This window comes from Mya arenaria, chromosome 16 (assembly GCF_026914265.1).
Source record: "Mya arenaria isolate MELC-2E11 chromosome 16, ASM2691426v1".
In the NCBI taxonomy this organism is placed as follows: Eukaryota; Metazoa; Mollusca; class Bivalvia; order Myida; family Myidae; genus Mya; species Mya arenaria.
Window position 1 is genome coordinate 15,778,356 of NC_069137.1, and position 72,089 is coordinate 15,850,444.

Below are 72,089 nucleotides of genomic sequence, written 5' to 3' on the forward strand. Positions count from 1 at the left end.
GTGCTTGCACGAAAAATCTTAACCAGAATTTATAAGTCAAATAATAAAGGCCTATTATTGGCATTAAATGCTAAGTAGAGTTATTAAACTTGGTTAATTAAGTAGGTTGGGTGGTTGAGTACCATTGTATAAAGTCTAAATGCAATACCTCAAGTATTTGCTGAGATATTAACCTATGTGTGCTTGCACGCAAAACTTTAACCAAGGGGTGACGCCGACGCCAACGTTTGTGTGAGTAGTATAGCTCTCCTTATTCTTCGAATAGTCGAGCTAAAAACTGCAACGCATGGACAAACTGTGAATTGCTAAAAAGAAGACACAAATCAAAATAGTTACCACTCAGGTTTTTAAATAACTTTAAATCCATATTCGAAACGGTTATCAATTTCTCAGCCAGGAAATCTGTGGAAATGATATTTCTTCTCTCAGAAACCCATCTAGCTGCACAGCCACAGTCTAATAAGTACATACTCGTTTGTACCGCCGTTGTAACTTCGTTTGCTTTCGTTACAATAGTCCGTAAATAAAACATCCAGTATTGTATGTGGTATTTAAATGGAATATATCAAGTTTTCACTGCCTTGGCATTTATCTATTAAGAGCCAATGAGTGCAAATTGATTTTCGATGGATTCACTCGATCGATTTTAAAAGTGACACTATAAAACAGTTAAAGATTAGTTTGCATACGATCGTAAATAATGTTATATCGAGGAACACCCGGACGCTGATATTAAGAACAATATAGATAAAACTGTTGGAGCAACAGTTTTTGAGACTATATATTCTGACTGTAATGGAATTTAAACATGAATGTGCATTTCGTAGAGCGTTCTGTACAAGTTTAAACAAAACAAATAATTTGCATAGCGAAGTTAACTGTTGTTTTTTTTCATTTCTTTCTGGTACAATAAAATAAAAGTAAATAAGTTTATAAGAGAGTGATTACCCTTGTTGGAATGTGAAACCACGTAAGAGTCTTACTACATTAACTTCGACGACGACTGAACGAAGTATTAATTTAATTCATTCTTCAATAATTATAACATACGATGAAAATAAATTCTTATTTTACATATTCAATACGGAAGCAAAAAAGTTCAAATCATCCAACTTCTGGATAATTTTTATCAAGCATCGTTAAACAGAAGCTGAAACATGTTGCAATGTGTGTATGTGACATTTAATAGTTCAACACAAACAAATTAAAAGCATAACTATACAAGATATTTAAAAGCGTTAAATTGACAGACTAAGTTCACAATGTAGTTTCTTGAAATCTTAAAACATGTAAAACACACACTTGTTTCGACGTTCGCTCTTCTCTTTCGTTGCTTCTTACGACACGCGGTTTAACTTTGTTGTAGGATGTTCACGTTTTACCGCTCAAATTGGACTCGTTATCGATATTTGGCCAATCAACACTTCAGAACACACAATTAAAACACTGTATCGTTAATTTTCCAACTTCAAAATTTAACTATTCATTAACACGTGATGGCAGGAAACCTTTGAAACAGCGTCTTTTTAAATGTATCTAAACATTGAACATTTAACTAGCTAAAAACTGTTCCCTACGCTTTTCTGCTTTAAGAAAACATTTAATAAAGACATTTAAGCAAACATGCATGTAAATCTGCGATTTAAGTTACTATGATCAACAATATTGTCCTTTGGTGAAATATATTCAATGCTATATTCCACAATTACATTGTTTTTCTTTGAAACGCAAACAACGTTAAAGATATATACAAACATGTCTCGGATTTATCTCTTTTGCTGTAATACACCTTTCTGAGAGAAAGCAGTATCACATGTCTCGCACTTGTATGGCTTCTCTCCTGTGTGTATTCGTATATGTTGCGTTAATTCACCTTTCAGAGAGAAAGCAGCATCACATATCTCACACTTGTATGGCTTCTCTCCTGTGTGTTCTCTGATATGTCTCTTTAATTGACCTTTCCGAGCGAAAACAACATCACATATCTCACACTTGTATGGCTTCTCTCCTGTATGTATTATTAAATGTTGCTGTAATACACATTTCTGAGAGAAAGCAGCAACACATATCTCCCACAGCTATGGCTTCTCTCCTGTGTGTATTCGAATATGTTGCTGTAATACGCCGTTCCGAGAGAAAGCAGCATCACATATTTCGCACTTGTATGGCTTCTCTCCTGTGTGTATTCGTATATGTTGCTGTAATTTATCTTTCCGAGAGAAAGAAGCATTACATATATCACACTCGTATGGCTTCTCTCCTGTGTGTATTCTTGCATGACTCTTTAATTCACCTATCTGGGAGAAAGCAGCATCGCATATCCAACACTTGTATGGCTTCTCACCTGTGTGTATACGTATATGTCTCTGTAAGTGACATTTCAGACCGAAAGCAGCATCACATATATCGCACTTGTAGGGCTTCTCTCCTGTGTGTATACGTTTATGACTCTTTAAATTACTTTTCTGAGAAAAAGCAGCATCACATATCTCGCACTTGTATGGCTTCTCTCCTGTGTGTATTCGTATATGTTGCTGAAATACGCCTTTCTGAGAGAAAGCAGCATGACATATCTCACACTTGTATGGCTTCTCTCCTGTATGTATTCTTATATGTGTCTGTAATTTACTTGTATGAGTGAAAGCAGCACTACACATGTCACATTTGTGTGGCATTTCTCCTGTGTGGATTCGTTTATGACTCTGTAAATTACCTTTCTGAGAAAAAGCAGCATCACACAGCTCACATTTGTAGGGCTTCTCTCCTGTGTGTATTCGTATATGTCGCTTTAAATGATAAGTCTGAGTGAACGCAGAATCACATATCTCACACTTGTATGGCTTCTCTCCTATGTGTTTTCGTATATGCCTCTGTAACTCACCTTTCAGAGAGAAAGCAGCACTACATATCTCACACCTGTATGACATATCTTAAGTGGGTATTTTCATGTGACGTTTTAATATTTCCTTCAAAAACAGCTTAGCCCCACAAACACGTGTATGGTCTTCTCTTTGTGCATATCCATGTGAATCTAAACGAAACAATACATGTTTGTATCATATAAGTCAATTCTTTGAAACACAAGTATTAATATTCCCATTTTTTATGTTATTTTGTTCATAGCTATTTTATAAACATCATAACTCATATGATAGGTTGCTCTTGGACGGGTTTTCCTTATTGACGGCAGTTTGTTATTGCAATACATATAGGATCTGACACGAAATGTCATTTATTACGAGATTTTATTAAACGAGTTTATGAAATTTGTTAGTAAGCGAGCCTTACTTACAACTTTCATGGACGAGTTTAATAATATTATTGTATTAAATGACAACGCGTGTCAGATCTATTTATCACATGCTTCAAATGGTGTTTTTATTACTAGTGTAGTTCCACTTTCTGAACCGATTGTTTGACAGCTGAAGTACTCAGAGGAGAATGTCAACGATGCGCCATATAAATAGTTCCAAATTAAAATGATAAAACTAGCAGTTATCAAGTTTTAATTCTGATAAAGCGCTTAACAAATAAAAGTCAGCTCTATATTTGTGTTATTTTATAAAATTCATTATAAAATTCCCCTGCTATCCCCGGTATAGCCTGGCCTGAGGGCGTGGTTTCAATTGACTGGTGCGTAACAACACAAAATACAACTCCCCAACCCCTATAAAAAAAATAGCGGTTTGGAAAGTTGGAACACACCGTTCAATTATCCTTTCAGAATTATATTTGTTGTGCTGTTTTTCATTTACTAAGTGAGTAAATGAATAACAATAGTGGTTTGAGTTTAGAATGGCATATGACGTGACAATAATGATTATTATACCAGCTCCCTGACCAGTAGATGTCCCTCATGTCTTCCAATTCTCAAAAAACAAACATGATATCCAAAGGTTTATGGTAAATAAATGTTTAAGCTGGACTCTCACGGGTATACCATTTTTACAACATTTTTATTTTTTGTCTTCGAAAGAGCAAATTTTTGTGTAAATATCGGCAAACCAATGATATAAGATTTCTGACAAAAAATCAGATGGTAGATTGTCATATTTCTGTTCGAAAATTAATGTTTTAAGGCTTAAACCGTTACTAAAATAAATTTATGGTCTAACATATAAAAGTCTGCGATATATTTTTTGTCAGCAGACTTACATGTATATAACCAGTTCCTTGGATTTTTGCAAAAATTGGGTCGTTCTAAGACAAAAAAGAGGTTGTCAAAACGTTCAATCTGTGAGAGTGCAGCTTTAAGTCTGCAAATGACACTCTTATAAAACATACATATATGTATAACAAATATATTTTTGAGTGATAAACCTTTACTACTGCCAAATTAATTCATTTATGTTTAATATTTATTACTGCTAACAAGATTGAATCAGTGTATAATAAGATACAAATGTATACCATTTATTCTGCATATTTCTTCCAAATAAAATCTGGTATCCTTTATAAGTTAAATAATTTCCTTTTAAAATATAGAAACTACACATTTCAACATTGCACTGTAACAGACAACGATTTTATGAATGCCTGAAACAGGCAACACTTTTTAGCTGTGTTAGTAATTACCGTAGCGATTACTTCCCCTGATACACATCGTATATTCCTACCACGATTGGGGAACCGGATTAACATTTATGTCTCAAAGTTGTATGTGTTTCACAAATGTTTAGGTTTAACACCGGCATTTGATAAGAGGATTTTTATTCTGGTGTTAAACCTAAAAGAAATATGTACACAAATATTTAAGACAGTTACTCCAGACCACACGTATAGAGTCTTTAGGAATGAAAATACATATCGTGTCAGGTTAGAGGTTAATTATGTGCCTCTGGTCGTGTCTGTTTTTTTTAGAACAATAAAATATTTAATTTTTTCGACCTGAAAATATGTCGATATCTGCACAGTATATAACGTGACTTAACTATACTGGGTCTTCGTTATTAAGAATTCATTGTAGAATCATGCATTTGGACACAAATATTAGAAATGTCCGATGCAATTTTATCCAGTTTCACTTAAGACGGTCCTTGATTTTGCTGACATGGATTTAGTCAATCTCATGAATGTTTTAATTAATTGCTTCTGAAGTCTCCACCTTTTTTCCCATAAGTTTATGATTGGTACATCATTGGTTTGTGTACATTCCTTCTCGGGCGAAATCATGATGATTAATGTTACTGTTTTATATGCTAAATAATCAACATTTGCGCTTTTTTTATGCCAACTGAGGTTTTTTATCATAATTTGTTCAGCCGTTGAAATAAAATTGTTAATTTATTATCATACAAGAACTCGGTAAATCCACTACCATAGTTATTTGTGTTTTATCGTACCCAGAAAGTGTACCGATCCGGCAAATCGGTCGGTTTCCATATAAAACATTGTATGAATGTGTGAATATGTCGTTCTCATAATATTCGTGCACTGGCCGAAGTTTTTGTAATTCCAGAAAGGATACACTTAATCTTGTGTATACTCACCGGAGAAACAAACGAAATATTACTCGTAAAAAAGTTAATTAAGCCGACATGTATATTTAAAAACGGGTGATCGCGTGTATATAATTTGAAAGTAAAGCAAATATAATATCGCCCTTGCAATCGTTGTTGTTTGTAGGGTATTCGATGTGATAATGAGTGTTTTTTTTTAATTTTATGTTTATGGTATTATTAAAGCTGCACTCTCACAGATTGAACGTTTTGAAAACTTTTTTTGTCTTAAAACGAGCCAATTCTTGCGAAAATCCATTGAAACCAGTTATATAAGACTGCTGACTTATTTATATCACAGTTTTTTTATATTTTAGTTAAAAATTTAATGTTTATTGTATTTTTCTTTAACCGTTACTAGCTGTTTAAGCCATAAAACATTTCGAACGAAAATATGACAAAATACGATCTGAATTTGGTAAACAATTTTATAGTATTGGTTTGGTGATGATTACGCGAAAATTTGTCTTTTTTCAAGACCCCCCCCCCCCAAAAAAAAAAGTTGTAAAATCGTTTAATCTGTGAGAGTGCAGCTTTAAAACTACTTTGTTTATCTATAGATTGTTCGTGATTATAAATATTTTATACAAACATTAAAACAATACGCACAGCCGTATTTAGTTGCATAAAAAGTAAGGTGAGTATAACTTGAAATAAATGCTTCAGAGTTCTGTATTTGTTTAGAGACATTTTATGTTGTTTCAAGTTGTTATAATTATTTTTCATTTTTACAACCGAATCTAAGACATGTTTTAAATCTAGTTGTTGCATATAACAACCCTTACACAAAAACATACATACCTGTTATAAATATTCCGTTATCCTCTAAGTGAGATGTTAATTGTCCGTTTTGAGGTGAGAACATCGCAAATTAGTTATAATTCAATAATTGCTCAGTGTTATGTTTTCACACTTACAAGTTTGATATCTCAAGTTTTGCCATTTATCATGTGTTCTCACTTAGATATCGAAATACCTTTGTGTTATCATTTGATATGACGATACAACTAATATTGTGACCCCCAACGATACATATAACGGACAACATCTTACTTAGAGGTTGACCGAATATTTATTCCTGGTATATGCTATTTTGTACAGGTTTTTTCAGGGTTGTTATATGCAACAACTAAATTTAAAACATGAGTTAGATGGTTACACTTACCTTAAGTTTTATGCAACTAAATACTGTTGTGCAAATTGTAATAATATTATATGTTTGTCAGAAACTGTTTATAATCTCGAACAATCTATATATATATACATGTAGTAATAATAATACTCAAAATATAAAATGTGAAAATAACACTCACATCGAATACTCTACAAACAACAACGATAATAAGGGTGGTACTATTGGGTCACGGACACTACGGACCATGGACATTACGGACCAGATTTAGGGACATTACTATTTACATGCAAGTTCTGCACTCGATGACATTTTTCAAATATACATGTCGGATTAGATAACTTTTTCAAGATAAATATATTTCGTTTGTTTATTCGATGATTTCAATTAATGCACTGGAATACACCATATTATGTTTATCCTTTCTGGAATAACAAAAAACTACCGCAAGTGTACGAAGAATTTGAGAACTACATATTCACAAAATGTTTTAAAAGGACACAGATCGATTCGCCGGATTGGTACACTTTCTGGCTGCGATGAAATGCAAATATTGTGACTTACTATGATAGTCGATTCACCGTGTTCTTGCAATTCAATAAATTAAACTTTATATTTCAACGACAGGACAAAATATGATATAAACGGACAGTATACATGGTAAGGCGCGAGTGTTTTTGATTATTTAATTTATAAAACAGTAACATTAATCATCATATTTTCGTCCGAGAAGGAATATACACAAAACAATGATGCACCGATCATAAAAATATGGGATAGTAAAAAGGCGAAGACTTCATAAAAAAAAATCTTAATTTAAAAACTATCCATGCCAATAAATCAAGAACCGTCTCAAGTAAATAATGAGGAAATTGCATTTGACATTTCTAATAGTTTTTTCGCAATGCATGATTTAACATTAGCACTATCAATAAGAACTTCCCAGTATGGTGAAGTCGTGATATACCTTGCAGATAACGGCATATTTCAGGCCAAATAAAATCAAGTATTTGATTTTTCTAAAAACACCAGGACACATTATTAGCATGTTTCCAGCCAGAATATGTATTTTAGTATAAAATGACATGATAAATGAGGTCAATTAAGAATAAAATCCCCCAAAAAACATATGTAATAAGCCTCTTATCTGACACAATATGTATTTTCAGCCCAAAAATATTCCATATGTGCGCTTTTGTATATATTTCTTTTAGGTTTAACACCAGAACAAAATTACTTTAAATATCAAGTTCTGGTATTAAACCTAAAACAGTGTGAAATAAATACCATTTTGAGACATAAATGCTGTTAAGGTTTCCCAATCGTGGTTGGAATCAATGATATGTATCCAGGGGAAGTAATCGCTGCGATTATTATCCAACACATATCTAAAAAGTGTTGACTGTTTCATGCATTCATAAAATCGTTGTCTGTTACCGTGCAATGGTGGAGTGTGTCATTTCATCATTTTAAAAGGCTATTCGAAGTTATTTATCACTAAGCTGATAACATTTGGGTATGTATAATATTTTGTGCAATTCGTGTTGTTTGTTTGATTGGTTATTTTGTGTTTGTCTACACAAAATTGTAAACAACCTGCCTGTCCACCGAAGTTTTAGTTCTGGCATCCATAACTTTAATGTTGATATTTATTTTTTTGATGTTTACAACACATTAAAGTTATGGCGTAACCCCCATAGTAAAATCAACCAGAATCAATTGAGTGTGATGATGTAATGCAATCACATGACCATGATGACGTCGATGGATTCTATTTATAGCATCGGATTCACATTGTTCATTTAGTTAAATCCAATTGCAGTATAAAGGCTGTAAATACCTTTTGATAAGTAAAAACAATTTATTTATTCCAAATTTGTTATTAGTTATTTATTAATTATTCGAAATATAAAAAATAACAGCATAATAAACACTAGGTCACATGGGTATTTTCTGAAAATCTTGGTGTCACGTGATTAAATTTGAACACAACTATGACCTAGATAAGGAATGCTTGTAATAGGATTTATTAAAATGCTAAATCAACTATCTTTTAAGCGTTTTTTGGTTTTGAAAATGAGTTTGTGAACTACATTTTACTTAATTAACCTAAGGATACAGCTATTTTGTCTGTACAATGCATACAAGTGAAATAACAGCGTGACATAAAAATGTCACGAATTCTGGTAGGGTTTGGATACGGCGTTCTCTTTAGTGAACACATCCAAAAAGGTAATATATAATGAGTACGCTAAAGTTCTTTAGCTACCGAAGTTTAAGCCTGTCCGAAAACTCTTCGTCGATAATACTAATAGTATTCGGAAATACTTATATATAAATATACAGAGGCATGTCATTGAGTTATGTAGTGTGTGTGGGTTAGAACCAGCCGCCTGGTTAGCTCAGTTGGTAAGAGCCCTGTGCTAGTGTTCCGGCGGTCGTGGGTTCGAACCCCACACCGGGCGCAATTCCTCCTAGGTTTACTTTACTGGTGGCAGCGGTAAACGGCAGGAGTGCCTCCGGCAGCCTAAAAGGTTAATGGGGGGAAGGAGTGTAGTGTGTGTAGGTTAGAAACAGCTGCCCGGTTAGCTCAGTTGGTAAGAGCCCCGTGCTAGTGTTCCAGTGGTCGTGGGTTCGAGCCCTACACCGGGCGCACTTTTCCTCCTAGGTTTACTTTAGTTATAATAAACAAACTTAATCTCACAAAACAATCAACATCATTGCCTTTTAATACCAAAGGTCTGAAGAAGAAGTATATATTTAGTTTTGATCTGTTGATGATATTGACTTAGTCCAAATAATTGTACGTTGATGGATTTTTTTAGATAGTTGATATGGCAAATCCTTCACATGCAAATTGTTTAGTATCAAAAGTAGGTAGTTATTCCAATCAGGATTCTGGGTTAAAGCATATTGCATCTATAAAATATCATAAAAACAAGAAATATTACCAGATAATGTTATTTTATATTAGTTCCATACACAAAAAATAAATATCCAACTACTAATTATGAGTTTGACGGGTTTTCTTTATTTCATTCTGTCAAAATATTTATAACGATATATACATGTAGGGCACCTGCAAGGCTTCCGGGCACAATTTTAAAACAATCAGCCATGGCCAAGTTGTTACAATTGTATTAACGAGGTCTATCTCGAAGCTTGTCGGAGGTGGTCGAGTTATTACAAGTGGATTGAGTAGTTCCCCTTGGCATAAATTGTTCTCTGTGTCAGTCAACTTTCGTTTTATTGGAAAGGAAAACAATGTGTATTAATGCATTAAATGCTTGTTTCGTGCAAAATCACTTTTCTTACATGGTAAAATATGAATATAAACCTTTATGATCAATTTCAACCATAAAATACTTCATTTTATACATTTTCAATATTTTTAAAACACCCCCCTGTTTTTATACCAACCCGTTTAGACGTTAGGGATTGAAAGAATCCCGTATAACACATCTATTATTTTAGACTAATATTGACTGTTGCAAACCAAGAAGAAATAAAATAAAATGTAGTAACATATCGATATAGATCTATCATTTTAACTCATTTATCTCCGGGAATCATCAAATATCAATGTGGGACCAACTGCTAATTCGGATGAGTATTTACAGACATTACATTATAGATACCCAACCTTTTTGGTTATTTGAAATGGTCATCTAAAAATATGTGGATCATCCAGACCATCATTTACAAAAAGTCGCTGAAGTCAGGTCTCTGGAATGGTGCCAGTCTCTGTTGGATTACGGTCAAGGTTTTGGCCTTTTTATGATTTTCATGTATGAAAGATACATGTCATTGTCAGCATTGAAATCTTATGAATGATCAATGAAAAGTGACATTATTTTAACAAAAAATGAAAATCTAATAGCCCGGTTCAAAGATTGGGTCAATTTAATCAGATAATGACAAGCAGTTTAAATGATTACAGATCAATAAAACTTTCTTATAATAAATTTGATTATTTTTATTATTCAATTCACAATAATTAACAGAACTTTAGATTTCTTCATTTTCAACATACTGTATAACCAATTTAACTGAATCAGATATTAGTGGATTTATCGACGCTTGCTGACAAAATTAGCATAAATATTCCATTTATATGTTTTTGTCTTAAAGCTGCACTCTCACAGATTGAACATTTTAAAATTATTTTTATTTTTAGTCTTGGAACAAGCCATTTTTAAAAAAAAAAAATCTATGGAAACCATTTAAATAAGACTGCTGACAAAAAAAATAGATTGCAGATTTTATATTCAAGTCCAGAAATGAATGTTTTATGCATTTTTTCTTAAGACGTAAGTATTTCGTTTAAGCCATTAAACATTAATTTACGAACGAAAATATGAAAACCTGCGATCTGATCTTTTGTCAGCAGTCTTATATTATTGGTTTGCAGATATTTATGCAAAATTTGCTCTTTCCAAGACAAAAAATAAAAAAGTTGTAAAAATTGTAAATCTGTGAGAGTGCAGCTTTTAAGCTGCACACCCACAGATTGAACATTTTAAGATTTTTCTTGATTTTTTTGTCTTGGAACAAGCCATTGTTAGAAAGCGGATTTTTATATTTAAGTTAAAAAATTGATGTTTTATGCATTTTAATATCTTATAATGATAAATTGTTTTTTGAACTGCAAACAGTTGCTCTTTTAAAGACAAACAAATTTAACAAAGATGTCAAAAATGTTATGTTCAATTTGTGAGAGTGCAGCTTTTAATTTGCCCTCTCACAGACATACCGTTTTTACAACTTGAAGTTTTTGTCTTGGAACAAACAAATTTTGTGAAAATCCATGAAAACCAATTTCTGCTGACAAAAATTAGATCGCAGATTTTTAAATATAAATTAAAAAATATATGTTTGATATATTTTTCTTAAACGGTTTAAGCCATACAACATATATTTTCGAACAGAAATATGAAAATCTGTGATCTGATCTTTTGTTTTTAATCTTTTATCATTGGTCTGCAGATATTTATACTCCGGACAAACATAGTTTGAAGGGGGGAAATTGGAGTCACCCTGTTGTCGGTCGGTCGGTCAGTTTGTCGGCCCGTTGCAATTTTTTAAGGCATAATTTAAAAACTACTGGATGGAATTGAATTAAACTTCATACAGTGGTAGAGCATAATGAGAGGAAGTGCAGTGTTCAAGAGCCATAACTCTACTTTAGCTTATTACTGAGTTATTTCCCTTTATTAGCTTGACTATTCGAAATATAGGTGGGCTATACTACTCTCCCCGGCATCAGGTGAAAGTTTTAGGGCAAGTTGGGATTTTCACTTATAAGTCCAATACCCTTCATTCAATTGACTTAATACTTCACACAGTTGTTCAGGGCCATCACATGATGAGGTTAGATAACTCCATATTATTCTTTACACAGATTATGGCCCCTGATTGACTATAGAACTTAGGTTAAAGTTTTAGGGCAGGTTGGGATATTTATTAATAACTTCTATACCCTTTGTTCAAATGACTTAATACTTCACACAGTTGTTCAGGACCATCACACAATAAGGTTACATAACTCTATATTATCCTTAATACAAGTAATGGCCCCAGATGGACTTAGGTTAAAGTTTTAGGGCAGGTAAAAGTTTTAGAATAAGTTGGGAATTTCACTTTTAAGTCCAATACCCTTCATTCAATTGACTTATTACTTCACACAGTTGTTCAGGGCCATCACATGATGAGGTTAGATAACTCCATATTATCTTTTATACAAATTATGGCCCCTGATTGACCATGGAACTTAGGTTAAAGTTTAAGGGCAGGGTAGGTTTTATTAATAACTTCTATACCATTTGTTCAATTGACTTAATACTTCACACAGTTGTTCAGGACCATCACACAATAATGTTACATAACTCCATATTATTTTTAATACACGTTATGGCCCCTGATTGACTTCGGTTAAAGTTTTAGGGCAGGTTAAAGTTTTAGGGCAAGTTGGGATTTTCACTTAAAACTCCAATACCATTCATTCAATTGACTTAATACTTCACACAGTTGTTCAGAGCCATCACATAATGAGGTTAGATAACTCCATATTATCTTTCATACAAATTATGGCCCCTGATTGACTATGGAACTTAGGTTAAAGTTTTAGGGCAGGTTGGGATATTTATTTAATAACTTTTTTACCCTTCATTCAGTTGACTTAATACTTCACTCAAGTGTTCAGGACCATTACCCAATAAGGTTACATAACTCCATATCCTTAATACAAGTTATGGCCCCTGATTGACTTAGGTTAAAGTTTTAGGCAAGTAAAAGTTAAGGGCAAGTGTTCAGGACCATCACCCAATGAGGTTACATAACACCATAGGTTAAAGTTTTAGGCAAGTAAAAGTTAAGGGCAAGTTGGGATTTTAATAAGAAAAACTTCTATAACTTTCATTCAATGCACTTAATAAAATTAAAAATCATTTATGACCATCTTACAACAAGAAACATAACTCCATTTTAACCCTAAATGCAAATTATGTCCTTGGATATTTTTTTTTTAAATTTCTTTTGACATTTTTACATTCTTTACCATATTTTTACCAAGGGAAAACTATATAGCCCTTGATTTTTTTTTTAATTTTTTTTTTATATTTCTTTTTAAAAGGTATATTTATATATTCTTTACCACATTTTCATAATGGGAAATCAAGTTATTTGAATGACTTGCGTCATTTTTCGGGTGGTGGGAGGGCAGCATCAAAGTCACCTTATGTATTGAATAATTTTAGTTCAGTTCGACATAAATAGACCAAACGTTTTAATATTACATTGTTATTGTATTTACTTCTAAGTCAAAGTGGCGAAGTCGAGCGCGCTGTCTTACGACAGCTCTTGTCATTTTTTTGCTGTAATTTTTTTTCCAGACATAAACTTGCAAACTACTAGATGGAATTTATTGAAACTTCATACAATGGTAAAGTACAATGAGAGGAAGTGCAGTGCTAAAGAACCATAACTCTATTTTAGCTTATTACAGAGTTATGGCCTTTAATACTTTTTTCTTATCCCGAGCATAAGTTGAAAACTATTGGATGGACATTAATAAAGCTTTATACAGTAATAGATCATAATGAGAGGAAGTGCAGTGTACAGGAACCGCAATTCTATTTCAGCTAATTACAGAGTTACTGCCCTTTGTTACTTTTTCTTGTCTGGAGCATAACTTGAAAATTATTAATTGGAATTTAATAAAACTTCATACAGTGATAGATCATAATAAGAGGAAGTACAGTGTACATGGACCGCAATTTTATTTCAGCCAATTACCGAGTTATTGCCCTTGTTACTTTTTTCTTGCAATTTACCTTGCCTGGATGGAATTGGATTAAACTTCATACAATGGTAGAGCATAATGAGATGAAGTGCAGTGTACAATAACCATAACTCTATTGCTTATTACTAAGTTATTGTCCTTTGTTACTGTTTTGTCCGGAGTATAACTTGAAAAGTAATGGATGGAATTCATTGGAACTTCATACAGTGGTACAGCGCAATGAGAGGAAGTGCTGTGTTCAAAAACCATAACTCTACTTTAGCTAATTACTGAGTTATTGCCCTTTATTTGTTTTTTGCTGTCTATTATTTTTCAAGACATTAACTTGCAATCTACTAGATAGAATTTATTGAAACTTCATACAATGGTAAAGCACAATGAGAGGAAGTGCAGTGCACAAGAACCATAAAAACTATTTAAACCATTAAAGCTAATTACAGAGTTATGGCCTTTCATACTTTTTTCTTGTCCCGAGTATAACTTAAAAACTATTGGATGGAATTTAATAAAGCTTCATTCAGTGATCGATCATAATGAGAGGAAGTGCAGTGTACAAGAACCGCAATTCTATTTCAGAAAATTACAGAGTTACTGCCCTTTGTTACTTATTCTTGTCCGGAGCATAACTTGAAAACTGTTGGATGGAATTTAATAAAACTTCATACAGTGATAGATCATAATGAGAAGAAGTGCAGTGTACAGGAACCGCAATTCTATTACAGCCAATTACAGAGTTATTGCCCATTGTTATGTTTTTCCTGTCTGGAGCATTATTTGAAAACTACCGGATGGAATGTAATAAAACTTTATACAGTGGTACAGCACAATGAAAAGGAGTTCAGTGTGCATGAATCATAACACTATTTTAGCAAATTACAATGACAATATTCCGTAAAATAAAGTTGTCATTTATAGGTTGTCTTTCTAAATAGTTGACTGCAATCTCATATCAGGGTGGCGTTCGGGGGTATTAATCACCTTCTGTGATAGCTCTTGTTCTGCACACTTTGCTCTTTCTAAGACGAAATATAAAAATGTTGCGAAAATGGTACTTCTGTGAGAGTGCAGCTTTAACAAATTTAATTTGAAATATCTCCTTAGTGAAAAATCAGCTTTTACTTATATTCTAAAACTAAATATAAAATAAGCATGTTTTTTTTAAAATAATTATGCGCAAGTAATTTGTTCTTTAAATCTTAAAACAATTGTATCTCTGAAATTTCATTCCTTATTGGTAATTTGACTAGAATCTTCTCTCTAAAATTGACAGAAAAAGTCTTATGACCCAAAATTAATAGAAAAAGTCTAATGACCCCATATTGTCAGCATTTAACATCCATTAAGATTTCAGCAAAGAGAAAGTTGGACATTCATATTCATTTGTTAAACATGCAATGGATTGTGAGTAATATTTATAAGGTGGTTTAAAAAGTGTACATAATTTATTATATTTTTCTTAGCAAGTATTTTGTCCGCTCACTAATTGAAGGAGCTTTTTTCAATCTTTACCAAATTTGGTCAGAATGTGTATCAGCATAATATCTTGGTCAATGTCGCTGCTCAACAGCTTTTATGGATGCTCTCAGTCAGGAGAGTTATTAAATGTTCCCTTAAATAATATGTCTCGGACCAATTTTTTTTCAAGCGTTATCGCCCTTGATTTAAAGAAATTACTTTTAATCGGACTTTATCAAAAGCTTTTGAAGCTATTGTTCAGTCATCACCAAATTTAGTTAGTATGCGTGGATAAACGAGCTTTGACAATACCAATAACCAGCCATTTTGATGGAGTTTTTTTAAAAAAAATTGCCGCCCTTTAATTTTAGAACTTACCTAAAATTTGTTTTGTACGCTCTATTATTCAGAATCCACTTTCAAATTATCACCAAATATGGGCATAATTTGTATGGGAATAATATCGTGGTCGAGTTTGATGACAGTCGTATGTTTTGGGATTGGTCGCCCTTTAATACTATACATTTTACTTATAAATGACAGTAATATGCCACCATAATTTGTGGATTCTATCCAGTCCCCATATATATTTGTGTTTATCAGGATTTATAAAAAAATTCTGACTATTCCCCTTAGAATGGAAAAAAAGAGGCGGGGCATGTCCTTTAATGTTTAAAAGAGTTTAATAACAAATTGATTTGATATAAACATTTGATGTTAACTAAGGTGTCTGACTAACAAGCTATAAGGCAACACCAAATTGTGGACAGTGTCCAAAAATGTTAGTGTCAACCGCTGTCGTATGCATGCTACTTAAGATACAAGCATTCTCTTCCAACACATTATCATTTCAATTTGTTATCAATACCATTTTTAGTCTACTACTTACATGTCTTTCTTATATTTTCAGATACACATGGATTCATACACAACAGAAAAAACATTCACGTGGGAAGACTGTGGTGTTGATTTGTCTCGGAAATCAGAAATAAAGCATCACCTGATAAGACATACAGAAGAGGAGACTTACACGTGTGAGATTTGTGATGCTGTTTTTTCACAAACAAGTAATTTACTTACCCATATGGTAACACACACAAAACAGAAGCCCTACAAGTGCAAGATATGTGATGCTACTTTTGCACGGAAGTGGAATTTAAAAGCACATATCAGAATCCACACAGGAGAAAAGCCATACAAGTGTGTGTTTTGTGATGCTGCTTTTTGTCAGAAAGGGGAATTACAAAGACATATAAGAAAACACACAGGAGAGAAGCCTTACCAATGTGGGTTTTGTGAAGCTGCTTTCTCTCATCGAAGTACTTTACTACAGCATATACGAATACATAAAGGAGAGAAGCCATACAAGTGTGAAATATGTGATGCTGCTTTCACCCAGACGAGTGGGTTACAGTCACATTTAAGAAAACACACAGGAGAGAAGCCATACAAGTGTGAGTTATGTGATGCTGCTTTCTGTCAGAAAGGGGAATTACAAACACATATAAGAAAACACACAGGAGAGAAACCATACGAATGTGGAATATGTGAAACTGCTTTCTCTCATCGAAGTACTTTACTTGAACATATAAGAATACACAAAGGGGAAAAGCCATACAAGTGTGAGATATGTGATGCTGCTTTCACCCAGAGAAATGGGTTACAGTCACATTTAAGAATACACACTGGAGAGAAGCCATTCAAATGTGAGTTTTGTGATGCTGCTTTCTCACAGAAAGGTGGGTTACAGACACATTTAAGAGTACACACTGGAGAGAAGCCATACAGGTGTGTGCTATGCGATGCTGCTTTCTCCCAGAACGGTAGGTTACAGGTACATATTAGAAAACACACGGGCGAAAAGCCATACAAGTGTGAGTTATGTCATGCTGCTTTCACACAGAAAGGTGATTTACAAAAACACATGGTTACCCACACAACAGAGAAGCCATATAAGTGTGGGATATGTGATGCTGACTTTTCTCGGAAAAATCAGTTACAAACACATATGATATTACACACAAGAAGCCATGCAAGTAAGAACGAATCCGATACAGATTATTTAATGTCAAGTATGTAAGGTATGTGGGACTAAATTGTCTCTGAAATGCTAATGCATACAGGAACGAAGAAAATTTGGATATACATGTCTTGCTGATACTTATGCAACTGATGAAAATTACACACGATAATGCATACAGAAGGGAAGCCATGCATGTTTGAATCTGTGATGCTTGTTCCTCTTAATAAGGTATTTTACAGAAACATATACATTTAAGATGCCTCATACATGTGTGACCTATGTGATGTTGCTTCCTTAGAGAAAGTTTGTTTCCGGAAACATTAAGAATACACACAGTAGATATTATATTTCAATGTAAAAGATGATTTTTTCTAAGTAAACTACGACGTCATATCTGAGGTCTCTCTGAAATGCCAACATTTACTAAGTCAAACCCAGGGCATATGCGCAGGAGATCGTGATTTATATTTGTGTGATTCATAATATTGTTATTCAAGTTTATTCCTAACTGTAACTCTGGTTCTTGTAAATGTTTCATCGTTTCATACTTACATATATATGCGTCTTAACAAACTAAAATATAATGTTTTAGCAGTTTAATTGACCCAAGCGTTATATGCTTTACCATTGCTAAACATGTGCTGCTGTTTGAATTAGCCCGAACAATTTTACTTCTAGTGATATCTACATGTATATTGAAATATGTGTTTTCTGTTATATATAATATTTGAAATGAAATTAAAACTGTAACTACGGTTCTTTTATATGTTTTATCGTTTCTAATCGTATTATGTAATTGACTTTTTCTTGTAAAATGCATTTTAAACGTTTCGTTGGAAATTGCGCGAACTACATGTACATATAGATTCAGGCATTTGCCACTTTATGTAAAAAAAATAATATTTTTGATATATCCATCTTGTGTATTTCTAGTTGGAGTTTTAACTCTTTATTTCACCCGGAACATTATAGAGGTTGAATATATGTTTTAATCTTGTCAGACAAATATAAATAATACCGTATTTATGTAGATTAACATATGAGTGATCCCATTTTAGTCTTTGTAGACTATGTCATATCTGAACATTTATTCAAATGAATCATTTTTAGCTCGACTATTTGAAGAATAAGGAGGGCTATACTGCACGCCCAAGCGTCGGCGTCAGTGTCGGCATCGGTGTCGGCGCCGGCGGCCGGTTAAAGCTTTCGGGTTACTTGTGATTTTCACATCAGTCTAATACCCTTCATTCAATTAACTTATTATTTCACACAGTTGTTCAGGGTCGTTATTACATATTATCCTAAGGTACTTTATACAATTTATGGCTCCTGATTGACTTAGGAACTTGAATGAAGTTTTGGGGCAGGTTACCGTTAGGATATTTATTAATTAATATCTTCTTTTCCCTTATTCAAATTCAATTGACAAGGCTATATACCTCGATAGTATCATTAATACAAGCTTATTTACTTAGGAATTTAGGTTAAAGTTTAAGGGCAAGTTTGGATTATAATTAGGAAAATCTATACCATTCATTCAAATGATTAAACTCTTCGCATTATAAATGACGACCACCATATAATGATTTTAGGTTAATGTGCACGGCGTCGCCGGGCCCTTGAGTGATAATTGGCCCGTGACGCATAATGGCCCGAGACGAAGTCCATGGACATTATGATCACAAGGGTCAATTTTCACTCAACGGCCCGCCTACGCCGTGTATTAACCCATTTAATACATATGTTTGTTTTACTTTTTTTGAAAGTTTGAAGTTTGCTTTTAAAAGTTTACCTGCAATCCAGTTGTGCATTCTCATTTCGCCCTGGCTTGACTTCGACGAGTTTACTCACTCTCAAATTAAATTTACTTTTATTATTTAATTTTGTGTGGCGAAACAGGCGAATAACATTTTTTTGGTCATTTTTATGTTCCCATTCCAGTTTCAATTGATCATATTGAAAATCTACAACACGTCTATCCGATTTTTTCTGTACGAATCACTGACAGCTGTCTGTTCATGTCCTGAATAACTGAATTCAATTCATTTAACATGAACACTTAGCAAGTTGAACGACTTTTTTGTACTTAAATAAATCAATACTTTGTATTATTGATGTCAACATATATGAACATTTGCTGTTTTTGAAGTAAATTAAATTTTGCCATTTCCTTTGTTTTGTTTTTGAATGTCAACGAAGAATAAAAAACGACGCCCTAAAGGTCCACACTGGCTATCAAACCCTAGCATATCTTTCAAAAATACGTTGGCGTTTGCGTCCCTTTATTGGCGCCGCACTGAAGTGCGCGCCTATTATGGAATGGGAATTTATTTTAGTTAGTAGAAGGAGCGGTTTTTAAGTTGGCTGACAGTTGGGTTTTACTGTTATTTTATAATGATAAAAAATGGAAATGGGTGGCGATTGCATGGGTGTTAAAAATGCTTTTTATGGTTGAATAGATAGTTTTCAATTGATCTTCAAAACATTATTTCGGAAGAACGACAAATAAGTTTAATAGCTGTTCCCGATTCGTTTACGTTTTCCGATTGGTTACCTGAAATATCTGAAATATCATGTGCCGGAAATGTAAAATGTGTAGACCGGTAATTATGTGAATGGGACTAATTATGTTGTTTTGTTATGTTTAAGGCATTGATAAACCATGAGGTAATCCAGGGCTTCCGTTAAAGAAAGTTTGGAAGTATATTACTCCCTAGAAATAGGTTAAAACTTCCAAAATTGATTCCTTGGAAGTACAAAAACTTCCATAATTTTAAAGAAAACTTCCAAAGTTAAAGGCTTGAAAGTTCAAAATATCAAAACCTGATGTCAATATTACTTTTATGGTCACAATTTTAATCAGTCTTGAAGTACCGTAAAATGAATTATAATAATCTAAATCTGTGAATTTGGCAAGTTATAGTTGCATTTTTTTACATACCAGTTGAAATATAGTGGAATTTTTTTATTGTATTCGAGAGACTTAAACTTCCACCTTTCAGTGAAAAACTTCCAATATTGATGGACAGGAAGTTCAAACTTCCAGTTTAAAATTCTTAATGGAAGCCCTGGTAATCTTTTTTTCTTTAATCTAATCGATATTGGAATTAAATGTTCACCTAACGTTGAATGTTATTGTTTTGATTTCGGTCTGCTCGCGCATGTGCAGACCACTGGTTGGCAAAGAACATGGCGGAAACCAATACGGAAGTATCGAAGTTACCGAAACAAATTTCAAATTTAGACCAAGTTGCGTCGGATAGATACATAGAAAAGTTAAATGTTGGTGGAGTTCAGCTTCCAGATCCGTACAGCGTTGCTGTAAAAAGATGGGACAGCGATGCAAGCAAGTGGCCAAGTGTGCTATATCCTGATATTTACTATTACTTGATAAACTATCCGGGACTGTACACAGCTGAATCACTGAAAGCCTACAAGTCTCTTGACGGATATAATATTTCCATTGTGGACATGTGAAGCAGGTTTTGTACCATGAAGTAAGCAAAGAGTCAACCGCTTGCTTACTGAAGACGAAAGTGACTCCATCACAAAGAGTGAATGACAAGCCACATGAGACTTGGGTTTGCATCGACAAAAAGGGAAGACATGTGATCAGCGCTCACTGCACTTGCAAAGCTGGGTATGTACTTTTTAAGTTTATGATTGTATATTTTTCTTGGTGGCTTATACAATTTAGTAAGACAAAAATAAACATTAATTAATGAGAATAAATTTTATTATTAAACCAGTTATTGAACCAGGCATCAAGTTAATGCCAGGGTGTCAATATAAATGGGGAATCATGAAGGTTGAAGTACCTTAAATGTACCGACTATTTCAAAAATATGCTTGAAAAGCATTGTCAATTTATTTCAAGTATTATAAAAAAAAATTCAGATTGGGTGAAGCTTGTAGTCACATTGCTGCTTTGCTGTTCAAGATGATGTCTGCAGCATTGTATGGCCTCAATGAAAAGTCAAGGACAAGTGTCTCCTGTGCTTGGAACCAGTTTTATAGGAAAAAGGTAAACAGTGATACAATAGGCTAATAAGAATGTTTTTAATTGTCACACACAAGAATGTTTACCTCTGTGATAATCTCTAAATTTGTTTGCTTATATATGTTATCCAAAATCTTTCAAAAAACAATTTCGTCTTTATATTTCTTATTTTTTGTATGCATTTTTCAGGTGCAGCCAAAACCTTTGGACATGATTAATTTCGACAACCCAAAACCTCTCCGGAAGAAGCGCCGTCGAAGAGTCCTTTCCACTTCTGTCGAGAACGATGATGGGTTTGACGCAGCCGAGGCACTCCGCAGTCTAAAGCGCATTTGCCCTTCCGCATGTATCCTGACTAAAGGCGACTCTGATACTGACACTGCATCAGAAGATGAAGACTTACCACCAGTAGGTATTTTATTTCTTTGTCTGCATTTAGTGCATTAAGCCTATTACAGAATAACACATAAATCTGAAATGGAGTAAGAACTCAGATCTTAAATGCTATACTTTTATATTATTAACTGTCAGAGCATTGTTTCAAATTATTACGCTTATTTTACAGGATGATTTACGTTAAATAACACAACATAGGTTTATGGAGAATTTGCTTTTTTCAGGTGCTGAGCAGATTCCATGAGGTGAAACATGAGTCACTGAGCCCTACAGACCTAGAAGACAAATGTCAGCGATTTGTTCGTGACTTTCAAGTACTACCCCAACAGGTCATGAATCTCGAGGCGATGACAAAGGGCCAACAAGACAGTGTTCTGTGGCAACGACAGAGAAGGGGGCGAATAACAGCCACAACAGCACATGATGTTCTGACCTTAAAGCAAGCAACAACAAAGTCAAATTTGCTGAAGAAAATAATGAAGTACCATGAGTGTGACCTTTCACGTCTTGATGCCGTTAAGTTTGGCAGACAGCACGAAGAAACAGCAAGATCAATGTATAGTGATAAAATGAGGCAAAGTCATGAACACTTTAATGTATCTGATTGTGTTTTTTTTTGTTGACAGCACATTCCCATTGTTTGCAGCTACACCCGATAGACTCAGGGAATGTTCATGTCATGGCAAGGGGCTTGTAGAGATCAAGTGCTCATACAAACATAGAGACTCAAAAATAGAAGACATTAAGGATCAGACTTTCTTCCTTAATAGTGACAATAAACTGAAAACTAACCACCGCTACTATTCACAAATTCAGTTTCAACTGTATGTTTCTGGGAAGACATTTTGGAATTTCTATAGTTGGAAACTCGGGTGATGATTTTATCATGAATATTCGTTTAAAATAAGTAAACACTTAAAGTGCACACTGACAGTTGATTACTATACACCTAACAATTTGAGTCATTACAGTAAAACATGGATTATAAGCGAAGTATACGCGTAAGAGAAGATTTTCTGTCAAAAAACGAATGTCAACAATCGGCATGGAACTGGGATATTTGTATCAAAGGGCTATGTATGTAAGTATACATCTTTGAGTAGTTTTGTATGTTGATTAGTTCAAAAATGTTTGTTTTTTAATTTATCTTTGGAATTCTTGAATCATTTTTATTTGCTAAATGTTAAGACAGCGTGTTTATATTTTTACATACATGTACTATAATTATATATTATTATAAATATACATGTTACATCTACTTATGCACCAGTCAATTGTAACCACGCCCCCCCCCCCCCCCCAGGTCGGAGTATACTGGGGATAGCAGGGGAAAAGGACCGTGTTTTTACCTTCAAGGTGTTCTTGCAGTGCCGGTTGAATGCGGTGGTGGCATTATGCACCAGTCAATTGTAACCATGCCCCCACCCAGGTCAGGGGAATAGCCGGGACTTTGACTTTTGGTCCAGCCAACCCCAGGTAAAATCCTCGTCCTGCGAGGATGACCTGATGGTAAAATCCCTGCCCCGCACAAAACTGCATATTTTCAAAATAAACCTGTAAGAAAAGAAGCAATGGTTTCGCGCTGGAAGCCACGACAGCTTTGACACTAGCGACATTCATTTGCTTGGTGTAGGTCTCGTTAAAACCACAAACTGTTGTGAATCATTATCAACCATATGCACAACAACTACAAATTTGTGCTTACCAACTTACTCTTGGCTAAAACGTATATTAGTGCAGAATGTATAATTGATACATGTGCATTTGTCTTTCACAGTTGTAGTTTCTGCCGGTTGATAATCAGAAGTCTAATTTCTTTCAGGTAGGAAAATGACTGAATATTACTGAGTCAACAAATTGGGGTTATGAAGAATTCCAGCCTGCATTAAATACTGTGTTGGATCATTGAGACAGATTTGACATCCATGTCATCCACAAGGCAGTCACATCTGATAGAGATGATGTGAGTATTTCATATAAAACATATTTGAGTTGGTGTAACTGTTTGTTGTTTTATAAACTTACTGTATTCAATAATCAAGTGGTGGTGGTGGCGGTGGTGGTGGTGGTGGTGGTGGTGGTGATGATGATGATGATGATGATGATGATGATGATGATGATGAATTTTATTGATAAATTTAGTAATTTTCTTTATATATATTATCTACATGTATGTATCAGCTTGTTGTTGTTTTTAGCTCTACTGGCCAAAGGCCAGAAGAGCTTATGCGATGGTAATGTGTACGTAGTATGTGCATCCGTGCGTCAGTGCGTCCGTGCGGTCGTGCGTCTGTAAACAATTGCTTGTGAACACGATACAGTCTTCAGTTTTGATTGCATCTCGCTGAAACTTGTACAGTATCTAGATATCCATTAGAGCTCGGTTCCTTTCTAAAACCAGCCAGATCCGCCCATGCATGCCTAGATTATGGCCCTTGATAGTATAAAAAATGCTATTGTGTAAACAATTGGTTGTGAACACGATACAGTCTTCAGTTTTGATTATATCTCGATGAAACTTGTACAGTATCTAGATATCCATTAAAGCTTGGTTCCTTTCGAAAACCAGCAAGATCCGCCCATGAATGCCTAGATTATGGGCCATGAAAGTTTTAAAGAAATGCTTTCTGTTTTTAGCCAGGTCTGCATGAGCGAATTCTATTTTTAGCCAAGTTTACATGTATATGTTAATTCAAGTCTAGAGTTAAGGGAGACAATTTGCAAGTCTAGGATTTTGAGAGACAATTTGCTTTTTGCTTCTGCAGTTGATTTTGTGAATTACTCTGCCTTGTTCTTGTTGAAAGCCCAAAGGCCATTATTTAGCTTTAAGTTCTGTAGTTTGCGCATTCATCGCAAAATTGGTTGTGAATGTTTAAGTTATGCACCTGGTGTCATTACTGGCCACACCCAGGGTTCACAGGTTTGGTAAACATAAATCTGGAAAGGTTTGAAAATCTTTTTGTGTGTTCGTGCATCCATCTCAGCACAATTGATTGTGAATGTTTATTCAAATTGATCAATCTTGTCCTAGGATGCCCTTGACTTTGACCTTTTGACCAACTTTTTTTAACTTTTAAAACTACAGAAAATTTTACTATGAGTACAGTTTTGAAAGCATTTTTTTGTCAGATGACTTTTACTTGGCACATATTAAAATAGTTCATGCAACTAATCTGCTTACAATACTTTCTGGGCTCAGATGTTGAACGTGCTACGTTTTCAGGTAACCCAAACACAAAACATAAACTATATGTCTGTTGCCTTTTACCCATACATACATGCTCTGGATTGATATGACCACAAAAGCCATGCCAGTAGAGCATAGGCCCTTTTGGGCCTCTTGTTTAAATAATGTCAAGAAATATTAAACTGTTTATATTTTATTTTGTATATGTATGGCAGTATTATTATCAAAGTTAAAAAGGCTTTTAAAGTACTTTTTTTCCTTTACAGCACTAAACTTTATAGATGGGAAAAGACCCTAAAAACCAAATCAGCATTGACTCAGCATTGAGTAATTATCATCTGTGCACACACTACAAGTACAAACGCATGGGAACAGACCAAACTTCAAATGTTGAAGAGTGAAGACTTATTGTGAAAAATTCTAAATGTAGAATACCATTGACAAAATAAAACAAATAGACATCGATTACCTACAGAGACTGTTTACAAGTTATAATATTAAAAAGAAAACTTAGTTGAGAACTTTCACTCTGACATTTTTGGAGGGGCATTACAGCCTACATGTACATAATGTTCTTGTTTCTTTACATATTTTAATTTGAAAGTACATTCATAGTTTTTAAATTCTGAGTTAGTATCATACGTAAAATTCATTTATTTGAATGATTACATTTTATGAATAAGTCCAATAAAGCTTTATCAATTTTTACAAGAAAAGGGTTGATTTTTTAAGCATTTTATTAGCTATAAAAATGTATGGTTACATGACATTATGTATATTTTCTTCAAAATTGAACGGTAAACTATCGTAAAATGTCTTTTAAATTGTTCATTAGACATCATAGAAAATATTTAAAATGATTTCAGCAGGTTGTCTTATTGTTAATTATTTTTTATGAATTTATAAAACTGCTTTATATTTTTAAACATCGAAATACTGCTCTGTTCAGAAGACACACAAGATCAATCAAAACGATTTTTTTCCATGTGTATCAATAATGCTGTTCGGTTGAACTTATGTTCTCTGTTAACTGAAGTTTATTTCACCAGAAACTGTTGTGTTTATTTCATATTAAAGCTCTGATAATGTGAAACAAAAATCAAATATAGACAAAATATTTACTTGTCGCTCTTTGTAGCCCTTGGAGTTTGGGGTTGGGTGTAATGAAACTTGCATAACTTTTTTAATTCACGGTAAAATATCTTCAAAATATGGATAAAAGTCCCATAGTGTACCTTGATAATAACTATGTTGTCGGTGAAAGCTTTTATTTAAGTGTGTATTACATAAATACCTTAATTCAGTTTAAATAATTATGGCCTTTAATGATTTGTGTTTTCATATAGATTTCCTGTTATATTTAGCTTTGTCTTTTCTTTTTTTTGTATTATGTACAATTACTACTTCTATTTCCTAACTTTTGTCTCATTTGTCAAATTGAATTGTTACATATTTCATATAAAGTGAAAAAAACACACACTATTTTTAAAGATGCACTCTTACTCCCAAACAAGACTTTTCACAATTAATATTATTGTTTTGATTTTTCAAAATGGGTTGAAAGATGTCAACAACAATGTTTCTAATGAAGGATCTTGAGTTCAATTTGCTAATAAGAATAAACATAAAACATGGTATTTCTGCCTTGTGATACTATAGTAGACCACAATAAATCTTTTAGCAATCACCAATCATTTAATATTTGCCATGATTTCTGCTATTATAAACAGGGTCACATGCTTGTTATAAACCAGTAAACAATATTTTAGTAAATGCAATATTTAGTAAGTGGTTATTGTTTTATCAGTCAATTTCATGTGTGTTATAAATACAATTATATGCAGGGCTTCCATTAAAGGAAGTTTGGAAGTATATTGCTCCTCAGAAATGGGTTAAAACTTTCAAAATTGATTTCTATGAAGTACAAAAACTTCCATAATTTTGAAGAAAACCACCAGAGTATAAAGCATGAAAGTTCAAAATATTCAAACCTTGTGTCAATATTACTTTTATGGTCACAAATTCAATAAGTCTTAAGATAAAATGATTTATTATAATATAAGTCTTTGAATTTGGCAAGTTAAAGTTACAAATTACTTGATTTTTAACATTCTAATTGAAAAATAGTGGAAAAAGATATTGTATTCGGGAGATTTTAACGTCCACATTTCAGTGTAAGCCCTGTTATATGTATTGATTTCAAATAAGAGTTTCACTTTAAAGATGCTCATTTAAAGATAATGAAAGACACAAAAACTAGACACATTTGATACTAATTGTATGAATTATTATTGTTTAGGTGACCTCTGATTTGTTTTGGAGATATTCATAAATGGTTGTTATTCTTTGTTGTCTTCAGTTTCTCATACATTTAAGGATTTTAATAGTTGCTTTTCTGGTATATATTAATTTAATGCAAATGAAAACACACTTTAACGGATCAGACATATTTGATACTAATTATAAATATAAATGATTATTGTTTACATGTACTTTGATTTTTTATGAAGATATTCATAAAGGGGTGTTCTTCATGTTATTATACATTTTGGACTTGATTTGGTATATATTCATTTAATGCACAAAGAAATTATTTTAAGTGTTCAGTATCACTTTCACACATTGTTTACTATTATTTTGTGCATATTTGTCCTATTTATGTTGTATTTCAAAACCATTGCGAAAAATAGAAACAGTATTATTTCTTTCATGCATAGTCTGATACATATTCAGTTTGTATGCATTATTTTTTATCATATTTGAAAAAATTGCCATTGTACTATAAGACACATGTATTTTTGTGTTAATATCACTATTAACTAAAAACATCCATTTTCAACTCTTCTTTACCATGTAAATGGAGGAGTTAACATTATAACTCCATTGACTAGTTTTTTATGCAATTTGTCCAAGTTCATACATTTTAGTATTATTAAACAGCTAAAAACAAGGCATGTTATGTTATATACATTTCATCTAGTAAACAATGTTCTCTTTTTATATAACAGTTCAATAATTATGTTCTATTTATGTTTGAAACTTATAAACTATACGAAATGATAATGTTTATTAAAGTACTACAAAAAAATGTTATTTCATGTCACTTCTTCATGATGAATTCCCCTTATAATCAGGAAACTTATTCTTCCCTTCATGTTGTCATTGCAGCATGGTGACTTTGCCCCCTTCCCCTAAATGATTAGAACTGCAGTGTACAAGAACAATAACTCTATTTCAGCGAAATGCAAGAGTTCTTCCCTTTGTTCCTTTTCCTGTCCGTAGCATAACAAGAAAATTACTTTTTGGAATTTCATTAAACATCATTCAATGGTAAAGCACAACAAGAGGAAGTGCAGTGCACATTGACTATATCTGTATTTTAGCTAATTACAGAATTATTGCCCTTTGCCTCTTTTTCTTGACCAGAGCATTACTTTCAAAATACTCACGGTATTGAAATAAAACTTGGTATATGGATAGGTGGCAATGACAAAATGTAAAGTGCACAAGCACCCTAATTCTGTCGTGTTCATTAATGTACCACACCCCTAATGAAATGTTCAACTTGAAACTCTTCAATTTCAATGCTTCAGCCTATGTTGTTAAGCAGAAATACAAATATTTTGAGAATTTCATGGATGCGGTTCGATGCATTGTAATATGCTTGTTGGCCTTGACATTCCTTGTTTTTCAACATATAACAAATGCATAAACTATTAAACGGCGCCCTTTGATGCTTTGCATCAATGGTCTTTCTTGCTTCTTTTGACACGCACATTTTTAGCTGACTATTCGAATTATAAGGAGGGCTATACTACTCGTCCCAGCTTCGGCGTCTGCGTCCGGTTAAAGTTTATGGCAAGTTTGGATTTTCACTTAGAGTCCAATACCCTTCATTCAATTGACTTAACACTTCACGTAGTTGTTTAGGGCCATCACATAATGAGGTTAGATAACTACATATCCTTTATGCAAATTATGGCCCCTGATTGACTATAGAACTTAGGTTAAAGTTTTAAAGCAGGTTTGATATTTATTAATAATTTCTATACCATTCATGCAATTAAATTAATATTTCACACAGTTGTTCAGGACCGTCACACAATGAGGTTACATAACTCTATATTATCCTTAATGCAAGTTATGGCCCCTGATTGACTAAGATTAAAGTTTTAGGGCATGTTAAAGTTTCAGGGCAAGTAGGGATTTTAATAAAAAAAACTTATATACCCTTCATTCAATGCACTTTATACTTCGCAGAATTATTAACGACCATCTTAATTCAAGGAATTTAACTCAATTTTAGCCCTAAATACAAATTGCCCTTGATTTCTTTTTTAATATTTCTTTTAATTTCTTTCGAAAGGCACAATTTAAAAGTCCTAACCACATTTTCATAAGGGAAAGCAAGTTATTTGAATGACTTGCGTCATTGTTCGGTCAGGCTGGTGTTAGGGCAGCGTCAAAGTTGCCTTATGTTTCGAATAATTTATGCTAGGTTAGACATAAAGAGACCAAACTTGGTATATGCAAAGAGTTTATGGAGACTTTTTATGGGAATGCGTTTGAGGATCAAGGTCAAGGTTACTAATAATAGTAAAGGTTTGGTATTGAATAACTTAAGTAAGGGTCTTCATATCGGTACCAACTTTGTTATGTAGGAAGAGTTTATACTTTATAGAGACCTTTCCTCAGATCGTGTTTTGGGCCCCGAGAGTTTTGGTCTAGGTCAAGGTTAAAATAGAAATATGTTTTTACTGAATAACTCAAGGGTTGACATCGTGTGACCAAACTTGGTATATAGGACAAGTTTATGCAGAGCTTTTATCGATTGTTTTTGGGCCTCTAGGGTCAAGGTCACTGTTACTAAAAATTCTGTTTCAGTTATGGTTGACATACTGTGAGCAAACTTGTTATGTAGGAAGAGTTTATGGAGGTCTTCCATGGGATTTTGTTTGGGGCCCTTAGGATCAAGGTCACTGTTACAAAAATTAAAAGAAACAGTTACAACTGAATCTCTTCTGCCATCATTAAAAGCCTGGTTTTGTCACATTGCGATTCTTGTTACTTTTCAATTTGATTGTTTTATTGCTTTTGACACATATAACATCGTTATTGTATTGACTTCAAATCAAATCGGCGTAGTGTCAAAAGTGTTCGGACGGGGTGGTGGGAAGCAGCATCAAAACCGTATATATCAAATTACTTTCCTAGTTTTGACATAAAGGTCGACATACTACGTGCAGACTTATAATATACAAATAATTTATAGAGATCTTTCATGAGATTTTGTTTTTGGCCTGAGCGTTATGGTAACTGTTTGCTATTACTTTAAATTATTTTTATTGTTTACAAGCATTTACATCATTATTGTATTCACTTCTAAGTCAAAGCGGCGTAGTTGAGCGCGCTGTCTTTTTTGCAATTAATAACGTTATTACTATTTCAAAATAATTGTCATTATTTCATATACAATAATAAAACATATTTTCAGAAAATCGTAAAGTTTGTTATATTCCCTAATAACACAGGCTGTTACTGTACCACAACATATATACATAAATGCTTTAATTCAATGTTTCATTATATGTGTGCGCTGCATAATATTCGTTTTATTTTATCATCATGACTTTCAATTGACGCATTATATAGAGGTGTAGACGTAATTACGTGAGGGGTTATCCACACAACCGTAACAAAATCGTATGTTATACACAGTGATTTAACATCGCATTTTATCAAATGTATGCAAGATATTTGTAAACAATAAAAATGTGTATTCGTTTTGAAAGGACTGAATGTCAATTGCAAAGAATAGTCAATTTCCTACCCAGTCGCCCCCCTTTGTTAACCAGGTTTTCACATAGTGAATCCTGGTTATTTGAATGACGAACGTCGTTGTTCGTCGGGGCGGGCGGGCGGACGGCGTCAAACTCGCCTATGAAAATTAATAATTTCAGTAAGGGTTGACATATCTTGACCAAAATTGGTCGATAGGAATAGTTTATGTATATCTTATGGGGTTGCGTTTGCGGTCCCTAGAGTGCAGGTCAAGGTCTCTGTTACTAAAAATAGAAAAAAACGGTTGAAACTGAATAATATTAGTAAGGGTTAACATATCTTGACCAAACTTTGTAGAGTTGCGTTTTGGGTCCTTAGAGGCAAGTTCAAGGTCACTGTTACTAAAAGAAGAAAAACGGTTGAAACTAAATAATTTTAGTTAGGGTTGACATATCTTGACCCAACTTGGTATATAGAAAGAGTTTATGGATGCCTTTCATTGGATTGCGTTTGGGGTCCCTAGGGTCAAGGTCACTGTTACTAAAAATGGAGAAAAAAACAGTTGAAACTGAAGAACTATAGGCTAAAGTCCTTTGTCGGTCATTGAGCACCTGGTTTTGGTCCATTGCGGCGTTTCTTGTTTAAATTAACAAAATGAATAATTGTATCGTTAGTAACTTTAGACGTGAACAAGTTGATTATTTGCTCACGTTTGTATTCTTAAACATGCGCAAGAAAAACGGTTTTCTGATTACATTGTTAAAAATACAGCATATCACAAGCGTTTTCATTACCCTTCTAGAAAAATACTGATTTTAACGTTACCAATGATAAAGTTTACAATGAGTTTACATTTACAGACACTTCAACAATCTATCCAATGTGTTATATAGAGAATATTCTTAGTCACGTTGAACCAACATGGTCACAATTACATGTCCCCACAAAGGAAACGGTCTTTTAGGATCTGATGTTGTCTTACAAAGACTGAGTTCGGTGGTTAACATTACTATACTTTATTCCAGCCATTTTTTAGACATGTTCCCTTAATACAATTTTATAACCTCATAGAATAGGAGAAAACATCAATACTTTTAATGGTAGCTTTTGGATGTCTCAGTCAAGCGATTTGGGAAACCGATTAACACATACATTATAAACTTGCAATATGAGTAAAGTACGTATATGATGTTCGTCCATCGCTGAGCGAAGATGACCATGACTTGTCTATGTAGTTGAGTTGTTTCTATGAGTCCGCAGATGACTTGTCAGGCCAATCCGGGCACGGAAGTACCTTCCGCAGGTTGGACATCTGTGGTCGGTACAATCCGGCTCGGTGGTGGAGGTGCTAGCTGCTTTCGCTTTACGGAATGCACGTTTCCTTTCCATCTCTTTGGTACGTGAGTGTTCTGACAGTTTTGCTCCATTGGTGATGTGACAACGCCACTCAGATCGGTTGTCAGCTAATTCTTCCCACTTATCTGTTGGTATGTGGAATGCTTTCAGTGAGACTTTCAAGTTGTCTTTGAATCTCTTCTTTTGGCCCCCAGTTGACATTGAGCCGTCCTGCAGTTCGCCATACAGAAGTTGCTTTGGAATGCGGTTGTCTGACATTCGATGAACATGGCCAGTCCATCGCAATTGTGTCTTCTGTAAGATGACATGTATAGAGTTCAGCTTTGAACGGGCCAAGACTTCAGTGTCCGGTATTCTGTCTTGCCACCTAATGTGGAGAAGTCTGCGGAGACAGGTCATGTGGAAGTGGTTAAGTTTCCTTGCGTGTCTTGCATAGACCGTCCATGTTTCACAGGCGTACAAGAGGGTGGTCAGGACAACAGCTCTGTAGACGCTGATCTTTGTGTCCAGTTTTATGCCTCTGCGTTCCCAGACGTTTGTGCATAGTCTGCCGAAAGCTGCACTGGCCTTTGCAATTCTGCAGTTGATCTCATCATCAATGTGGACAGCTCTGGATAAAGTGCTTCCCAGGTAGGTGAATCTATCTACAACATTTAGTTTTGTGTCTTTCACAAGTAGTGTTGGTTCTACATAGGGCTTCTCTGGGGCAGGTTGGTAGAGCACCTCTGTTTTCTTGATGCTGATTGTAAGACCAAAGTTGTCAAAGTTCTCTCTGTGTTCTCGCACCAACACTATTCAGTATGATGTTCTCTGCAATGCTGTCTGATGCCTTCCAAGTGGACGATCCGGGAGTGCACATCAAATACCGGACAGATGGAAAGCTCTTCAATCTTCGTAGACTGAAAGCTATCACAAAAGTCAAGAACACCATCATCTGTGATCTGCTCTTTGCTGATGACTGTGCACTTCATGCCATTACAGAGTCCGAGATGCAACAAAGCCTAAAACAATTCTCAAGTGCTATAGATAACAACATGTCTGACAAATGTGTTCGACTGGCCGAGGAAAAACTCTTCTTTTGGTGAGAACTCAGAAACCTCTGTCCGTTTGGCATCCAGATTCACAGTATTGTAAAGAAGCTATATAATTCATAGGCGCTTTTCTAAAGAGGTAATACGAAACTTGTTTTTATATTCTGTATTGTTAGAACTAGGACAAATTCAGAAATCGTACATAGTAAATGGCGTATTTCCGATTTCTGAATTTGGCCTAAAGTACAACTATTTATTACTAAACTAAAATGGGAGTATTTATTCGCATTTGGTGCTCCTCCTTATTGTAATTATTACCTATTCACATTGTAAACTGCAAAACCATTCACCACTATCTTAATAGAAAATGTTGATAGACATTAAATAGATAGCCTACCAGAATAACAAGTTACTTTTGATGGTATACGCAATGTTTGTCTAAATTCTATAACAGATTGTCTGAACTACGGTCATCAATGTCAACAGTGTCACTCTATGAACACATGTCTTTCTCATAAATAAGGATCATTTAATCATTTTCCATTCCAATATGCCAGAATTCAAATGGATTCAATTCGTGAATTCAGTGAAATTTGTTAAAGACGTAGTACGTTAGATGTAGTTAAAGCGAGTCCATTTGCAACACCTCGGTCATTTTCCATCAAAAACAACCTCGGATGTATGCCGACATATCTGAAGAAAAAGTTCTGAAACAATAAAATAATAGTGTTAATCAACTGAAGGTTTTTAACGTATATGCTGTTTAACTAATTTTAAATTCATTACCAGTGAAGAGTGTCATTGCATAAGTAATTAAGATTCCCAAGAGAAGAGTCATTACTTTTAGGAAAAATGATTTGTGTTCAAAGGTATTATAATATGCAAGGTATCTTTATGACAATCTATTGTGAAGCTTGTTAGTAATGTTTTTTAATGGGCAACAGATCGGATGGCGATGCTAAGTACAATATAACTCATATAGCAAAATATTTGTAACTATGCATTCAGAACGTTATTTAGTTAAAACGTGCAAGTGGATTTTTGTAAAATGTTTTTTACCAAGTTTGAGCATTATAAATACGTTTCATAGCGAAGTTGTTTCTGAATTTCGTTTTGGTAACATTTATAAGAGGTATTTGTTGGTAACAAAAAAACGTCTTTTTCATTTCCTGTAATTTGGTGCGCCTTGATAATGTTGCCAGGATTAAAATAGAGACATTTGGATATGATATTCAAGATATTCCCCCATATGCATAGTGACAGACACACCATATATTTGAAAAGTAACACTAAATTATTGCTCATTTGGAACACATTATTCTAACAAAAATCACGGCTTGTAAATAATTATCGGCAAATATAATAGTTTATTCATTTCACCCTGACGTTCACCACTTTGATAGCTATAATTGTTTTTTTTTTTCAACTGCTTTTAAAATCTGACATTTTTTTTCAATTGGGAAAATATAAGTTAATGTTTATTCTTTGAAGCGTTGAATATCACTGTGATATCATGTGGGTACTAATGTACAACATATGAAAGAGAAATAATCATCAACCTCTGATTGATAACATGGTTATGTAGGTATAATCCTAATATCGTATGCCTTGGGCTTCCCTAGCGTTACATAGCTTTCTGGAATGTCTATCTTGCACCAACTCAGTGTGAAATTAGCAGTTGGCTTATTATCAGTCATAAAGTACATGTCGGTGTCAAATATGTATATAAAAATAAAGAAGCCATTTACATATGTGTGGTTGTTGTTTGGGACATATGTTGATATTAGGAAATACCTAATAATTCTGAGAATTGGGGGGGGGGATATTAAAAAGTTAAAATTAAGCTTATTTTTGTTTTTGTTTTTTAAATCCGGAAATCATACACATTTTTTTTCAAGCTGCTCATGGTTTGAAATGATGGCCATCAGGGTATTACAACCTTAATTAACTGTCACTTTCAAGTCACTTTAACCTAAATTAAAGGTGTTATGAGGCACCTTAATCCTGAGGAATTTATGGCCTTGTGACACATCTTGCACATTAAAGGATGTGTGATCTTTATTCCATTCTGTAATTGCATAAAACAATAACGCTTATAGCATTTTACAAACATATAGATATATATTGAAACTGTTTGCTACTGAAATTGTTTGTGGAGTTTTGTGCTGTTGTTCCATGTTTCTGGTTTGTGATTGTTTGTTTCTCTAATGTATGTCTTTGGCGTTCACCCTGTACCATTTAGGGGGGGGGGGGGGGTATGTTTTAAAATTTCGACTACTGAGCTCGTTTCTGTAGTTTTACATATAAATATACGGTTTAAGTATCACCAGGACATGTATCTGAATGTAATCATAATAATTTATATTCATATAAATTATCTTAGTGAAGTACATGTAAAACATGAGATTATCTCGAACTCGCTAAGCAGCTCTTACTCATTTTTATTGTTGTTCCTGTAATGTGTGAGGACGACAGTCTATACCGAGGGTTGCGTTTCCAAATATGACGACGGCATATCTGGGGACATATGCACATGCGTGACTGAGTTATGTAACACAACTTCACGTGTATCCATGACAACAGTGATGTTAATCCTACTTTCGTCGACTGCTTCGTTTTTTCTGAACAAATTTGAGGTGTAGACTGGTGTTTTGATTATAACAAGAGCGTTTGAAAGTAATATGAACATTGAGCTTTCAACGGTCTGACGACATAGTACCGTGTAAGAATTGAAGAAAAAAGTGCGTTATGTTGTACCTTGACTTTAAAAATTAAATCTGAATTGAGCTAGCAAACAAAGCTGAAAGTCTTTGAACATATATCATACAAACTTAGACATGTTGATATGAAAAAGCATTTTGACGATACGGGTTAATAAGCTGGTCATTGTATGTAAGATTGTATACATTTTATCGTGTATGAGTTTAGAAGAGATTTGTCATTGTTAGCTAGATCTTTAAATCCCAACTCATTATATTGATGAAAAATCATATCACTATGAATACATGTTTAAAACTGAAGACATGTTATATCTCTCAAGAGCCGTTAGTGTTGAGCAATTGTGTAGTCGTAGTGACTTTGTCATTCCCGATCTGAGTTATCTCATGTACAAAAGTATACATATAATGCCACAACAAACTGATCATTTGTTCGTCGGATTTGCCGCACCTAAAATTCGGGAAAAAAACTATTTGGCCTCGCATATTTTTGTTTTTGTTTACTTCTGGATAAATTTGGTAAGAAATAAACTTTTTTAATTTAATTTTTTTTTGCTTTGCGCTGGCCTCTGATTTGCCTTAAAGCTGCACTCGATTTTTTTTAACGTTTTGACAACTTTTTATTTTTTGTCATGGAACGAGCCAATCATTGCAAAAATGCATGGAAATCATTTTGTTTTGCTCGCTCGCTCTTACTTTTTTGGCAAAGTCCGTAAAACAAATGATCAAGTTGTTGTGGCCTAATCGTGTTGTCTGTGATACTTTTCGATCCTGTAGCTTGATGATCCAAAATAAATTATTTAAACGAATATTGTTAATCATTAAATGTTACATCAACTAGGAATATATCACAGACAATCGTCTAGTAATGTGCATGCTTCCACTTTGTTTTTTAATTACTTAAAGAAGTTAAACACCAAAACACATATATGGCAACGTTATAATGTCAGAAATGCTTGCTTATCATACATTTTTTTTTTCCTCTCATCAAATATTTTCCACGGAAATTCAGAATGACATTGTATTACAGACATCCGACATTCACAACCGTATTTATCATATCTCTATGTGGAAAGGGCATGTATTCCCCACACGAGTGATTTCACTGACAATGGGGATTTATAAGACAATGAATTTAGGTTGAAAGCTAATTTTGTCATTGACCAGTAGGTTACCGCAATCGTTTTGCAGGGGTCGTTAGGTCAAGAGTCACAAGACCAATACAAATCAACGCAATAGCTTAATAACGGTTTTGAGTAGGAAAATAACAGTTTATTGTAGGTGAACCTTGAACCTTGGTTGTCCGGTTAGCACAGTGGTTAGTGCACTCGCTTCTCACCAATGCGGCATTGGTTCGATTCCCGGCCTGGGCGCATGTGAGTTTGGTTAGTGATCACCAAGCAGGACAAGTGGGTTTTCTCCGGTAACTCTGGTTTCCACAACACATGACCACACTCTCGCGCAACGAAGTGCGAACGAGAGCGACTAAGTATAAGTTATCATAAATTCCTTCACAATCGCTGTAAAATGTATAATTTTTAAACTAAACCTTGAACAAAAGTGACACCATATAATACTTTTTTAGGTTATGTCAATGCCCAGATTTACCATCAACAAGTATAGGTAACTTTCTATACAAAAACTAAATAATGGTTTGACCGTTAATCACAAAACGTCAAAGCCATAGTTATTTTTTTTACTTAAAATGTCTAAAACTGTTCGATCTAGGCTGAAACTACACTGGTACCAGTAGATAACCAATCAGTTTAGTCAAAATATCAAATGATTTGTTGGGATAGTTATGTTTGCACTAAAACAAAGTTTTACCTAGGAACATGCTACACAACAAGTCGATTGTCCTTAGGTGATGCTGATGAACCCTATTGTTTTGATCGTGATGGAAATACATAGGGAAGTTATTTCTTTTATTATTTCAACGATTCTGATCGTACATACTCAAACTTAGTAGGCTATTGATCAAACAATTCCAAACATTCAGAACTTTTAAACATACACTTCTTATAGGAATATTTACCATTGCCATTTGGCGTGTTAAAATCGGTATTCATGGGCATTTTAAGGACCCCGGACTCAAAAGGATTGATTCCCGCTGTGCACATTTATAAAACAACAACTGGCCGTATTCGGTACATGGTCGTTTATTCTAGGTTACAGAGACAAGCATTCATACATGTATGCCATCATGCCTTTGTTAAAGGAAACCACAATTATGACAGTGTCTTTGTAAAGAAGCCTTTTAAATGGCATGATTTTTTAAATAAAAATCTAAACAAGTTACAGCATACAACAAAACACTGACGTAGTTACAATCAATTAAGCAATTAAGCTTGAAAAGACACCCACAGTTTATCGCACACACACACGCACGCACGCACGCACGCACGCACGCACGCACGCACGCACGCACGCACGCACGCACGCACGCACACACACACACACACACACACAAACACACACACGCACACGCACACGCACACGCACACGCACACGCACACACACACACACACACACACACACATATATATATATATATATATATATATATATATATATATATATATATATATATATATATATATATATATATATATATATATATATATATATATATATATGACATTTAGGTTGTCTTTAAATGAAATTCATTAATCGCAATATATATCATAAATTAGCAAATGTGGTTTTTGCTTGGTTTTCTCCCATAACCCCCCCCCCCCCCTTAATTTATGTCGAAATCCATAACCATGTGATAATAAATATCATATCAATAATATAATGACTCAGAAGTAGGCGTATTTATGGACTGTGCATGATCGGTAAAAGCTGGTTATTTTATCCCGCAGGAGAAAAACTCGGTACTGAACAACTGTTGTTTTTTGTTTCGCGTTATTTCACATCCGGTGTCGAATCGAAATGCTCTTTTTGATATAAACTATTGGGCTATGTTAATCAAACTTTCATCTTTAATTAGCTCGTATGATTGAAACTCAGCGGGATTTTCCCCAAACCTTTCAAATGCTGGGGGAAAAGAACGTGAAAGAGTGAAAAACCCAGGGGTTTTCTGCAAAAAAACACCTTTGGTCCGAAATGCTCGTTTCAATATGACAAACTTCTAAAAACATTTTGCAAACAGAATACACCAAATTTCTACCTAAATGAAGCCTTCTTATTAAATTGTAGGTCAGTATTCGATTGCATCGTAACTAAAGGGTAATTGAGTTCGCAAAATTCAGGAAGTTATGATGGAAATCGAGATGAACGTGTATTAACAAATCTAATGAATATAGATCAATCAAGTTTGCAATACTTGAAATCTAGTGAAACTATTGTGTTGTAAGTGTATGTAACATTTTCAGATGGACATATCCGTCGGTATTGACAACAAAATCTGTTTTTGTTTTGAACCAAAACATTTGAGAAAAATGTTGAAAAACAAGTTATTATGGTAATACCCATAGCCAGCGAATTGTGGGACAATGGTTTTAGCTGGTTCACATAGCAAAGGCCTTGTGATGATTTTGGCTATATCTGCATACATTACAGTAGATGCAAAGGTTACAAGTAATTATAAAGTGACTGTACAAATGTATTTGGGAAATAAATCATTATGTTATTTGTTATAATTTCCGTCAGATTATAACTTAAACTTGATCATTGTTAAACATCATATTGTTTAGACAAGGCTACGCATATGAATTTGTGTTAGGTAGATATATGTATTGCCCTTTATTAATTTAGTTAGAAATTCTTGGTGCGGTATTGCTTGTGACCTCATTAAAGTCAATATCTCAGTAAAGGTTTTATTATGATTTACATTTAATATTTAGACATGTTCTTTCAACTAAAACACTGGTTATGTTTTTTACATGAAGGCTGACATAAGTTAATATATGCGACATTGCTTGGTGTATTGCATTGAAACTTTATACAAGACATCCCAACAATCCAACGTAGTAAACTAATGAAGTCAGATAGCATTCATCCAATACAAATGATGGCGCTTTATTATATCCACTGAGGAATTTTGGTGAACAGCTGTGAAAAAAAGAGCGTGCTGTTTAAGTGGCAGCTTTTGTTGGTATGTATTTCAATTGATATTATGACAGTTCTGTCTTCACACGTCGGGCAAGTTGCTCGTATATATCCTTTCCTTCGTATTCGCGCCAATTTGGCCAAACCATATCACGGATTTCATCATTAACACTATGAAGACTAGCGTCTTTCATCAGTTCACGTGTAGCTTCTTTCTCTTTTCTGTATGGAATGTCTTTTCTCCAAATATTGTCGCTCTTCAGAAACATTTCCTCGAGATCGTCTCTCCAGCGACCTTTTTCGGCTAACTTCCTCCGAGTAAATCTCAAAGCTGACTGCAGTTTAGGACAATCGAATATTTGCATAGGGTGCTTTTTTAGTTCATCTAGCTTTCGAATCAATGATTGTTGTTTTTCTGGATCTTTTATCCTTTGTTGCAACAGGTTTCGCTCTTTAATAAAATAATATGGTAGGCGTTTTTGGAGTATTGCCTCTTTCAATAATGTCAAACAGGCACACACATTTGTCAGTAGATTTTGCTTTGAAAATGTGTCAGTTGAGTTGTTTTCAATGTACCAAAATGTAACATTTTTCATAACAAATGAAGACATTTCATCGCAAATAGGGGCAAGCATAACAGTTTTGATATGTTTTAATAAAATATAAACCTGATACTGGAACTCATTCAAACTGTCCGTTAGTGTTTGCTCTCCCTGAACAAAGCTCACGCGCCACTCCATGTCTCTTTCCCCACTTCCTATAAACCCAACTGGAACCATTTGAGCTTCCTGATCAATTATCATTTGAATCACACTTTGTGAAGGCCATCCATGTGGTCGGTCCCTCGAGGTCCATTCTAAAAGAATACTTTGTTGACTGGTACAGCGGAGTGCGTTGACATAATCCCAGCTCAGATATTCGTCGCCCTCCGTTGCCGCTGGCCCTGACAAAATACTTTTTGCATCTGATATCAATTCTCTAGTATAGTGGTTACTTGATATATATGATACCCCATTAATATCAACAATCGATTTTCGGAATCGATGCCTAGGGCGTTCATCTATCAAGACTGTTTTCAGTTTCAGTTTGAAATAACCTGCATGGCAAATCCCTTGTTCCATGACAATCTCTGCTAAGTGTTTCGTATTGTTTTCAATATCCTCTGCAAGTCTACAAATGGCATAATTGTAAATATATAATCTGTCTGTATCACTTTCATATGGAGCTGATAAGCCTTCGCCTTTACTTCCTGTGGTAATCCTATTGTCCCTTTCAGACTCTTTTCTCCTTTTATTGTCCATTTCTCTCCAGAATTCTCGACGGAGATTGATAATATTATTGCTGTAGCCCACGCAGTTTAAAATATCGCTGACATATTCAGATAATTCTTCGATGTTTTCAAAAATATTTTTTTCATCACCGATTTTCATTTCATAAGCCATCAGCTTTTGTTAAAGAATTTCCTGTGACAAAGTTCTCAATATAGTGTTATATTTTTAACTTAACGTGCTTATGCTGAAATGTTTTTGGCATATTTACCCAACCTTGGTTTAAAGCATGATTTGCTTTATGGAGTCTAATTTGCGTATATCAAAACATGAGCCATAATAATAGATCAATAGCCCGACTTATCACATTCTTTACATCACTGCTAGCGCTTTGATTGTTCCGAGCTGACTTGTATGGATTTCCTCGTACAACTATTTGTGCTGAAAAAGATAAAATAAGTAAAATTAGACTCTTTAAAATAAACAAGAATAATATATGTATAAATGGAAATAAGAGTATATAATTAAAACCATAATTATTAATATGACGTTAAATGGATCATTACAGCTACATATTAAAGAATATGATATATATAAATATATATATATATATGTGTGTGTGTGTGTGTGTGTGCGTGCGTGCGTGCGTGCGTGCGTGTGCAAATAATATTATAGATATCTATAAACATATGTCATTATATGTTATTTTATGTAGTTTTAAGAATAACAGGGTTTTCATTGTGAACAGATACATGAAGTGGACCGCTATGCCACGACAATGGCATCCATTGATAATGAAAAATTGTGGGAGGGACAATATTGTTGAATGGGGAGGTTACTGTCCCCGATTTTATCCGTTAAAGGTTATTTTACGGCATATGTATCTGAGCCAATATAAACGTTCTCAATTTTTAGACATATTCCTCACGGTTGTACGATAAATAAATAACTAAATTAGGTATCTATTAAATTAATTAATTAACAATGCCACTTCTCTGACTGGCATATACATGAGAGTATGTGAATATATATGGGTCGGTCAGCGCAGTTGTTATATATAAAATATAGCCTTGGGTTAGCTCAGCTGTTATATATAACATATAGCCTAGGGTCAGCTCAGCTGTTATATATAACATATAGCCTAGGGTCAGCTCAGCTGTTATATATAACATATAGCCTGGGGTCAGCTCAGCTGTTATATATAACATATAGCCTAGAACATATAGCCTGGGGTCAGCTCAGTTGTTATATATAACATATAGCCTGGGGTCAGCTCAGGCTATATGTTATATATAACATATAGCCTGGGGTCAGCTCAGCTGTTATATATAACATATAGCCAGGGGTCAGCTCAGCTGTTATATATAACATATAGCCTGGGGTCAGCTCAGCTGTTATATATAACATATAGCCTGGGGTCAGCTCAGCTATTATATATAACATATAGCCAGGGGTTAGCTCAGCTGTTATATATAACATATAGCCTGGCGCCCGTTTCAATAAAGGATTTTAGTCGTCAATTTCAAAATCTTCAATCTGTAGAACAGTCAAAGTTGGCAACATCTAAACGGTTTTTATTTCGTTATGATTGTTTTCAATTTAGATACAAGTTTAAAAATAAACACAAATATGACAAAGATATGATACTTTCAAGATAATTTCAAGATACGACTAAAATAGCATACATTAAATCCCGGTTTCGATTCCGAGATTGGCCAGATTCATTTGGATTTTACTGGGTTCTGCACCAAGCGTGGGACCGCTGTTAGTACCCCAGTGTTCTGAGAAGTGTGGTGAGTAGAGATGCACAATATTTTGTTATATATACAATGGTCCATTCTAGGTTATCAGAAACAAATGCCTACCAGCACAGATCGGCTAAATGCCAGGGTAATGACGTCATAGTCTCCAGCTATCCATACATTATGAATTTCAAATTCCTCAATATTATAGACCTTATGTGATTGTAAATGTTGTCAAATGCCCACAGTAAGATAATATTTTGAAAGTCCATCTATTTTGCATTTTTTTAATACTTTCTCTTTTAGAATGGATGTTTGCTTTATTTCTCTTTATCTGTCTGTCTGCCTGAAGCCTGTCCGTCCGTCCGTCCGTCTGTCTGTCCGTCTGACCGTCCGTCCGTCTGTCTGTCCGTCTGACCGTCTGTCTGTTAGATAGATACACACTTGTTATTATTAAATATACAATCATTTAATTATTAGAGATTTTTTATAGCTGGCACATGCATGTCTTAAGTTTGGCAAACATATGATTGTAAAACACTACCTGTAGCTTCCTCTACTCAATCCTATCACTTAACCTTGTTGCTGTCAATCCTTCCTATATTTAAAATATATATAGAAACAACAATTACAACAGTAATTTATTTTTAAGCACCAATACACTTTTATTCATAAACAGAAATAATTACATTCACATTGTGTACATCATCAAATATATTTGCACTTCCATAACGATAGACGAGTTTCCGTCATACACTTTAAACCTGTCTTAACTACAAGCTGATGCAACTTAAGCATACATTGCATTTTTAAGTGTGTGATTCATAAACATGAACAATTACAAACAAACCAATTCGAATTATATTAGTTCATTTCCCAGAATATTTTTTAAGTTCAGTGAATTGTTGAAAATTAAAAAAATCATTATTTGCGCTACATTAGTATCGGCTTTAAAAACGTGGTTAATTTTTGATATAGCTAAGTATCTTAATGATATGTCAATCGAAAAATAAACTACGACGGTACCTACTTTTTAATTAAACAAATGCAGTGACATCTACGCCCTGAATCAACATTAACTTTGTTTTGTATCAACTTTACATGATCGTCGAGATATTATACAAATGGTATGAGCATTTGATTATAAAAGCCATTGCTGATGGAAAAATAGAGGTCGGTGGAATTGTCCATACCACTGTTTAACCATACTTTTGTTTTTGTGTTCCCGGAGGGTATGGTTAGTATTATCTGAGTCTGGTGTCCTATATAAAAATCTTACTCACATCATAAAGTTGTTTTCGGAAAAAACGTGTGAAATACCAAAATAAAATCATAAAGCGACCAATTTGAAAAATGTTCAAGCAAGACCTCACGGTTGACAATAGCAGTTATGATATCATAGTGGATGCTTGAAGTTAGTCGGATAGCAGGACTGCAGGAAAAGTATTTCGGCCTGAGCAAATATTATCTGGTCGGACCTCCTTTCTGGATGGAAGTAAATACTTTTATTCTTGCGAGTTTCATTGGTTCTGGATACGACAGGCCCATCTGGTTTTCCGGTTCGATCTTATTCTCACTGGAGTTAAATAGGCGGAGTACCACTTATGGCCCCACATATGTCAACACTCTGACAAAACTAAATATCTTGTTTAAAGCAGTTGCAAAATTGGCCAAAATGTGCGCAAAACCATTTGTCCGGTTGGATCGGGTACTCACTAGAATGAAGTAGGTAAAGTACATAAGCTGATTGAATTGTATTATATGTAATGCTCAAACGTTCTTATATAATTTCGACAAGAAAGCTTAAATAACTTATTTTGTCATTTTGGCGGGAAACTATCGACTCTTATCGTATGCTTTAAGCTTAACGGTTTCATGTGTATATCGTTATCAAAACCTATAAGATAAACAGAACAGAGTTTTCATAATTAGTGTTCCCATAAATACGCAAATATATTCATGGAACATTTCATTTCCTAAAATTGTTATTTCATTACATAGTGATTCTGAGGTATGTCTTCATGTTTTAAGTAGCTTTAAGTATTTTATAGAAGCCCTTAGTAGCTCTGAGTGGATTTTAAAAGGACCAGTTTGAATGGTACGACTAAGCGTTATATATTACATCACTGTTTGCACCCCCGTTTTTTATAAGTGTAGATGAATCTATTAAGCATATATTAGCGATGTTTATGAGTAAGCTTCTGTGAAATTAAGTACTTCAGACGTACTTATTACAAGAAATCTTTATTCAGATCAACCTCTGTAATTGCGTGAGATACAAAGTTGTTTCTACACTTGAAGTGTTTGTAGTGGTTAAAGTTATTGACCGGACAAGACCGATTGGAGGTAATTGCTATAATTAAAAGGCAATACCTTTCGAATACTACAGTGATATAGCTAGTAACAGCATCCGGTATAAGTTTGCAAATCCGGTTTATTTGCAAACCTAGAATTTTTATTATCTAAGATATCAACTTCAAAAATGGCACATAGAAAGTTTGTGCTTTAAATAAGAAATATTTTAAGTAATTTTAAAAAAAAGTTTTAAGAAGTATGAAAATTTTAATTCCAAAAGTGATTTCTCCCGTTGGCCACCAATTGGATTTTAGGTCCCCCGCGGGATTTTCGCAAACTCCAATTGGAGAATTTTCCACATGAGCCGAAACGGGGGGAAAATCAGCAATTGGAAAAAAATCAAATATTACAATTGGGAACAGAAAATTACATTTCTATTTATGTTATATGTATTAGATTAATAAACAGTATTAATATTTAAAAAAAAATCAAATATTATGATTTTGTAAATATGGCTCTCCAATTGGGGAAATTTCCAATTGGAGAAATCCCCAGTCAAATTCTATTGATAAAATTCACCAATTGGAGATTACAGAAGTTGGAGAACACAGAAGTTGGAGAAGGCACCAGTTGGAGATTTCCACAGTATAGCAGCTGCTGGGGGCAAATAAAGTTGGGGGAAAATAAAGTGGGGGAAGTATAACTGTATACATACAGTGGTGATTATTTTTATGTAGCTAACTAGTCAATTCAAGTAAAAAACAAAAATAAAGTTCTAACCTGATTTCTCGTATCACATCGGCTTTCTCACTTTTGTGCAATCTAACGCAGTTTTAATGCTAAACTGCGTCAGATATGTGTTTTTATTATCCGTTTCCGAAAAAGCAATAAAGCCCACTGTACAGTCATTGAGAAACTTTAAAAAAATAAACAATTTACTCGCTTCTCAGCATATATTACATCTACTTCCGTATATGCTCACTTCTAACATTAAATTTAATCGACTAATGAAAGGTTACATACTACTATAGGCTCAAATGGTTTAAATTGGATTGTTCAGGCATAAAGTCAGTCAAATCAGCCAGTCATTAACTTTTAAATTATACCCTTCCTTCATATTGATAAAAAAAACACTTTTGAATTTGTAATTCATAATAATACATGGTAATTCATAAATCATACATATTTATTATATGCACCCAAACTAACTCGAACTTAAAGACTGTACACGTACATAAGGTTTCACAGCTGTAATAACTGTCATCTAATAGTTTATATTATGCGTGTGAAATCATAAGGCTGTTTTTCCAAATATACAATTCGCCAGACTTTTTTTCCATTCGAGCCTGGTCTCGATTAAAGTTTTAGTATAGGTTAGGTTCTACTCATTTTTAAGCACATGGTTTATGAAGTCAGAAATAATTACCTTTAACTATGCTGCAAGAAGTTAGCATTATAGTACATAATACAAACATTAATTTTTTATCTAGGCTACTGTTTAGAGTGTCGCCAGTGTCATGCAAGGGAAAACAGTGGAGAGCTACAAGGCAGCTCCCACATATGTCGTGACTTTACACATCACACCTTATGCCATAATTGGTCCTGCGTCGTATTCATAGAGATACAGTAATTGTAGATCATAGTTATCTAATATAGCTGTTCCAATAAATGATTTTACTCAGTCTTAGAAGATTAAATAAGCTGTGCAATGAAACATTCCATTGACAACCAGTTTATACTTAGATATATGCATAATATATGTTAACGCAATTCCATTGAATACCTGTATTTTGCATTTACTTATAACATCCATGATTTTCGATGGAGAATCATCCGAGTGTGGACGTGTAAGCTTATATATACATGCACTTGGGCAAGGTTAATTTGTTGAGTGCTTCGATACGATTGTAAGTCATTTTATGTAGAGCATACTGCCATTATTGACAAAATGTAACACTGGTTCAATCTGCACTTGAGTATAGCACTGTCACACATGAGTCCCAGTAAACGCCTCTAATAAAAGACGATTATTATTTCTTGAGCTGTTTGATGAGGATTCAAACAAGTGACCCCTAGATAGTCAACTGTGTTGCAGCTAGATCACTGACCTGCTGATGAGTTAGAGGTTGCAAACGTTTTTTAACCAAGAAGATAACTTTAGAATAAACACAAAACATGTCCCTTTGCCGTTTCTTTCACAGTTAACAGGTGGCCCCATAAAGCATGTACATGGTATTTTTAACATTTTGACATTCACTGTTCATAGATTTGCCAATTGAAAAATCATCAAAAACAGTGAAGCGGTTGTTTATATTAACATGGTTAACATGCACTACTGCAGAACTGAAAAGTGTCATTTCTAGCTAAACATACATCTTCTCAGAATACAGTGTAAAACCAATAATTCAAATTTGCATCTCCAACTTCGATGGGGGACTGTACATTTGTGAATTGTAGAATTCTTTCACTGAACTAAAGGGATGACCTGTTTAGACACTTATAGTGCACTATATGTGCCTGTATATTAAAGATTGGCCTATTAAGTTAAAGCAGTGAATATGCTTACTTTGATTTAAGACTAGATGAATATGATGCCCTTTATGAATTCCTTTGTTGGTTCAAAGGGTAACGATACTAGAAATGGTTGTAAGAGGGGCTTAAATTTGGGACAAACTCTCTGGACTTGCAGCCATCCCTAACAGAGACATATTAGTTCAACTATTGACATTGGGTATTTTATTTCTAAAATGGTGATAGATTGTTTTCCTCAACTAACAAAGAACATATTTTTTATGTATGTTTGTTAGCTGTGTATGAAAAAAGCACATTCAATTAATGTTCCTCGTGAACATACTAAGTATACCAGAATTTAAATAAAGATTCTAAAATCTTGTTATGACTGAGGTAAAATGTTAAAAGAAAAAAAGGTGTGGCCCAGTTCTAATTTGCCAGGGCTGTGGTAACAAAAGTATAAAAAAACTCTGTTTGTATTGCTATCATTTAATGATATACATATGATATAGCATAAATGGTAAATACATCTATATAAACATAACTGATATGTTTTCAAGACTTTCTAAAGCCATGCGTTGAATTCAAACTATGAAAAACGTGAAAAATAAGTATACAATTTCACATACAAGACCATGCAGCCTTCATAAAGGAAAACAAAGGGAGACCAGATAAAAAGCATGACCAACATGAACTGTACAAGTTTAATATAAACATAAGAATATATGCTGGAATAAAGATCCAACTCAAGAATGTACATCAATTACTTGAATTTAAGCATACATAAGTTTAATGAGAATTCTTGTATAAATCAAATAAGAGGAAAAAAGGTTTAAAAAATAGGAGACTATGCTCAGAGAGTGCCGTGTTAAAATAAATCAAAAGGGGCCTGATTTTTACACTGGTAAATTTAATCTGCTGATTTGGCACCATTTGGTGACTTGGTCACATGTAAATGTGTATGTTAAAATTGCCAAAATGTTTAATAATTAATAAAAAAACTTCTGAGCAAAAAGTTACTTTTCACAAACACTGTAGAAACATATTTAACTACCCATGATTTTATAAAAGATTACACAAAAATTATAATAAAATAACTTCCTTAAAGCTGCACTCTCACAGATTTAATACATTGACAACTTTTTTTATTTTTTTGACCAGTGTTATACAACAGTAACTGCTGACAAAAATAGATCTCAGACTTTTTTAAGTTCAAAAATTGATGTTTAATGCATTTTTCTTAAACCGTTAGTAATGGCTTAAGCTATAAAACATTTATTTTCGAAGGAAATATGAAAATATGTAATTTGATCTTTTATCACTGGTTTGAAGATGTTTACACAAAAATTAACTCTTTACAAGACAAGAATTAAAAAAATGACAAAAACCATTTATCTGTGAGAGTGCAGCTCTAAAGATGCACTCTTACTCCCAAATAAGATGTACCACAATTGATACAATTGTTAATACAACGAAAAGGATGAGTTTAAATTGAAAGAAATGTGCAGAAAACATGATATTTCTCTCTCATTAGACAATAAAAGATCATTGTAAATCTTTTAGCTCTCACTAATCTTTTAATATTGTTGTGTGTTCACCTGTTTAATGAACTGTTATAATCCTGTTATCTGAAATTAATATTTTCCATAACTGCATTTTTTGTAAGTCTATACAGGTTTCTCATTCTTTTTCACACCCTGAGCTGTCTCCGCTTCCTAATTTTAAGGTTTGAAACCTTCTGGTGGGCCTTCACTTGATGCTCCGTAGCTTCGAGTAGGGTTGTTACCAGTTCAAGAGTGGCTGTTTGTAGACTAGGCTGCTGTGTAGGCAGGTCATTCACAAATGCAACACTGGGCTTGGTTGTTTTGCTGGCATCTGTTAAAAAAACCCTCCACCATTCCACTGCTGAGCTTGGTAGTTTTCCACAGGTTTGCCATTTTGGAATGTCTGTTGCCATAAACTCTGCTTCCCTATGAAATTTGCTGTTGACTGGCACAAGTTCTTGCACATATTCTATTGGAATACTTGGTGTCAAATCAATGCTCTTATCTGGAGTGTCCGGCCAGTCTCTGTACCGCATCTTAACACAGCCATCATCTTCTGCTATTATGAAGTGGTGTGGTACAGAGATGCCTTCTATCAGACCTCTCTGACCTTCCATAGTCTTCTTGTAGTCAAATATTCCTTCAAGGTGAGTTGTGATCGGGGATGGGTGCTGGGAGTCTTGCATCTCCTTGTGCAAGTTCGGCAGGGTCAAGACTTCCTGCCTTCTCAGATGACTGGACACACGCGAGAAAACTTGATCAATGTCCTCGTGCGTATGCCCAACCATGAGGAAACCAATTTTCACCTGAAAGATGAAAATAAAAAAAATGTTTCATATGCAACATTACTAAGAGGACACATCATTCAATACCTGTAAGTAATGGGTATCTTAATTAGATGTATGAGTGACCTTCCAATTCTTACAACTTCAGTGTCAAAGGAAAAACATAGGTGTAGATTCATAATAGTCTTTTTCTACTTTCATGTTAAAGTACTATCACAATGACTGCATTATGTCCTATTTATACTTTTATCTAAACTTTCAATGTGTCCATTTTATTAATAATTACTAAATTAAGGTTATCAAATATAAAAAAAAAAAATGTCGAACTTCCTTTGCAATGGCATCCAACTATAATTGACTGACAGGGATGTGATTGACCCCAGGCAGCTGGAGGGCTGAAACCATTTCGACCATGGGTTCTTTGGGCACTTATGGGGTCAAAAGCACACTGTCGTAGAAGAAAAACTGCCTTTTTAAAAGCTCTTTTTAGGGGTTCTTCTGACTTTAAATTTGAATATCAACTCTAATAACCAAAAGAACTGTGGTAACTTTCTAAATCAGTAAAAAAAGAAATTTTATTTTTATTTTTTATTTTTTTTTTTTTTTGGGGGGGGGTCCCTGGGGCCATTAGATCCGCGGACAAATCACATCCCTGACTGTAAATGCATTCCAATAGAATGCTGGAAACATAATCAAATGCAACTTCCACAAGCTTACAGTATATTACATATCAAACAGATCATAGCTTTGATAATTACCTTCCGAAATACTCTTCTTCTGACAAGCCATGCCATAAACAAAATTATGAACACATTTTTGTTGTCCTTTCCGGAGTTATCCATCTGGATGTACAAAACTTCCGGTAGTCTGCCCGTTTCCTGAAATGATTCATACCACAGTAAGTAACAACATTCATTGACAAACATTTCTATGATGAAAATAATGTTTGTATACCCTTAAGTTAACCTAATTCATTAAAGCTTTAGCACATGCTGCCAGGTCTTCTGGCATGGATGTTTGAAACCTGACTGATAAATAATTGATGATAGTCAAATGAATTCCTTCATTCTTTCACATATTAAACTTCCAAACAGTAAAAAAATTGCACATCAAAAACATCTCCAAGCAATGATTATTTTTAAACATACCTTAAATTTTCACCACTTTTAGCTTTAATGCAGACAGCTTTATATTGTTACTCATATCTGTTTCCAGGAAACCAGTGCTACTGTCCTTTTTGAGAGGACATTACAAACTAGAGCTGTCACAGGAGTGACGAATACCCCCAAATGCCGCCTGGACACAGGAATGGCAAACCATTCCTTTGAAAAGAGGCCATAACTCCAAGGTTACTGCACACTGCATCTTCTTTTATCATGCATGTATTGTTTTATTTAAATCTGTTGAGTAATTTAGAAGTTACACTGCTGACAAGAAAAACTAGCCTTTCATGAGTTATCGTCCGGAACTGTTTTTCTACTTTTAGTAACAGTGACCTTGAACTTGGCCCCACCAGCCCCAATATCGAACTTGACCTGTATCTTCTGATGTTACACCTGTGTACCAAAAATTGTTCAAATCTGTCTAGCCTTTCATGAGTTATCGTCCGGAAACCGTTTTTCTATTTTTAGTAACAGTGACCTTGAACTTGGCCCCACCAGCCCCAATATCGAACTTGACCTGTATCTTCTAATGTACACCTGTGTACCAAAAATTGTTCAAATCTGTCAAGCCTTTCATGAGTTATCGTCCGGAAACCGTTTTTCTATTTTTAGTAACAATGACCTTGACCTTGGCCCCACCAGCCCCAATATCGAACTTGACCTGTATCTTCTGATGTTACACCTGTGTACCAAATTTTTTTCAAATCTGTCACGCCTTTCATGAGTTATCGTCCGGAAACCATGAAAACCGACAGACCGACCGACCGACCGACCGACAAGCTCACTCCTATATACCCCCTCAAACTTCGTTTGTGGGGGTATAAATATTCATGGTAGGGATCAAACCAACAACCCTTTGGGTGAGAGAGCAACACTATTCAATTGGAACACTTTCATTCCATTGGAACAATAGTTACCCTTTTATACTGCACATATAAAAAAACTATAATGAAATTTATTTGTTCATAAACTTACTTTACTAATGTCATGTAGAACATGGACAAGGGCATTTATTGTCACATTGGCATCTGGATGAAGTGTATCAGTCCATGTCATCAGGTATGTCTGGTTTGTGTTGTGCACCTTGATGCCAGTAACATGCTGCTGCATTTTGTGAAGATGAGCATCGGCCTGAAAAATATGTTTGATATAATTAAATATTTGGAAACAATCATTAAGGAAGGATAGTTTTAGGTATTACCACTGAGCCAAGAAGACCACAACCTGTGTATGCTGAACTCTCTTCTGATTCTATTCTTCTTTTATGGTTCATTTATTTCATCTGTTACATTTGATAGTTTACAGAAATAACAAAGCTTGAAAGTAAAAATAACAAAGCTTGAAAGTAATAGCATTGATAGGTTGCTAGTAAGTGACCCAAGCACAACACTAAAAAATTCAAACTTGCTTAAAATTCAGTCCATTATTACTTATAGAACTTTGTGAGTTGAATGTGTTGCCTGACCAACTATTTACTGTCAACATAATAGCTGTTAGATTGACATTTTATTCAGTTATAGACAATGATGTTGCCATATAACCTTCAAGTGTAGGTGGCATTTAAGCTATAGTAAACAATGTTAAGCAGGACAAAATTTAAAATGAAAATTAAGAAAGGGCAATAACTCTAAAAATGGAAGCAAGAGTTACGGTTCTTGTGAACTGCACTTGCCTTCAATGCGATCTATCTACATATTCAGTTTCATGTTGAGACCCCTTTTATGCGTGTGACAAAATTTAACCTTGAAAATTAACAAAGGGCAATTACCCTAAACATATAGATGTAAGAGTTATGGTTTTTGTGCACTGCACTTGCTCTCAATGATATCTATCTAGCTATACAGTTTCAAATTAATATATTTTATATTCTTCAAGATATGCCCTGGACAAAACTTTAAGCATGACAATTAACAAAGGGCAAATACTCTAAATATAAGTAAGCAAAAGTAACAGTTCTTGTGCACTGCACTTGCCCTTAATGAGATCTATGTAATTTTCAAGTTGTTACTCTAATAGTTAGAGATATGCCCTGAATAAGTGAAAACAGGATGCAAACGCCAACAAAGGGCAATCACTCTAAAATATTGAATCAAGAGTTATGGTTCTTGTGCACTGCACTTAACGATCTTTTGCATTGCACTTTCCCACAATGAAGACGCCCAATTCTCAAAATCAACCAAACCCAATCAAAGATTTACCCAAAAAAACAGACTTAGCATCTAAAAAGGGAGCATTGTGAAGAGTAACAGATTACAAGTTCCTCAAGTGTCAAAGTGATAGCTTTAATAGTTGCTATGAAAGTGACCTAAACACAAAAAATAAGCAACAACAGTGACAATAATCAAGGAATCTGACGATAGCTATTCATTTTTTCTAAAAATCAGATGAGCTTAAAATTAATATGACACTACTATAAGGCTAGCACATGTATTTATAGTTATCAGTGGTCTTCAAATAAAAGTCATGTGTTTAACCCTATGCTCTTATAATTTAAACCCATCCAACTGTTCAATCAACCCTCAACCAGAGATACCAGTAGCCATATTCCTTCCAGCCTATCAGGGTTTTTTTAAAAACCAACAAACAGCTAGTCTCAGAGGCCGAATCAGAGCATCTTCGGTTACTAAAAATCAAACCAAAGGTTTAAAATACTTATTCATTAAAAACAACTTCTTTCTCATTGATGAGATACTTGATACGAACTCGTTTTTTACAAGGCTAAAAAGTAAAAATCATATTGTTCGGACAGCACGGCATTAATCTGTTCTATTGAGAAAATAAACCCTGTTTTATGACTAACTGTGAATCCTTTTCATGAGACAGCTCTTGGCAATCTCTTGGGTTTGAATCCCTGAAAATAACATCTGCTCAATTGGGTACGTTCCATATGATGGTGCCCCTGAACGAATCAAGAGCATATTTTTATTTTGCCTAATTCAATATTTTGGATGGCATTCGTTCTTAACACTAAGCTTTCAGGTTAATGGAGTATGACAAGTTATTAAAAAAATTATGAGAATATTTGTTGTATGTATTCATTATGCATACAAATTAATTGTAATGTTACCTTTGAGTAGACACTGAAACGGGGCAAACGTGTCTTGGCCTGGTCCATACCGTCTATGATCAGCGATAAGTGGCGCCCTTCCAGTCCATCTTTGGCAGCCTTTCTTATGTGTTTGTAATATTTCTTGCGACATCTCCTGAAAATAATGTGCTACTGGATATATATATTGCCTCTATTGTGTTCTTAATTTGGGAATCTCTATGATTTGACATTTGACATAGGTGTTGAGTTTTGACCAAAATTTGAACTTCCTGATACTTTTCTTTTGAAAATAAGATTCAGCCCCGTGTCCTAATTTCTGAGCCCATATGTCACCTAGTTTCAAACTTGTCACTGATCTTATCAAGGAAAATATTCTGATTAAGTTTCATGAATATAGAACAACATCTTTACCTCTTAAAAAGCTGTTCATAAGTTCTAAATTTCAAAACTTTTAAAATGTAAATTGTCCAGGGGTCAACACTTTCAAATAGACAGGATTGTTCCAATAGGCACTGAGCTTTAAGTGGCAAAATATTATTTGAATATACTTTTAGATGATAGTTAAATATTTATTTGAAACATACGCTTGCAATTCCAGATGAGTTGATCTCAGATTTAAGAATTTCTCTCGATCTTGTTTGCATGGCAACTGCATGAGGCCGGTCTGTATTGTGGCACATGTCTGGCACTGTGGTAGATCATCTGGATCCTGAAAATGATGGAGGTTCTTGTATGAAACATTTTTGTCGCAATCTTTTTCTAAATGAGAATTAATTTCTTTTAACTATACTATACCAAAGAATATGAAGAAGTAAATGAGGGCAATAGTTGCCCGGGACTGCTGACCTGAGGCCTGTGGGGTACATTTAGGATCTTTGAAAAAGATCTTTACATGAGACCTCACTCCTTTAATTTTCACAGTCAGTTATTTTATACTTGCTGTTTTCAAGTTACAGCTATGACAAAGAAAAACACACATTATTTTGACCTATGTCCCACACATATATGACTTTAATCTACAGACCTAGAGACTTATCAATGTTTGAGTGTCTTCTCATGGTTAACATTTTTGTGAATTTAATTCAAAATTCCATTGAAATGCCAATGTTACAGCCTGAACAAGCTGGTTATATGGAAATAAGACTGCATTCAAGGCATTAACCTTAAAAAGCCTTTATAGTGAGCAATTGAGGGAAATTATAGGAAATTCATAGTCAACTTTCAGCCCAATAGACAAATCAACACCTTTGCCCAACAGAATTGAAGCATTCTACTGTGGTGATTGAAGTCAAACTATTAGCCAATCTAATTTGGCAATAATCAATCATATATAAACATTACCAAATATATATATACGGTGATACCAGAAATACTTCTACACAACTAAACTGCCGAATTAAATACCTTTCTGATTTTTACATTCGGCATCTGTTGCAACCAAATCTCGTGAAACCGGCTCCTTGAGACAGGTCGAATTTTGCCTTGCTTCATCTCATCTTCGTATGATTTGAACAGCATGTTTTTGGTCAGACATGCAGGAAGATGCAGCTCCTCACGGTCTGGCTGTCTGTCAGCAAAAAACCTGATGTAGTCCTCGAGCCATTTAGCTGCATGTACTCCTGCCTCAGTTGGTCTTCTGACTCTGGGAACTTCAGAAGCAGGAGCCTCTTTGCCTTTCTTTAGATTCCAAAACCTGAAACAATTAACATATCAAAAGTGAATTTAGAATTACTTGCCTAAAAAAGTAAGTCAAAGACTGTTACTATATTTCTACTTTTAGCAACATTGACCTTGACCTAGACCATATTTCATGGGGCCCAAAACACAATTTCATAAAAGATCTCTATAACCCCTTCCTCTATACCAAGTTTGATCACAACATGTCAATTCTAACTTGAGTTAATCAATACCAACCATTTATCTATAAATAATAATTTTTACTGTAACCTTGATCCTATGGGACCTAAAAGTTTGGTCACTATAGGTCAACCCAGGTATAATTTTTCTAACGGAAGGTAACTTTGGTGGTGCTGTCCCACCAGCCTGCCCTGACAGTGACACAAGTCATTCTAATAATTGATTTCCTGTTATGAAAACCTTGATAAGAATATTAAAATGTGCCTGTCAAAAACACAAACAAACAAAAATAATCAAGGGCCATACTTTGAATTAAAGGTTAAAATGGGGTTCTGTGACCATATCGTAAGATAGTCGTAATTAAATGTGTGAAGTATAAGATCCATTCAGAATGGTATATAAGTTTGTTTTTTTATCAAATCACAACTTTTCCTAATACTTTAATCTAGTTTTTGTTTAAGTCAATCAAGGGCCATATAAAGGATAATAAGGATTTATGTAACCTCATAAGTTCATTGTGTGATGGTCCTAAACAACTGTGTTAAGTATTAAGTCAATTAATTTTAATTGAATTGATGTATAAAGGTTATTAATAAATCTTTAAAACTTAAGATCCATTATCAGGAGCTATAATTTGTATAAAGGATAATAAAATTATGGAGTTTTTGAATGAATCACCTCATTATGTGATGGCACTGTGTGAAATATTAAGTAATTCAATGAAGGGTTCAATGTTTTTTTTTAAGAAAACTTGATAGCCGAATCAGGGCAAAATAAGAAAAATTAATTGATCAAAAAAGTAAATTTTGGGCTCCATGTCTCTGAATGGACAAACACACAATTCAAAACTCATCTATTGATTTGAATACCATTTTGCACTGGAATGTTGAATAAGACATACATGAGGATATACAAAACTGTTTTTCATATAGAGCATTAAAATATCGCGTCAATTTCAATAATTAATTTAATAGACATAATGATTATGTTCTTCTCTTACATCTTGTACATCTATTTCTGCAATTAATGCCATTACTAGTTAACACAAACATAATCTTAAATAGAACTAATTGCTGATCCAAACATTTAAACATAACTGTATTTAATTTTTCCTATTTCACATTTATAACAACAATTGAGTCCTGTATAACTATTACCTTCTTTTTCCAATCTTATGGATGACCAAGAATCCCTCTTCACAAATAACATGGCCATGGATTTTGTATACGCCCTGTGCATCTCGAATTGTTTTTCTCAGCCACTTCCGCTGATCTGCTTGCCGTAGTGCCCAATATTCTGTCCGGCTTTCCTCGACTTGTTCAGGTGTGAAATAGCTGCAACATCTTCGCTGGCAGCAATCTATTTTCATAACACTGTGCATCTCCTGGGATGAGATTGCTTCTCGAGAGCGTTTGTTCCCTAAAGTTATAAAGATTGTATTGTATTTAAATGTGGCAAACAAACTATTGTCAGCCTCCTTTGACTTCTTAGTTGTTACATGTTCTGAGAGAACAGATAAGAATGTCAACAAGAGTTCTGCATGGAATTCATTTCTTTGAAGAATTTTGAAAAAGCACTGACTATGGATCACTCATATAAAGTTTCATAAACAAGAGGCCCAAAAGGGCCAATGCTCTACTGGCTGGGTTTGTGTGGTCAACATCACTGTTGTCGAAAAGAACCAACCCCTTATGGGTATCTGAATACTCAAAACTGAAGACTGTATCATGTTTGCAAACTTTTATTACACAATTATAGCATTTTTTTACTATCAAGGCCCATGATCTAATCATTTCAAGGCCCATAATCTAGGCATGCATGGGCAGATCTAGCTGGTTTTTGAAAGGAACCCAGCTCTAATGGATATCCAAATACTGTACAAGTACGATTTTTTTAACGAGCAATTGTTTACTGACATATTCATTTTTTTACTATCAAGGCCCATAATTTGGCATGCATGGGCGGATCTGGCTTTTTTTTTTAAAGGAAACGAGCTCTTATGGATATGTAGATTCTGTACAAGTTTCATCGAGATACAATAAAAACTGAAGGCTGTATCGTGTTAACGAGCAATTGTTTACTGACACACTGATTTTTTATACTATCAAGGCCCATAATCTAGGCATCCATGGGCGGATCTGGCTAGTTTTCGAAAGGAACCAAGCTCTTATGGATATGTACATTCTGTACAAGTTCCATCGAGATATAATAAAAACTGAAGGCTGTATCGTGTTAACGAGCAATTGTTTACTGACACACTGATTTTTTTATACTATCAAGGCCCATAATCTAGGCATCCATGGGCGGATCTGGCTAGTTTTCAAAAGGAACCAAGCTCTTATGGATATGTAGATACTGTACAAGTTTCATTGAGATACAATAAAAACCGAAGGCTGTATCGTGTTAACGAGCAATTGTTGACTGACACACTGATTTTTTTATACTATCAAGGCCCATAATCTAGGCATCCATGGGCGGATCTGGCTAGTTTTCGAAAGGAACCAAGCTCTTATGGATATGTAGATACTGTACAAGTTTCATTGAGATACAATCAAAACTGAAGGCTGTATCGTGTTAACGAGCAATTGTTTACTGACACACTGTTTTTTTATACTATCAAGGCCCATAATCAAGGCATCCATGGGTAGATCTGGCTGGTTTTCGAAAGGAACCAAGCTCTTATGGATATGTAGATACTGTACAAGTTTCATCAAGATACAATCAAAACTAAAGGCTGTATCGTGTTAACGAGCAATTGTTTACTGACATTATTTACCACTGATCCTGTAAGTTTACAGCATCAGCTAAATCCTCTGTATATGTATTCATGTAACTGGGGTTTAAAGATCAACATTAAAAAAAACCACTAAAATATGTGTGTTTGAAAGCAGGAAAAGCCAGTGTAATTTTAGATGGACAATTAATGACGAAATTGTTGAAGTGGTGGATAACTTTTGTTACTTAGGTATTAACTTTTCTTATACTGGGAATACGGATAATGCTGTAAAAATGCTGAATGAACAGGCTTTAAAAGCATACAACCATCTACTATCTGTTTTTAGTAGATTAATACTAGGTATTAAAACTAAACTATCGTTTTTTGATGCTCTAGTTGTACCAATAATTTTATATGGATCGGAGATATGGGGAGCATATGATCATAGCGAGCTAGATATACTCCATTTTAAGTTCTGCAAACATATTCTTGGTGTTAAACAACTGACATCTAATGTCGCAGTTTTAGGCGAGCTAGGACGGTTTCTATTGTCAGTTATATGTAAAGAAAGGGCATTAAAATATTGGATAACAAGAGGCACATCAGTGCCTGTGCTCCACTGGCCAAAAGGTTCAAGCAAAGACCACCTAACGAACATTTTCGTCAAGTTTCATAGAAATACAATCATCAATTTTTGAGGAGAAGTTATTTAAAAAAAAATTACTTTAATAGCTCTGGCTGCCATGTTGTGCAGTGGACCGAAATGATTTGGGCAATTTGAGTAAAGGAGCACCAAACAAACATTTCTGTCAAGTTTTATCGAAAAAAGGTCATCGGTTTCGACGACAAGTCGTATAAAGTTTTATTTTTATTTTTTAGCTCTGGCAGCCATGGTGTGCAGTGGATTGGAACCATTTAACAAATTTTGGTTAATGACCACCCAAGGAACATTTCTGTCAAGTTTCATCAAAATCTGATCATCGGTTAACATTTAATCTGAATAGATTATGAAGCAAATATCTAACCTGAACAAGAACTGACGAGATAGAATCGACTTGGTGTTTCACTTACACTTTTCGGCCATTTAAGTTACTAAAAATAGCTGTTTCATAAACTTTCAGAATGTCACTTAAACGAAAATTAATGTTCAGTCTATATATACTTTCCTATGTATAAATGTAAGGTTTTTAAATTGATCTTTTTGTGAGAACTTTATGCTTATATGTTTACTCATAAATTATTATTGTTTAAAAATTATTTAAAGATGCTATATGTGAAAAATTAAGACATTTTTTTTTTTTATTAAAGGGAGGTAATTTAGTAGGAAAATGTAATCAAAGCTATTAAAGCATGGCATTTCTTTTCTAACCATGTTGATATTATTACAGTCTATTCAAGCAAGATGCCTTTTGTTTTTACATAGTACCCATAGGTTCTGAAAAACAAGGAGCACTATTCCCAACAGAAGGATGTCACTCCCTATCACTGCATGAGCATCATAATAAAGAAATGTTTACTCAAACTGCAAGCTGCTCAATTGAAATAGGTATTTACCTCAAGCATACAGTTTTATAATGTGGCAAAATAATCGGACTACTAGATTGTCATTCGGACTAGTAAAATATGCCATTATGCTAGTCCAACTGGCTAGTAGGTTAAAATGTTTTTCGTGAAGACTGCAGACGAGAAGTCCTTAAAGGTTTTTCTATTTTTAACTCTCGCAGCCATGTTGTGCAGCAGACCGGAACCATTTGGGCAATTTTGGTTAAAGGGCATCCCGATGAACATTTATGTAAAGTTTCATCAAAATCTGATAATCGGTTTCTGAGAAGATGTAGTTTAACGGTTTTTTCTATTCTTAGCTCTGGTGCCCATGTTGTGCAGCAGACCAGAACTGTTTGGGCTATTTTGGTTAAGGACTACCCAAGTAACATTTCTGTCAAGTTTCATTGCAATACGATCATCGGTTTCTGAGGAGAAGTCGTTTAAAGGTTTTTCTATTTTTACCTCTGGGGGCCATCTTGTGCAGTGGACCGAAACCATTGAAGCAAATTTGATAAAGGACCATCCAAGGAACATTTCTGTTAAGTTTCATCAAAATCTGATCATCTGTTTCTGAGAAGATGTTCTTTGAAGGTTTTTCTATTTTTTGCCCTGGCAGCCATGTTGTGCAGCGGACCGGAACCATTTGAGCAATTTTGGTTAAGGACCACCCAAGGAACAATTCTGTCAAGTTTCATCAAAATCTGCCTATCCGTTTCAGAGGAGATGTCGTTTAAAGATTTTGCTATTTTTAGCTGTGGCGGCCATGTTGTGCAATGGACCAGAACCATTTGAGCAATTTTAATAAAGGACCACCCAAGGAACATTACTGTCAAGTTTCATCAAAATCTGCCGAACCGTTTCAGAGGAGATGTCGTTTAAAGATTTTGCTATTTTTAGCTCTGGCGGCCATATTGTGCAATGGACCGGAACCATTTGAGCAATTTTGGTAAAGGACCACCAAAGGAACATTCCTGTGAAGTTTTGTCAAAATCCGCTTATCAGTTTCAGAGGAGATGTCGTTTAAAGTAAAAGTTTACGCACGCACGCACGCACGCACGCACGAACTCACGACGGACAATCTGTGACGACATAAGCTCCATGGCCTTCGGCCAGTGGAGCTAAAAATTAATATGAATCCAAATTGATTAATGCACCATGGGTTAACAAAACAATCCAATATTTATCATAATAATAGCATAAGTCCTGCTAGTAAAAAATATGACACTCAGCTATGTCTGATTTGTTAAACAGAATGGGTTATGGTAACTTGTTAGTTGATTTTAATACAGGTTACAATTATTTTCCTTTGTTAACCCAAAGAGTACGGGATCAATATGTTCAAATGTGGTATAACTTAATAACTTAACTTAACATCCCAACCAAAAATGGAATACTATTGTAGATTAAAAAAATATTTTTTTTATTTGAAGAATAATTAATGTGTGTCAAAAATGATAAACACCGAAAAGAATTATCAAGATTTAGACTGTTATCTCATTCACTGGAAATAGAGACTCACTCACTGAGTGTCAGCCCTTGTGATTTTTAACGAGGCCAAATGTCTAAACACTATTTCTTTCTCTATAGCAGAAAAAAAAGCTGCAACAGTTTTCTCATTGTTTGTGTTGTTTGACTTGTCTTAGTTGAAACAAAACTGAGATCCATTAACTCCTCCACATGTTCATCATTGAAATGGCTAGCCACTCCATAAGTCATCTTGTATGATGCTGTACACCTTTTTGAAGTTTTAATTCGCTGAGAGCTTTTGTGTCTTGGCAAGTGACACTACTGTGGTGCCAGGGAGCATGTTCAGCCATAAGTCCAAGTATCATGGCCTCTGGATTGAATTGTCAGTCATTAACAGGAACAACTGGATGCACTGGCTGAGGTGTCTTTCATCCCTGACTTTTGTATCCATCAACATACCTGGATGGGGAAATACAAATTACAACTATAGAATTTAAATCTCCTCAAGAAGTTTTGTTGAACTGTCTCAAATAGAAAATAAAATGACTTCCTCCACGTAATTTATTTTACTACTACTACTACTTCATGTTGTTTTTTTTTTAATTTGAACCAAACCAATTTTCATTTTAACCTCCCATTATGGTCAACACCACTTCTTATTGAGAACAATGCTTCAAACATGAGAATAATAAAGAAACGGTTTACAGCGTAAACTTCAATCGGCCTAATAAAAATCGATTATTATGACACAATCCGAATCGGGATGTCCGAAATAATGCTACATGCGCAAAATTCATTCTCAGTTTGATCACTTTCTATTAACTTAAAAAGAAACGTTTCAGGAATTTCACTTAACAATAAATGGCAAATATACCCTTAAAATCAGCGATTCGATGTTTTTAGAAGTTGGTGGTGGTTGTTTTTTTCCAATTTTCCAATACCCGTTTATTCGTCTTCGTCGTCTGTCATATCCGGAATACGACCATCCGGATACTGTCTTCTAGTCCCATCGGTAATTTCCGTAATCACCGGATGCTATCTTAACCAATCATATAGCTCGATTGCCAAGACGTAAATAGGTTCGTTAATTTCCGGCTTTACACTTCCGGAAAACTCACCTTTCGTACCCATATTGTTCGAACTGAGCTCGAATCACTCCCTGTACCCCTCCCCCCTTGAAAAAAACTCAACGGATTTACATTAATCTCAAAATCGATCCGTGAGGCCTTAAATCCGGAATTCCGGATTAATCCGGAATTTTATCATCCCTGCACTCAGACTGGTTGATATACAAATATTAACAGAGAAAACAGAAAATGTAAACTTTGTTCACATGATACTGTTGAGTCTGAATACCATTTTCTACTTTGTTGTACAGCCTATTCAGACCTTAGAAAAAAGTATCATATTCAATATAATTGGCCAAATATGGCTAAATTTAAATATTTGATGTCAGTAAAGAGGGATTTATTTTTACAAAACATAGCTAAGTTTATATATAGTGCTATGAAATTAAGACAAGAAAAGCTAGAAGTTTAGCTGCTTCTATTGGTTATAATTTCGTATATATTATTAGGATATTGCTTTTGTAAATATATATATATGTAATGTTATCATATAATTGCTTTATAAATCAATATACTTTTGTGTCTTGGCCATTAGTAGATAGTTTGTAAATGGCCAAAGGCAAACATGCCGATTCGCCAATAAACTTAAATATTGAACCTAAAAAACTTGATTATTTTAAACATTTATAATGTTGGTCCCTCAATCAACTTTTGCAACGCTGCACAACCTTAAAGGAAACTTCTCACAGACTATTGCAAAAGATAATTAATTTATTAACCAAAGTAAACATATACTATATTTGACCCTCACTCACAGTGAGACTCATGCTTAGTCTTTTGAAACCGGAGATCTATGTTACTTATCCATTTGCATAGTCTGTGAGTCTATTTTTGGTTATTAATATTGATATATGTGTGTACTAACCATGGACTGTATGCTGGCCATGTAATGCTTGCAAAGGGCCTGGCTCCCCTTCCTTCATTGTGCCTTCTAGTGTAGGTCTGAAAAAATGAGCTATCTTTAATAATATTTGCAATAAATTATATAATTTATTATATTATATACAATACTTGTTAAAAAGTAAGATCAATTTCTTTTTATTTGAAGATCAAGCATAAATGATGAAAAATGTAATTATTTTAATTACTTAAATCATGTTCATTATTAAGAGCATTACCTTGTGTTCCACAGGTGAAGCTTAAATAATATTTCCAAATATGAGTTCACTAATTAAGCTCAACTAATTATAAGCAATAAAAACATAAAAAACAATCAGAAAACAGTTATTCTCAACATGCCATCTCCATAAAAGCTGAAGAAATAGCCATGTCTGTGGACATGTTTTGTGAATGATACCATGGAAATTGAGATCAAAGTCCAAGATAACAGCATGATGCTTATGAAAGTTTTATCTCCATTTTGATCTAAGGCACTTGATCTATTTGAAAGAGGTCATTTATATCAATTGAAATATTTGAAGTTTTTTCTAAACAGAGTTGTATGAAACATATACATAAACAATAAATAATATGGTTATAATACAATAAATATATAATAAGAAAATACAGAAAAACAACTTGAAGTTAACAGTTTGTTATTAAGAGATCTGATCGAAGAATCATCCATTAAGATTGAAATATAGATGATTAATCATTTGATTACAGAAATTCTGAGCTATAAGTTGGTAATATAGTGATGCTAAGCTTAAATGGAAGAATAAGATCGAAAAAAAATTCTAGATTTCAATTAACAATTTATTGTAGTAACACACAAAAATTAACCAAAAATTATAGGAAGTGCAATTATAAATTCATGCATTATGATGCAAATTGCAATCAAGCAAGTTATAGAAAGCTTAAAAGTAAAAATCTAAAACACTTTAGATATATTTTTTAATCTGCATGAATTAATAAAACCAGTAATTATATATCAAACTATTTATATACTGTAAGGTTTTCAAACATGAAAGATTATCTTCACAATGTTGATTGACAGACTTTTTGATTAATTGATTTGAAGTATTGATAATTGTTGCTATTAACTTTAAATAATTTAGAAAGTAAGTTTAATATTGAACTTGTATAATTATCGATTCAAAAATTTAATTCTTATTCAATCCCCAAATCATGTTATTAATTTATTTATAGCTTTAAAAATATTAATTGAAATTGCCAACAGGTTCAGATCTAATAAAAACTGTAAGAAAATAACTTGAGTTGATTTGTAACACTGGGCAGCTTTAAGGTTGGTTTTAGGTTAAAAAACTGTAAACTTTCTCTTGGGGGTAAAACAGATGGATCTTAGCTAACTTCTTTTAGCAATGTTCACAGGCGCAAGTCACAAAATAAAAAATCGGCCTATATATATGTTTATTAAGATATTATAGTATATAGCCCATATAGAACATTAAAAAAAGTTTGTGTCAAGTACCTGTGGCAATGTTTTTTATGAACTTGTAAATGATGATAATTCTTATTTGCCGTGGTGATATCTGCGCTATATGATATTGAAATATTACTCTTATTTTATTCAGATGATAAATGGTACTTTTTGCAAAATCAGCTCTAAATCTCTAAAATTTATTCTAAATGATGTTAAAAATTACTGGGAAAGCGTGGGATTAAAAATAAATGCAACAAAGACGAAATATTACAACCATGACCTGTGAAAATTGGAGGGCAACACATACAAACTTACAGATTTATAATTTAGTTTCCCAATAGAATTTTGAATTCCTAATCAAATACTTATAGGAATACATTTTGAACAAATGGCAAATTCAATAACTCTCAAAAACTGATTGCTCATGCATCTTTTTTACTGAATGAATTGATCATCAAATAAATTAACAAAACTGACATTTCCAATAATTAGTATTATTTTGATGTGTTAGTGGGCTCTGAGTTCTGTTGTAAATCTGGGATATGTTTTTTCTGATACTTGGCAAACTGAGGTACGGATAATATCCCCCCCCCCTGGATGATTGCCCCCCCCAGACATTAGCCCCTAGGACCATAGCCCTCCCGGAAGATAGCCCCCCCCCCTTCTTAGTGAAAAAACGGACGATATCCCCTCCAATATTAAAATGCATATTATAACCAGTTTATTTAAGCAAATTTGCAAAACATAAAATGAAACAACCCAAAGGCATAAATCAATGAAAAAAAATCATGAATAGTGAAAAATAAATGGAAAAGCATGTGATTTTACAATGAAACATATATTATTTTAAAAGTTAATTGTTTTCTCTGTTATTTGTTGACTAAGCACTTATTTAATAATCTTTGATCAGTAAGTTCTCACCTTTAATTATCATTTGCATTGACTTTTAATTATTTAATAGGGTGATAATCCTTAATGCGATAATGACATTATATGTTTTATTTGTTTTGAAGATGTTTTAGTGCAATCCAGTTGATAATTACTGATTGACCTAACACATTAATTCATAATAGTATACAATTCACATGGTGGAAACATCAAAGTTGTTTGCCTAATTGAACGTAAAATAATACTTAAATAAAGGGTATTTATCATTTGTCCAGTTTATAATTATACTTTGAGTCATTTACATTTCACAATCCAATGCTAAATGAAGATTTTGCTTGTCGCCCTATATAAGTCAATAAATATTGATAGCATTATTCATTTTTAATTGATAATTACAATACGAAAATTATAGACACATGATGCCAATTTAAGCTGCTACTCCAGATATCAATAATTTACCTAGATTAAGAACATATACACATTATTTAAACATGCTAGCTTTTATTACAGAAAAACACTTGAAATAAATTTCAATATGCTCTAGCATGTTTTACAATTTCCACCCATAACCTTGGAACCAAGACGAGCAGGTATATTACTTGACTCATCGGTAACTGAAAGGATACATGTATAATGCAATATGCGTTTGAATGTTATTTCCAACTACAAAAGGGGCACAAAATATAGGGAATTAGAAACAAGTTCTTCAAGAATTATTTTTTCCACTCTGGCTCACAAATTTGTATTTGTGTTAAGTTGCATTTCAAGACATTAAAAAGACCACATATAGATTAGCAAAACATATTTACTTTGCTATACAGCTAAGAAGGATTTCTCATAACATAAGGCACATATTTCCTTTAATACCTGATTGAGTTGCTGCTATATTTCATGTTACTTTTCTAACAAATTTTTACATTTATAACCTCTTGCAACATTAGGATGCTTTATTGTTCATGATAAATTGCAACTAAAAAGTGAATTCCTACACTTATTCAATCATATATAATTAAGGCATAGCTGAAATCTACAATAAAGTTATTTTTCTGCAAAACTAAAATGTAATCTTTTGATAAATCACTGTTGGCTTTCTTATTGTTTAAATGCAAGTTAACTTAATTGCAGCATATTCCATCCGAGGATATTGTAACCATTCTTTTATCAAAATATATGCCAGTAAAGTTTAATTTATAAATATAAAGAGTACATGTTGATATTCATAACAAGCTTAATGAGGCCTTTTGTTTATCCTTTCTATTGGGTTTTGCATTGTTGCATATATGTACACTGTACAACAGGTATAATTTAAGTACTGTAAACCTGTGTTAACATTAAACATTAATTCTGTTCATATTTTTCGAAATAAAAAAGGAACTTTGTTTTGAATCTTTCAACAGAACTAAAACCAAGTTTCTATAATAATATTATAATCATGCAAAGCATTGACAATGTTCTTGTAAGATTTATGGCATTTCCTGAAAATAAACTGGCTTCATACTTCAAAGCATTTATGGCCTGTTTGTATGGCCCTTAAAGTGTGATGATGGTGACACCATTCTGTGTATTAGTAACATTCAAAATCAACAGGAAATGCCCTTACACCAGACATGATGGTCATAAAAATTACTGTTAAATTGGTAGAATTTCAAAATTATGGTTTTTACATCTCATTAATATACTGACAATTATAAAATAATAAATTATAATATTATATATATTTCCAATTTGCAGCAGCAGCGTTTTCATTTGGGAACATACAAGTGATAAAATAAGTCCAAAACAAATAAGGATAATAAACACTAATTTTCCTTCTATTTCAAAATTTTATTGACTTTTCCTCACACCTACACACATCCAGTCACCTCATGTTTTTCATGATTTTATTTTTTTGGGAATAAATTAGGAATGTTGTTTTGGCTTGGGTTAACAGACAATACTCAGCAAAATAAAACCAACTTAAATTACTAATTTTTATTTTAAATGAAATATGATATAACATAATTTTAAATTATTATTCAAGAGTGCAGCTTAAAGAGTGACAATATTAATGTTTTATCTATTAAAAAAATCCTTATTGAAGAGAAGTTCAAAACATTCCACCCAAATCTGTAAATGTTTTTCATATAAAGATATTTTTTTAACATTAATACAGAAAAAACAGACTCTGAATACTGTTACCTTCATCCTAAATAGGGTGATGTCATAAAAAAGAAATTCTGTTTCAGTCGTAATAAATTGTAGCTTAAATTAGATCTTTAAACAATTTTTGATTCAGTTCAGGCTACTTACAACTTAAGGTACTACAATTTTCATAATAATTATTGTAAACAAAGATATGTTGATTTTTCATATGGTAATTTAAGGGAATTAAGGAAAGGAGGAGAGTTAGTTGTCACAATGATAATGAATACAATAAGAATTGATTTTTTTTTGTCACTTATAAACTTTAGGAATTCATTGATCTGAATTTTGTCAACCTTTAAGTGATGATTCATTCAATGATCATATTTGTAATATGAACAATTAATGATCACAAAGAGAAACTGGATTTGTTATAATTTAAAAATTGTTTTTGCATAAACATTATTTGTTACTAAAATCTCCCCGCCTCCATTTAGTGTCAATCTTTACATCAGATAATCTGGTTGGCTAAATTTCCTGACCAAGAATAAAAAGCTTTCGGAGTTATCCAATCAACATCCTACAACCTAATACCAATAAATCACACCCACTTGTGGGTTAGATAAATATCTAATGAAGTGCCTTAATTAGCATTTACATCTACATTGTACAATCATTTGGTATGAAATAAAGTGTGATTTATTCCTACATTTTTGTTAGGAAATAGTATTATTGATTTGGATTAATAATTTGGTTTTAAACTTAATAAGTGTTAACATATTATATACTCATCAAACAAGAGTCCTGTTATTATCAGTGAACGAAAGATGGAACAAGATGATTCCTGGTTCTTTGAAACAGTAGCCAACCCGTGCCCAGGGAAGAAAGTTCTAGCAATGAGGTTGTTATTTTTCACAATATATTTACATCGGTGTTATAAATTTTGTATTAAAGGGTGAAAAGGAAAAGGGTCTATATCTTCTATATTTAATAAGGAAAAGGGTCTATATCTTCTATATTTAATGTAACTTCGTTGAACCTTTTCGCATTCCTCCTTCAATATGCTGTTTTTATTTTAGTGTTATATTTCAAAAGGATATGTGTACCATTGTTGATATTGTACTTATAATGTACAAATGTAGCTTCTGAGCTGAGAATTTACAATTGCCTAAAACATTGAAAAGGATTACGTCATTTTAATTCTTGCTAAGATAAATATATTCTTTATATTTAGAAACAGATCATTTGGTATTGAATAATGATAATATATATGGTTAATTCAACCCTTCATCAATACGGTCCTATGTCCTAAGCATGACCTTCACCCTTTCGGCCCCACTTTCCATGATTTTAAAAATGACAATCATATTCAAATTCAATACATACACATGTATAACATACATGAATTTTGAGTGATACTCCTAAAATGACTATTTCCATTTATGGAAAATAACAAGAACTACATGCATATTAAAAAGCTGAACACACCAAAAATTTTAAATGATTACTTGTATACTGCTTAAACATGCTGATATGTTGCAACTTAAAATTAGATGATGTTTATGATCAATTCAAAATAATGATACCTTCAATTTTAATATATTTACACCAACAGTCTTATTACCATATTGCATTCTTTGAGAACTTTATGAAAAGGGACTATTATTTATTTATTTTTTTACTCTTTGATATCACAATTGTAAACAAATTTTAAAATGTAAAAAAAATGATTGTGTCAGTGATTAGGTTCAAACTGGTGTTGTCAAAATTGCAGTTTGTCCTAAAATGTATCCACAATGCGTAACCAAGGTTTACCCTTGTTGGAATATTTAAGCTATTTACCTAACTTGGTAATATCACCTGATAACATTGACTAGTTATATAAGTCACTCAGCTGATCAAAAATTAGATAGCATATTATTACATTTAAGTTAAAATTGATGTTAGTAACAGTTTAAGCCATAAAACATTAATTTTGAACTGAAATATGAAAACCTGTGATCTGATCTTTTGTCAGCCACCTTTCATCAATGGTTTGCAGATATTTACGCAAACATTAGCTCTTTCAAAGACAAAAAAAAGTTGTAAAAATGGTATATCTGTGAGAGTTCAGCTTTAAGGTTCGGTTCATTGGTACAAATCATTTGTGTAAGGACTCATTATTCAAATAATACTATTTAAAGCTGCACTTTCACAGATATAAGATTACAGTTTAAGAAAAATGCATAAACAATTTGAACTAAAGTATATAAATCTGCGATCTAATTTTTTGTCAGCCGTTTTATATTTATAACGGGTTTCCATGGATTTTCGCAAAAATTGGCTCGTTCCAAGACAAAAAAAAAAAAAGTTGTCAAAATGTTCAATCTGTGAGAGTGCAGCGTTAAAACAAATATATTATCGGATGATTTCTTTCGCTTAAGATTTCAAGAGGCGCAAGCTGAATATGACATACCAGATCAAAAATTAGTCCTAATAATCCTTTTATTATATACATTACTAGTTTAAAGATCACTAGAAAGCCACATGTTTTTATATTAAATTTTATGTCTTCAATATTTTTTTGCATAGTAATGTTATGACATGAAATCACAAGAGTGTAATTTTAAATATAGGGTTGGGCATGAGCCTATTGTGAGAAAGGTTGCAGACATTAAACCTCAAGGAGAAGACAGGGTTGCAGTAACTGCATATGTTGTGAGTAAATAAAACAGTTGGTTTTTTATAGTATTGACTTAACTCTTAACATGTGAAATTTGATTATTATTGTGATTTATTCAAAACTTATGTCAGAAGTGTATATTAAACCTTAAGAAATCTGTTATTTTTTTCTTCACGAATTTAACAGTAAAAGTAATTCACAAAGTAAATTAAAAATATCAATAGATCTTTCCAGCATTATGTTTAATACATGTCTAAACATGGGAAAATGTGAAATAATGATTTTCAGGGCATGATGGCAGAGATCTTTTTGCTGCCAATTTCAACATTTCTGCCAACAAGCTTCATCTTTATGGCATTGAGCCACATCTCTGAGTCCTTGACCTTCACAAAGATGATTAAGCACATCATGGACGAGGCTCAACTGACTTTTTTCAGTCATGGTAATTTAAAAAAATATTGTTGAAAATAAGTCCTTTGTATAATCTCACTATAATACAACTAACTAAGCAGGCCGGAAATGTGTTTTTTTTATTTAATATTGTTTTGTGTTAAGGTACAAATACAATTTTATTCTAGACTAAATCTAAGAAATTCTGATATTATTGGCTTATTGGAAAAAGTTGCAACAGGTTGGTTCATGGACTTTGGCAATACAATTTAATGATTATAAACAGGTCATTTATAGTTTGGTTTTTAAAGAAATATTTTTATATACTATGACTAATTTTCAGATGCCGAATCTCCAATCCCATGACCAAAATACAAGTGTCCATTTACATTCAGCCATCGTGTCAGGGTAAAAAAAACATGATGAACTTATATAAATAAAACAAAATGAAACCCTATCAGATTTAGTAGCATTTAGATTATTTATATAGAAATGTTTAAAACATAATTTTATAAATTGAAATTTGGGTAAATGATGTATATTCATGTTTCAAATTATAAACATGACTTGGCACCAATTAATCACGAAGCACAGAAACACCTTATCCTTCATCAAAGAAGGATGCAAGTTGTTAATATAATAATTGACACATTTAAAAGCCAATGTGTCCCAACATTTAAAAGTCCATGACAAAAACTTGCAATGAG

General features: G+C 33.6%; 4 protein-coding genes and 1 pseudogene across 4 annotated transcripts in view; 3 read left to right on the forward strand and 2 right to left on the reverse strand.

Moving 5' to 3' along the window:
- Positions 1-1,090: 1,090 nt before the first annotated feature.
- Positions 1,091-4,509, reverse strand: LOC128221996 (zinc finger protein 665-like; annotated as a pseudogene).
- A 3,553-nt stretch (positions 4,510-8,062) lies between these two features.
- LOC128221980 (zinc finger protein 239-like) lies at positions 8,063-19,653 on the forward strand. Its single transcript, XM_052930709.1, has 2 exons — positions 8,063-8,146; positions 16,296-19,653. Exon 2 carries the CDS (start codon positions 16,302-16,304, stop codon positions 17,463-17,465), a length of 1,164 nt encoding a protein of 387 aa, XP_052786669.1. The 5' UTR covers positions 8,063-8,146; positions 16,296-16,301; the 3' UTR covers positions 17,466-19,653.
- A 1,366-nt stretch (positions 19,654-21,019) lies between these two features.
- Positions 21,020-23,068, forward strand: LOC128221993 (uncharacterized). Its single transcript, XM_052930722.1, has 3 exons — positions 21,020-21,432; positions 21,598-21,816; positions 22,029-23,068. Exons 1-3 carry the CDS (start codon positions 21,349-21,351, stop codon positions 22,425-22,427), a joined length of 702 nt encoding a protein of 233 aa, XP_052786682.1. The 5' UTR covers positions 21,020-21,348; the 3' UTR covers positions 22,428-23,068.
- Positions 23,069-39,683: 16,615 nt separating this feature from the next.
- Positions 39,684-43,615, reverse strand: LOC128221974 (uncharacterized). Its single transcript, XM_052930702.1, has 2 exons — positions 43,484-43,615; positions 39,684-41,638 (listed from the first exon to the last, which is right to left on the reverse strand). The coding sequence occupies exon 2, from the start codon at positions 41,369-41,371 to the stop codon at positions 39,995-39,997; it is 1,377 nt and encodes a 458-aa protein (XP_052786662.1). The 5' UTR covers positions 41,372-41,638; positions 43,484-43,615; the 3' UTR covers positions 39,684-39,994.
- Positions 43,616-71,736: 28,121 nt separating this feature from the next.
- The window catches only part of LOC128221437 (uncharacterized), a 4,137-nt gene continuing 3,784 nt past the window's right edge, over positions 71,737-72,089 (forward strand). The window contains exon 1 of the mRNA XM_052930045.1: positions 71,737-71,790. The gene's annotated coding sequence lies outside the window, so the exon portion shown is untranslated. The remainder of the gene's footprint in view (positions 71,791-72,089) is intronic.

What these genes read in the sequence shown, in the direction of transcription:
- LOC128221980 (XM_052930709.1), top strand. Translation starts at nt 16,302, where the DNA reads ATGGATTCATACACAACAGAAAAAACATTCACGTGGGAAGACTGTGGT.
- LOC128221993 (XM_052930722.1), top strand. Translation starts at nt 21,349, where the DNA reads ATGATGTCTGCAGCATTGTATGGCCTCAATGAAAAGTCAAGGACAAGT. An exon ending in ACCAGTTTTATAGGAAAAAG is followed by an intron (nt 21,433 to 21,597) that starts GTAAACAGTGAT and finishes TGCATTTTTCAG; the next exon opens with GTGCAGCCAAAACCTTTGGA. An exon ending in AAGATGAAGACTTACCACCA is followed by an intron (nt 21,817 to 22,028) that starts GTAGGTATTTTA and finishes TGCTTTTTTCAG; the next exon opens with GTGCTGAGCAGATTCCATGA.
- LOC128221974 (XM_052930702.1), bottom strand. Translation starts at nt 41,371, where the DNA reads ATGGCTTATGAAATGAAAATCGGTGATGAAAAAAATATTTTTGAAAAC.